The 72,089-nt window shown below is 42.1% G+C and overlaps 2 protein-coding genes across 4 annotated transcripts; one reads left to right on the forward strand and one right to left on the reverse strand.

Annotated features, from left to right (window-relative positions):
• Positions 1 to 42,831: 42,831 nt before the first annotated feature.
• LOC139469539 (H/ACA ribonucleoprotein complex non-core subunit NAF1-like) lies at positions 42,832 to 51,968 on the reverse strand. Of its 3 annotated transcripts, none has more exons than XM_071251731.1 (10): positions 51,856 to 51,968; positions 50,872 to 51,557; positions 49,769 to 49,847; positions 49,526 to 49,619; positions 48,880 to 48,962; positions 47,594 to 47,754; positions 47,283 to 47,334; positions 46,873 to 47,009; positions 46,086 to 46,114; positions 42,832 to 44,755 (listed from the first exon to the last, which is right to left on the reverse strand). In XM_071251731.1, the coding sequence occupies exons 2-10, from the start codon at positions 51,522 to 51,524 to the stop codon at positions 44,106 to 44,108; spliced, it is 1,938 nt and encodes a 645-aa protein (XP_071107832.1). In that variant the 5' UTR covers positions 51,525 to 51,557; positions 51,856 to 51,968; the 3' UTR covers positions 42,832 to 44,105. The 3 variants fall into 3 exon arrangements, with proteins under 3 accessions (XP_071107832.1, XP_071107831.1, XP_071107833.1); XM_071251730.1 differs by having other exon boundaries at positions 50,872 to 51,563; XM_071251732.1 differs by having other exon boundaries at positions 49,769 to 49,843; positions 50,871 to 51,563.
• Positions 51,969 to 52,222: 254 nt separating this feature from the next.
• On the forward strand, positions 52,223 to 59,375 carry LOC139468630 (mitochondrial import inner membrane translocase subunit Tim23-like). Its single transcript, XM_071250752.1, has 7 exons — positions 52,223 to 52,371; positions 53,647 to 53,714; positions 54,802 to 54,898; positions 55,428 to 55,515; positions 57,211 to 57,269; positions 57,817 to 57,927; positions 58,573 to 59,375. The coding sequence occupies exons 1-7, from the start codon at positions 52,299 to 52,301 to the stop codon at positions 58,680 to 58,682; spliced, it is 606 nt and encodes a 201-aa protein (XP_071106853.1). The 5' UTR covers positions 52,223 to 52,298; the 3' UTR covers positions 58,683 to 59,375.
• Positions 59,376 to 72,089: the final 12,714 nt, after the last annotated feature.

Here is a 72,089-nt window from a genome sequence, read left to right on the forward strand (position 1 = left end):
ATGCTTCGTTTGTGTTATCAGTACGTATTTACGAAGTGCCAGTTAGTGGGGGCTATTTCTAGGTACTGTCGTTACATCTACACCAGATGGAACTACTCAGTCCAAGTGGGGTTTTCAAAGGGATTGAGTTGGAAACGTAATTTCGCTATTCTTAGACGCCAAATTCAACTAAAGATGCATCTAAATAATACATAAATGAGGATTAAGTTGGGCTTTCGTTGCCGTTGCTAGGGATTGATCTGTATTGTTGAGTGAAGTTTGAACATCTAAAGCAGTCTAAACTAAACCACAACAGACAGAATGGAAATGGGTCTAAACTAAGATCGCAACTCGATTCCTGACCGGAATAATGAAGAGCAACTTCAAAAGATGAAAAGCAGGAGTTCCTAAACGGCCTGGAACAGAATGGTGCGGTTGCCATACAGGTATCAGTGACGTCGACAATGGAACAACGTCACTGCTCTTTGTGTTCCATACTCTGCTGACATCACAGACAAATTACGTCAAGAATGAGCTGACGACAGAGACAATCAGTCTATCTGCAGTGTAGGCGACCGGCGGACTTGTGGGCCGACGTGTTGCTTTAGGGAGCAACTACACGAGCAGGTAATGACGGGATAGGGATGAGCGTTCGGCACAGGGAAACTAGTACTCTTTTCTTTCTTTCACAAAACATTACAATGATATTTTCAGAATTTTCAACAAGGTCGACATGTTATAAAGTTCCACGTGCACACACGACAGATGCCTGTGTATAATGTTGAATGATATCACCCCGTTGTTTTGTAAATGAAACATGTCTTGGGTAAGTTTCTGACCATGAGAAACCTATGTTCTGTTGAGAGTCGCGTTTTGGAAATGTATTAGCTTGTGAATGTATTAACTGTACTTAGTCTGGTGTTTGTATCGTGTTGATATTTCTAGTCATTCTGAATTGACAGGGGGTGGCCGTTGAACACAGGCTAATGTGTTTTATAAGCACTGATTACCGTCCCACCTGATTGGATGGTGTATCCAAGGATGTGGTTGTGTACTGTATTCAACAGGAATTACTACTTGTATATTGGCAGAGGTTTGGGCCCAGATCCACCCCTTTTACACTGGCGTCACGCTCAGTAAGGTACAGCACTTTCGCCTCTCATCCTCTGTAAATGGCATGTGGTATCACCAACACATTTGAGTCTTACTTGTGCTTGGAAAAGGCTACAAGTAGACACACGTGTAGGTTCAAGATGATGTTTCGTTTGTGTTATCAGTACGTATTTACGAAGTGCCAGTTAGTGGGGGCTATTTCTAGGTACTGTCGTTACATCTACACCAGATGGAACTACTCAGTCCAAGTGGGGTTTTCAAAGGGATTGAGTTGGAAACGTAATTTCGCTATTCTTAGACGCCAAATTCAACTAAAGATGCATCTAAATAATAAATAAATGAGGATTAAGTTGGGCTTTCGTTGCCGTTGCTAGGGATTGATCTGTATTGTTGAGTGAAGTTTGAACATCTAAAGCAGTCTAAACTAAACCACAACAGACAGAATGGAAATGGGTCTAAACTAAGATCGCAACTCGATTCCTGACCGGAATAATAAAGAGCAACTTCAAAAGATGAAAAGCAGGAGTTCCTAAACGGCCTGGAACAGAATGGTGCGGTTGCCATACAGGTATCAGTGACGTCGACAATGGAACAACGTCACTGCTCTTTGTGTTCCATACTCTGCTGACATCACAGACAAATTACGTCAAGAATGAGCTGACGACAGAGACAATCAGTCTATCTGCAGTGTAGGCGACCGGCGACTTGTGGGCCGACGTGTTGCTTTAGGGAGCAACTACACGAGCAGGTAAAGACGGGATAGGGGTGAGCATTTGGCACAGGGAAACTAGTACTCTTTTCTTTCTTTCACAAAACATTACAATGATATTTTCAGAATTTTCAACAAGGTCGACATGTTATAAAGTTCCACGTGCACACACGACAGATGCCTGTGTATAATGTTGAATGATATCACCCCGTTGTTTTGTAAATGAAACATGTCTTGGGTAAGTTTCTGACCATGAGAAACCTATGTTCTGTTGAGAGTCGCGTTTTGGAAATGTATTAGCTTGTGAATGTATTAACTGTACTTCGTCTGGTGTTTGTATCGTGTTGATATTTCTAGTCATTCTGAATTGACAGTGGGCGGCCGTTGAACACAGGCTATTGTGTTTTATAAGCACTGATTACCGTCCCACCTGATTGGATGGTGTATCCAAGGATGTGGTTGTGTACTGTATTCAACAGGAATTACTACTTGTATATTGGCAGAGGTTTGGGCCCAGATCCACCCCTTTTACACTGGCGTCACGCTCAGTAAGGTACAGCACTTTCGCCTCTCATCCTCTGTAACTGGCATGTGGTATCACCAACACATTTGAGTCTTACTTGTGCTTGGAAAAGGCTACAAGTAGACACACGTGTAGGTTCAAGATGATGTTTCGTTTGTGTTATCAGTACGTATTTACGAAGTGACAGTTAGTGGGGGCTATTTCTAGGAACTGTTGTTACATCTACACCAGATGGAATTACTCAGTCCAAGTGGGGTTTTCAAAGGGATTGAGTTGGAAACGTAATTTCGCTATTCTTAGACGCCAAATTCAACTAAAGATGCATCTAAATAATACATAAATGAGGATTAAGTTGGGCTTTTGTTGCCGTTGCTAGGGATTGATCTGTGTTGTTGAGTAAAGTTTGAACATCTAAAGCAGTCTAAACTAAACCACAACAGACAGAATGGAAATGGGTCTAAACTAAGATCGCAACTCGATTCCTGACCGGAATAATGAAGAGCAACTTCAAAAGATGAAAAGCAGGAGTTCCTAAACGGCCTGGAACAGAATGGTGCGGTTGCCATACAGGTATCAGTGACGTCGACAATGGAACAACGTCACTGCTCTTTGTGTTCCATACTCTGCTGACATCACAGACAAATTACGTCAAGAATGAGCTGACGTCAGAGACAATCAGTCTATCTGCAGTGTAGGCGACCGGCGGACTTGTGGGCCGACGTGTTGCTTTAGGGAGCAACTACACGAGCAGGTAATGACGGGATAGGGGTGAGCGTTCGGCACAGGGAAACTAGTACTCTTTTCTTTCTTTCAAAAAACATTACAATGATATTTTCAGAATTTTCAACAAGGTCGACATGTTATAAAGTTCCACGTGCACACACGACAGATGCCTGTGTATAATGTTGAATGATATCACCCCGTTGTTTTGTAAATGAAACATGTCTTGGGTAAGTTTATGTGATGACTTTTGCAGCTACAACAAACACTCGGCTTTCCAGGGAAAGGTTGTATTCTCTCATTACATGTCAATACACTCAGTCAAGTGTAGTCGGCAGCCATGTGGTCTGCTAGCGCTCAATACACACTTCCGGCGCTGTTACACGTGCGCACTCATTTATATAGAGACATCGTATGGATAAAGCGAGTGACTGGTTATATGATACTAAAACGCTACATTCCTCCCCCTTTAGTTTACAACTTGTTGTTTAAGCAATTAGTGAACAATGTTACTAACTCATCAGTCACTGAGAAAGAAATAGTGATCAACTCAAAGAGTTCCATGGAAATTTTCCCATAAAGTTCACTGGAGTATTCTTGAACACTGAAATTCAAAAACTTAATGTTCATTCACTTGGTTTCTGAAATAAATGAATTGAGCATGCACCTTAAAGTTCAATCTAAATAAGAACACTTAACAATGAAATACAGTAGTTTACAGATTCAGTCTATCTGGAGCTCGACGCTCACGAGTCGATCTTCTCAACTCAACAGATGAGGACAGTTCTGGACTAGTGTCACATGTAGGTAACCTGGTACGCGGAAATGGCGTGTCTGCGGGTGATACTGGTACAGAACTAGGCTCTGGGAGCTCTGGTGAGAAAGTGATGACAGACTTTGACACTTCACTTTCTTCCAACAATTCTGGGGATTCTGGTTTCACAGCATCGGGGTCCACATAACGCTTGATGAGGTGATCTACATGTCGCCTCGCAATTTTGTTATTTTCCAAGCTGACTCTGAAGGAGATAGGACCTGTACACTGGATTATCTCCCCTGGTAACCATTTAGGCTTACCAAGAAAGTTCCTGACGTAAACAAGATCACCGACAGCGAACTCTCGTGACTTTGTATGTCTATTGTGGTAGTTTGCCTGCTTCTCTTGTTTATGTTGAACTTTAACACCGATGTCAGGGTGAAGCAAGTCAAGATGGGAACGTGGACGTCTTCCCAGTAGTAACTGCGCTGGAGATGACCCTGTCGTAGTCTGTGGTGTGTTACGATACCTGAACAGGAATCTTGACACCCTGGTGTTGATGGAACCGCCGCTGAGCTTCTTAAATCCCTGTTTGAACGTCCGGACACTCCTCTCTGCCAGTCCATTGGACGCTGGATGGTAAGGGGATGTACAGATGTGATGAATACCATTTCTCTTGATGAATATAGCAAATTCATCACTTGTGAAACATGTCCCATTATCAGACACTATTGTCTCAGGTAGACCATGAATGGAAAATGTTCTCCGAAGACACTCAAGAGTGGCACTCGTAGTTGCACTGTTGACAGGGAAAACATCCATCCACTTAGAGTGAGAGTCTACGATGATGAGGAACATTTGACCTTGTAAGGGACCTGCATAATCAATGTGCAGACGTGACCATGGTTTGGACGGCCAGTCCCACGGATGTAACTTTGCTTCGCAGGGTGAAGAACAACTCTCCTGACATATGGAACAAGTCCTGACCTTGTTCTCCAGCTCTGAATCAATGCACGGCCACCATACAAGACCTCTGGCAATAGCTTTCATCCTCGCTATTCCAGGGTGAGCTTCATGCAACACATCTACACACTGTTCCCTACCCTGAGGTGGAACCACTACTCTGTTACCCCACAGAATCACACCATCCTGAACACTTAGCTCAGTTTTCTTCTGAATATATGGCTTTAGCTCTGTATCTGGCTTCAGGTTTTCTGGAAAACCACATTCCACTAACTTCTTCACTCTAGCTAACAAGGGATCCTTCCTTGTCCAAAACTGAATTTGTCGCACATTCACTGGGAATTCTGCCATGTTCTCGAGGAGCATTATTGTGTCTCCTGGAACAGGCGGCACAGACACAGGGGTTTGCAGAGGCAATCTGCTCAAACAATCTGCGTTTGCTAACTTTGAGCCTGGTTTATACACAATACTGTAATCATACGCTGCCAGCATCAAGGCCCATCTCTGGAGTCTAGCTGACGCCATCACTGGAATGCCTTTCTCTGCATCAAGTAGACCCATGAGGGGTTTGTGATCTGATAACAGCTGAAATTTCCGTCCGAACAAATACTGGTGGAATTTCTTTATGCCAAACACTATTGCCAGTGCTTCTTTATCAAGCTGTGAATAGTTCTTTTCTGCAGGTGACAAGGAACGTGACGCAAACGCCACAGGCTTCTCAGTACCATCTGGCATGATGTGTGACAGGACGGCACCTACTCCATATGGAGAAGCATCAGCTGCTAAGTTGAGAGGAAGGTCTGGATTGTAGTGAGTCAAGACCTTACATGAAGACAAGTGAGATTTCACCTTTAGAAATACTGTATCATGCTTCTTGGTCCATGACCATGGAGCGTCCTTTTGTAGTAACCCATGTAGTGGCACTAACGTCGTGGAGAGATTTGGCAGGAATCTCTGGTAGTACTGTACCATCCCAAGGAATGACTTTAACTCTGTCACATTCTGAGGAGCTGGTGCGGACACAATAGCGTTTACCTTCTCCTCTAATGGATGCAGTCCCTGTTCGTCAATCCGGTGTCCCAGGTAAATGACTGAGTCTTTCTTGATGTGACACTTTGAAGCGTTTAGACGCAAACCTGCTTTCTGCAATCTGTCAAGGACTTCATTCAGATTCTTGTTGTGTTCTGCATCATCAACACCTGTGACGAGAATATCATCGAGGTAGACGCACACATGTGGCAAGTCGCTGAGAAGACATTCAATTGTCCGCTGGAAGATAGCAGGAGCTGCCGACACCCCAAAAGGTAATCGTTGGTACTCGTATAGACCTTTATGGGTGTTAATTGTGGTGAGTTTCTTGGAATCATCATCCAACACTAACTGCTGGTAGGCATTACTCATGTCCAATTTCGTAAACTTGCGACCACCTGAGAGTGATGCAAATAAGTCCTCAATCCTGGGTATTGGGTAACAATCTGGTTTAGCTACCTGGTTGACTGTTAGTTTGTAATCTCCACATAGGCGCACTGAAGACTGATCCGACTTCAACACTGGTACGATGGGTGCTGCCCACTCTGAGTACTGCACTGGTTTTATGACACCCTGCTGCTCTAATCGTTCAAGTTCATTCTCAACCTTGTCCCTCAAGGCATAGGCCATGTTCCTGTGCTTGTAGAAGCGTGGTTGTGAAGGAATAGATATGTTAATCTTCACTTTTGTATCTTTCAACTCACCAAGTTCCTCCTTGAAGACATCAGAATGTGAGTTAAGGATACTTTGCACATCATCACAATCAACTCTGAGGATTGTTCCCCAGTCTAGACGAACATGTCGCAGCCAGTCGCGACCAAAGAGATTAGCTCTTCTCCCTTTCACTACAATCACTGGCAGTTCTGCTGACTGTTTGCCGTAGTTCACTTTCACTGAGCATGAACCAAGCAGAGGTATCTTCTCACCTAGGTAAGTACGTAACAAGGTATGAGGAGGTCCTAGTTTGGGTGGATCTTTCCCTAACGATCTGTAAGTGTCCTCATTAATCACTGAAAATGTTGCACCTGTATCCAGCTCCATGCTTAATGGCTGACCATTAAGTGCTAAATCAATAAACATTGGTGGTTCCTTCTCTCTCCTCCCAACAAAAGGTGTAGAGCTAGTCTCCATCTTGTAAATGTCATATATTTCACTTTCAACATCATCATAGTTATCCGGAGTGACCTGATTTGTCGCTGAACGCTTGTGCTGACCCCGACTTCGACCTTGACCTCTAGATCGATACGAGCCACGTCCACAACGATAACCTTTACTATTCTGTGACTGACGACATACCTTCCCAATGTGGCCAATCTTACCACAATTGTAACACTTTGAGGTACGAAAATGACAGTCCGGAGATTTGTGATTTCGTAAACCACATCTGTCACATGGCGGGTAGACAGGAGCATGTTGAGATGATGACATCTTGTGCATGTTACCCCCTGTAAATGCTGAAACACTTGTAGCACCAACTTTAATATCTTCTACATTCTTTGCTGCCAATTCCATTGACTGTGCTAGTGTATAAGCCTTATTGTAATCCAGAGCTTTCTCTGCTAATAATCTCCTCTGTATTGCATCATTATTAATGCCACAAACTAGTCTGTCTCTAAGTGAATCATCAAGAGTAGTACCAAAGTCACATGTACTTGCCAACTTGCGCAACTCGGAAGCATACGCTGCAACACTCTCTTGAGACTTTCTATCCCTCTTGTGAAATTTAAGTCTTTCAACTATCACTGACGGTGTTGGGTGTTGATGATCGCGCATGACTTTCACTATCTCAGCAAACCTCATTTCCTTAGGTTTCGTAGGAGCGCACAAATTCCGGAGAAGTGTGTAGGCTGTCTTACCCATTTCACTAAGCAGAATAGCCCGTTTCATCTCATCATCCTCGTCATCAACACCTCTAGCCGTAAAGTACAAGTCTAACCTCTCACAATAAATGTCCCAGCTGTCAGTCTCTGTATTAAATTCGTCGATCTTCCCGGAGGTAGACAACGCCATGTTTATGGAGTGAGTGAAACACGACGGACGTTAATCACACAAAATGTCCACAAAAACGCTAAGACATCCAGTTTTACCTCGTCGCCAATTTATGTGATGACTTTGGCAGCTACAACAAACACTCGGCTTTCCAGGGAAAGGTTGTATTCTCTCATTACATGTCAATACACTCAGTCAAGTGTAGTCGGCAGCCATGTGGTCTGCTAGCGCTCAATACACACTTCCGGCGCTGTTACACGTGCGCACTCATTTATATAGAGACATCGTATGGATAAAGCGAGTGACTGGTTATATGATACTAAAACGCTACAGTTTCTGACCATGAGAAACCTATGTTCTGTTGAGAGTCGCGTTTTGGAAATGTATTAGCTTGTGAATGTATTAACTGTACTTCGTCTGGTGTTTGTATCGTGTTGATATTTCTAGTCATTCTGAATTGACAGGGGGCGGCCGTTGAACACAGGCTAATGTGTTTTATAAGCACTGATTACCGTCCCACCTGATTGGATGGTGTATCCAAGGATGTGCTTGTGTACTGTATTCAACAGGAATTACTACTTGTATATTGGCAGAGGTTTGGGCCCAGATCCACCCCTTTTACACTGGCGTCACGCTCAGTAAGGTACAGCACTTTCGCCTCTCATCCTCTGTAAATGGCATGTGGTATCACCAACACATTTGAGTCTTACTTGTGCTTGGAAAAGGCTACAAGTAGACACACGTGTAGGTTCAAGATGATGTTTCGTTTGTGTTATCAGTACGTATTTACGAAGTGACAGTTAGTGGGGGCTATTTCTAGGTACTGTCGTTACATCTACACCAGATGGAACTACTCAGTCCAAGTGGGGTTTTCAAAGGGATTGAGTTGGAAACGTAATTTCGCTATTCTTAGACGCCAAATTCAACTAAAGATGCATCTAAATAATACATAAATGAGGATTAAGTTGGGCTTTCGTTGCCGTTGCTAGGGATTGATCTGTATTGTTGAGTGAAGTTTGAACATCTAAAGCAGTCTAAACTAAACCACAACAGACAGAATGGAAATGGGTCTAAACTAAGATCGCAACTCGATTCCTGACCGGAATAATAAAGAGCAACTTCAAAAGATGAAAAGCAGGAGTTCCTAAACGGCCTGGAACAGAATGGTGCGGTTGCCATACAGGTATCAGTGACGTCGACAATGGAACAACGTCACTGCTCTTTGTGTTCCATACTCTGCTGACATCACAGACAAATTACGTCAAGAATGAGCTGACTTCAGAGACAATCAGTCTATCTGCAGTGTAGGCGACCGGCGACTTGTTGGCCGACGTGTTGCTTTAGGGAGCAACTACACGAGCAGGTAATGACGGGATAGGGATGAGCGTTCGGCACAGGGAAACTAGTACCTTTTTTCTTTCTTTCACAAAACATAACAATGATATTTTCATAACTTTGAACAAAGCCGACATGTTATAAAGTTCCACGTGCACACACGACAGATGCCTGTGTATAATGTTGAATGATATCACCCCGTTGTTTTGTAAATGAAACATGTCTTGGGTAAGTGTCTGACCATGAGAAACCTATGTTCTGTTGAGAGTCGCGTTTTGGAAATGTATTAGCTTGTGAATGTATTAACTGTACTTCGTCTGGTGTTTGTATCGTGTTGATATTTCTAGTCATTCTGAATTGACAGTGGGCGGCCGTTGAACACAGGCTAATGTGTTTTATAAGCACTGATTACCGTCCCACCTGATTGGATGGTGTATCCAAGGATGTGCTTGTGTACTGTATTCAACAGGAATTACTACTTGTATATTGGCAGAGGTTTGGGCCCAGATCCACCCCTTTTACACTGGCGTCACGCTCAGTAAGGTACAGCACTTTCGCCTCTCATCCTCTGTAAATGGCATGTGGTATCACCAACACATTTGAGTCTTACTTGTGCTTGGAAAAGGCTACAAGTAGACACACGTGTAGGTTCAAGATGATGCTTCGTTTGTGTTATCAGTAAGTATTTACGAAGTGCCAGTTAGTGGGGGCTATTTCTAGGTACTGTCGTTACATCTACACCAGATGGAACTACTCAGTCCAAGTGGGGTTTTCAAAGGGATTGAGTTGGAAACGTAATTTCGCTATTCTTAGACACCAAATTCAACTAAAGATGCATCTAAATAATACATAAATGAGGATTAAGTTGGGCTTTCGTTGCCGTTGCTAGGGATTGATCTGTATTGTTGAGTGAAGTTTGAACATCTAAAGCAGTCTAAACTAAACCACAACAGACAGAATGGAAATGGGTCTAAACTAAGATCGCAACTCGATCCCTGACCGGAATAATGAAGAGCAACTTCAAAAGATGAAAAGCAGGAGTTCCTAAACGGCCTGGAACAGAATGGTGCGGTTGCCATACAGGTATCAGTGACGTCGACAATGGAACAACGTCACTGCTCTTTGTGTTCCATACTCTGCTGACATCACAGACAAATTACGTCAAGAATGAGCTGACTTCAGAGACAATCAGTCTATCTGCAGTGTAGGCGACCGGCGGACTTGTGGGCCGACGTGTTGCTTTAGGGAGCAACTACACGAGCAGGTAATGACGGGATAGGGATGAGCGTTCGGCACAGGGAAACTAGTACTCTTTTCTTTCTTTCACAAAACATTACAATGATATTTTCAGAATTTTCAACAAGGTCGACATGTTATAAAGTTCCACGTGCACACACGACAGATGCCTGTGTATAATGTTGAATGATATCACCCCGTTGTTTTGTAAATGAAACATGTCTTGGGTAAGTTTCTGACCATGAGAAACCTATGTTCTGTTGAGAGTCGCGTTTTGGAAATGTATTAGCTTGTGAATGTATTAACTGTACTTAGTCTGGTGTTTGTATCGTGTTGATATTTCTAGTCATTCTGAATTGACAGGGGGCGGCCGTTGAACACAGGCTATTGTGTTTTATAAGCACTTATTACCGTCCCACCTGATTGGATGGTGTATCCAAGGATGTGGTTGTGTACTGTATTCAACAGGAATTACTACTTGTATATTGGCAGAGGTTTGGGCCCAGATCCACCCCTTTTACACTGGCGTCACGCTCAGTAAGGTACAGCACTTTCGCCTCTCATCCTCTGTAAATGGCATGTGGTATCACCAACACATTTGAGTCTTACTTGTGCTTGGAAAAGGCTACAAGTAGACACACGTGTAGGTTCAAGATGATGCTTCGTTTGTGTTATCAGTACGTATTTACAAAGTGACAGTTAGTGGGGGCTATTTCTAGGTACTGTCGTTACATCTACACCAGATGGAACTACTCAGTCCAAGTGGGGTTTTCAAAGGGATTGAGTTGGAAACGTAATTTCGCTATTCTTAGACGCCAAATTCAACTAAAGATGCATCTAAATAATACATAATTGAGGATTAAGTTGGGCTTTCGTTGCCGTTGCTAGGGATTGATCTGTATTGTTGAGTGAAGTTTGAACATCTAAAGCAGTCTAAACTAAACCACAACAGACAGAATGGAAATGGGTCTAAACTAAGATCGCAACTCGATTCCTGACCGGAATAATAAAGAGCAACTTCAAAAGATGAAAAGCAGGAGTTCCTAAACGGCCTGGAACAGAATGGTGCGGTTGCCATACAGGTATCAGTGACGTCGACAATGGAACAACGTCACTGCTCTTTGTGTTCCATACTCTGCTGACATCACAGACAAATTACGTCAAGAATGAGCTGACGACAGAGACAATCAGTCTATCTGCAGTGTAGGCGACCGGCGACTTGTTGGCCGACGTGTTGCTTTAGGGAGCAACTACACGAGCAGGTAATGACGGGATAGGGATGAGCGTTCGGCACAGGGAAACTAGTACCTTTTTTCTTTCTTTCACAAAACATAACAATGATATTTTCATAACTTTGAACAAAGCCGACATGTTATAAAGTTCCACGTGCACACACGACAGATGCCTGTGTATAATGTTGAATGATATCACCCCGTTGTTTTGTAAATGAAACATGTCTTGGGTAAGTTTCTGACCATGAGAAACCTATGTTCTGTTGAGAGTCGCGTTTTGGAAATGTATTAGCTTGTGAATGTATTAACTGTACTTCGTCTGGTGTTTGTATCGTGTTGATATTTCTAGTCATTCTGAATTGACAGTGGGCGGCCGTTGAACACAGGCTAATGTGTTTTATAAGCACTGATTACCGTCCCACCTGATTGGATGGTGTATCCAAGGATGTGCTTGTGTACTGTATTCAACAGGAATTACTACTTGTATATTGGCAGAGGTTTGGGCCCAGATCCACCCCTTTTACACTGGCGTCACGCTCAGTAAGGTACAGCACTTTCGCCTCTCATCCTCTGTAAATGGCATGTGGTATCACCAACACATTTGAGTCTTACTTGTGCTTGGAAAAGGCTACAAGTAGACACACGTGTAGGTTCAAGATGATGCTTCGTTTGTGTTATCAGTAAGTATTTACGAAGTGCCAGTTAGTGGGGGCTATTTCTAGGTACTGTCGTTACATCTACACCAGATGGAACTACTCAGTCCAAGTGGGGTTTTCAAAGGGATTGAGTTGGAAACGTAATTTCGCTATTCTTAGACACCAAATTCAACTAAAGATGCATCTAAATAATACATAAATGAGGATTAAGTTGGGCTTTCGTTGCCGTTGCTAGGGATTGATCTGTATTGTTGAGTGAAGTTTGAACATCTAAAGCAGTCTAAACTAAACCACAACAGACAGAATGGAAATGGGTCTAAACTAAGATCGCAACTCGATCCCTGACCGGAATAATGAAGAGCAACTTCAAAAGATGAAAAGCAGGAGTTCCTAAACGGCCTGGAACAGAATGGTGCGGTTGCCATACAGGTATCAGTGACGTCGACAATGGAACAACGTCACTGCTCTTTGTGTTCCATACTCTGCTGACATCACAGACAAATTACGTCAAGAATGAGCTGACTTCAGAGACAATCAGTCTATCTGCAGTGTAGGCGACCGGCGGACTTGTGGGCCGACGTGTTGCTTTAGGGAGCAACTACACGAGCAGGTAATGACGGGATAGGGATGAGCGTTCGGCACAGGGAAACTAGTACTCTTTTCTTTCTTTCACAAAACATTACAATGATATTTTCAGAATTTTCAACAAGGTCGACATGTTATAAAGTTCCACGTGCACACACGACAGATGCCTGTGTATAATGTTGAATGATATCACCCCGTTGTTTTGTAAATGAAACATGTCTTGGGTAAGTTTCTGACCATGAGAAACCTATGTTCTGTTGAGAGTCGCGTTTTGGAAATGTATTAGCTTGTGAATGTATTAACTGTACTTAGTCTGGTGTTTGTATCGTGTTGATATTTCTAGTCATTCTGAATTGACAGGGGGCGGCCGTTGAACACAGGCTATTGTGTTTTATAAGCACTTATTACCGTCCCACCTGATTGGATGGTGTATCCAAGGATGTGGTTGTGTACTGTATTCAACAGGAATTACTACTTGTATATTGGCAGAGGTTTGGGCCCAGATCCACCCCTTTTACACTGGCGTCACGCTCAGTAAGGTACAGCACTTTCGCCTCTCATCCTCTGTAAATGGCATGTGGTATCACCAACACATTTGAGTCTTACTTGTGCTTGGAAAAGGCTACAAGTAGACACACGTGTAGGTTCAAGATGATGCTTCGTTTGTGTTATCAGTACGTATTTACAAAGTGACAGTTAGTGGGGGCTATTTCTAGGTACTGTCGTTACATCTACACCAGATGGAACTACTCAGTCCAAGTGGGGTTTTCAAAGGGATTGAGTTGGAAACGTAATTTCGCTATTCTTAGACGCCAAATTCAACTAAAGATGCATCTAAATAATACATAATTGAGGATTAAGTTGGGCTTTCGTTGCCGTTGCTAGGGATTGATCTGTATTGTTGAGTGAAGTTTGAACATCTAAAGCAGTCTAAACTAAACCACAACAGACAGAATGGAAATGGGTCTAAACTAAGATCGCAACTCGATTCCTGACCGGAATAATAAAGAGCAACTTCAAAAGATGAAAAGCAGGGGTTCCTAAACGGCCTGGAACAGAATGGTGCGGTTGCCATACAGGTATCAGTGACGTCGACAATGGAACAACGTCACTGCTCTTTGTGTTCCATACTCTGCTGACATCACAGACAAATTACGTCAAGAATGAGCTGACGACAGAGACAATCAGTCTATCTGCAGTGTAGGCGACCGGCGACTTGTTGGCCGACGTGTTGCTTTAGGGAGCAACTACACGAGCAGGTAATGACGGGATAGGGATGAGCGTTCGGCACAGGGAAACTAGTACCTTTTTTCTTTCTTTCACAAAACATAACAATGATATTTTCATAACTTTGAACAAAGCCGACATGTTATAAAGTTCCACGTGCACACACGACAGATGCCTGTGTATAATGTTGAATGATATCACCCCGTTGTTTTGTAAATGAAACATGTCTTGGGTAAGTTTCTGACCATGAGAAACCTATGTTCTGTTGAGAGTCGCGTTTTGGAAATGTATTAGCTTGTGAATGTATTAACTGTACTTCGTCTGGTGTTTGTATCGTGTTGATATTTCTAGTCATTCTGAATTGACAGGGGGCGGCCGTTGAACACAGGCTATTGTGTTTTATAAGCACTGATTACCGTCCCACCTGATTGGATGGTGTATCCAAGGATGTGCTTGTGTACTGTATTCAACAGGAATTACTACTTGTATATTGGCAGAGGTTTGGGCCCAGATCCACCCCTTTTACACTGGCGTCACGCTCAGTAAGGTACAGCACTTTCGCCTCTCATCCTCTGTAAATGGCATGTGGTATCACCAACACATTTGAGTCTTACTTGTGCTTGGAAAAGGCTACAAGTAGACACACGTGTAGGTTCAAGATGATGCTTCGTTTGTGTTATCAGTAAGTATTTACGAAGTGCCAGTTAGTGGGGGCTATTTCTAGGTACTGTCGTTACATCTACACCAGATGGAACTACTCAGTCCAAGTGGGGTTTTCAAAGGGATTGAGTTGGAAACGTAATTTCGCTATTCTTAGACACCAAATTCAACTAAAGATGCATCTAAATAATACATAAATGAGGATTAAGTTGGGCTTTCGTTGCCGTTGCTAGGGATTGATCTGTATTGTTGAGTGAAGTTTGAACATCTAAAGCAGTCTAAACTAAACCACAACAGACAGAATGGAAATGGGTCTAAACTAAGATCGCAACTCGATCCCTGACCGGAATAATGAAGAGCAACTTCAAAAGATGAAAAGCAGGAGTTCCTAAACGGCCTGGAACAGAATGGTGCGGTTGCCATACAGGTATCAGTGACGTCGACAATGGAACAACGTCACTGCTCTTTGTGTTCCATACTCTGCTGACATCACAGACAAATTACGTCAAGAATGAGCTGACTTCAGAGACAATCAGTCTATCTGCAGTGTAGGCGACCGGCGGACTTGTGGGCCGACGTGTTGCTTTAGGGAGCAACTACACGAGCAGGTAATGACGGGATAGGGATGAGCGTTCGGCACAGGGAAACTAGTACTCTTTTCTTTCTTTCACAAAACATTACAATGATATTTTCAGAATTTTCAACAAGGTCGACATGTTATAAAGTTCCACGTGCACACACGACAGATGCCTGTGTATAATGTTGAATGATATCACCCCGTTGTTTTGTAAATGAAACATGTCTTGGGTAAGTTTCTGACCATGAGAAACCTATGTTCTGTTGAGAGTCGCGTTTTGGAAATGTATTAGCTTGTGAATGTATTAACTGTACTTAGTCTGGTGTTTGTATCGTGTTGATATTTCTAGTCATTCTGAATTGACAGGGGGCGGCCGTTGAACACAGGCTATTGTGTTTTATAAGCACTTATTACCGTCCCACCTGATTGGATGGTGTATCCAAGGATGTGGTTGTGTACTGTATTCAACAGGAATTACTACTTGTATATTGGCAGAGGTTTGGGCCCAGATCCACCCCTTTTACACTGGCGTCACGCTCAGTAAGGTACAGCACTTTCGCCTCTCATCCTCTGTAAATGGCATGTGGTATCACCAACACATTTGAGTCTTACTTGTGCTTGGAAAAGGCTACAAGTAGACACACGTGTAGGTTCAAGATGATGCTTCGTTTGTGTTATCAGTACGTATTTACAAAGTGACAGTTAGTGGGGGCTATTTCTAGGTACTGTCGTTACATCTACACCAGATGGAACTACTCAGTCCAAGTGGGGTTTTCAAAGGGATTGAGTTGGAAACGTAATTTCGCTATTCTTAGACGCCAAATTCAACTAAAGATGCATCTAAATAATACATAATTGAGGATTAAGTTGGGCTTTCGTTGCCGTTGCTAGGGATTGATCTGTATTGTTGAGTGAAGTTTGAACATCTAAAGCAGTCTAAACTAAACCACAACAGACAGAATGGAAATGGGTCTAAACTAAGATCGCAACTCGATTCCTGACCGGAATAATAAAGAGCAACTTCAAAAGATGAAAAGCAGGGGTTCCTAAACGGCCTGGAACAGAATGGTGCGGTTGCCATACAGGTATCAGTGACGTCGACAATGGAACAACGTCACTGCTCTTTGTGTTCCATACTCTGCTGACATCACAGACAAATTACGTCAAGAATGAGCTGACGACAGAGACAATCAGTCTATCTGCAGTGTAGGCGACCGGCGACTTGTTGGCCGACGTGTTGCTTTAGGGAGCAACTACACGAGCAGGTAATGACGGGATAGGGATGAGCGTTCGGCACAGGGAAACTAGTACCTTTTTTCTTTCTTTCACAAAACATAACAATGATATTTTCATAACTTTGAACAAAGCCGACATGTTATAAAGTTCCACGTGCACACACGACAGATGCCTGTGTATAATGTTGAATGATATCACCCCGTTGTTTTGTAAATGAAACATGTCTTGGGTAAGTTTCTGACCATGAGAAACCTATGTTCTGTTGAGAGTCGCGTTTTGGAAATGTATTAGCTTGTGAATGTATTAACTGTACTTCGTCTGGTGTTTGTATCGTGTTGATATTTCTAGTCATTCTGAATTGACAGGGGGCGGCCGTTGAACACAGGCTATTGTGTTTTATAAGCACTGATTACCGTCCCACCTGATTGGATGGTGTATCCAAGGATGTGCTTGTGTACTGTATTCAACAGGAATTACTACTTGTATATTGGCAGAGGTTTGGGCCCAGATCCACCCCTTTTACACTGGCGTCACGCTCAGTAAGGTACAGCACTTTCGCCTCTCATCCTCTGTAAATGGCATGTGGTATCACCAACACATTTGAGTCTTACTTGTGCTTGGAAAAGGCTACAAGTAGACACACGTGTAGGTTCAAGATGATGCTTCGTTTGTGTTATCAGTAAGTATTTACGAAGTGCCAGTTAGTGGGGGCTATTTCTAGGTACTGTCGTTACATCTACACCAGATGGAACTACTCAGTCCAAGTGGGGTTTTCAAAGGGATTGAGTTGGAAACGTAATTTCGCTATTCTTAGACGCCAAATTCAACTAAAGATGCATCTAAATAATACATAAATGAGGATTAAGTTGGGCTTTCGTTGCCGTTGCTAGGGATTGATCTGTATTGTTGAGTGAAGTTTGAACATCTAAAGCAGTCTAAACTAAACCACAACAGACAGAATGGAAATGGGTCTAAACTAAGATCGCAACTCGATTCCTGACCGGAATAATGAAGAGCAACTTCAAAAGATGAAAAGCAGGAGTTCCTAAACGGCCTGGAACAGAATGGTGCGGTTGCCATACAGGTATCAGTGACGTCGACAATGGAACAACGTCACTGCTCTTTGTGTTCCATACTCTGCTGACATCACAGACAAATTACGTCAAGAATGAGCTGACTTCAGAGACAATCAGTCTATCTGCAGTGTAGGCGACCGGCGGACTTGTGGGCCGACGTGTTGCTTTAGGGAGCAACTACACGAGCAGGTAATGACGGGATAGGGGTGAGCGTTCGGCACAGGGAAACTAGTACTCTTTTCTTTCTTTCACAAAACATTACAATGATATTTTCATAACTTTGAACAAAGCCGACATGTTATAAAGTTCCACGTGCACACACGACAGATGCCTGTGTATAATGTTGAATGATATCACCCCGTTGTTTTGTAAATGAAACATGTCTTGGGTAAGTTTCTGACCATGAGAAACCTATGTTCTGTTGAGAGTCGCGTTTTGGAAATGTATTAGCTTGTGAATGTATTAACTGTACTTCGTCTGGTGTTTGTATCGTGTTGATATTTCTAGTCATTCTGAATTGACAGGGGGCGGCCGTTGAACACAGGCTAATGTGTTTTATAAGCACTGATTACCGTCCCACCTGATTGGATGGTGTATCCAAGGATGTGCTTGTGTACTGTATTCAACAGGAATTACTACTTGTATATTGGCAGAGGTTTGGGCCCAGATCCACCCCTTTTACACTGGCGTCACGCTCAGTAAGGTACAGCAATTTCGCCTCTCATCCTCTGTAAATGGCATGTGGTATCACCAACACATTTGAGTCTTACTTGTGCTTGGAAAAGGCTACAAGTAGACACACGTGTAGGTTCAAGATGATGCTTCGTTTGTGTTATCAGTACGTATTTACGAAGTGACAGTTAGTGGGGGCTATTTCTAGGTACTGTCGTTACATCTACACCAGATGGAACTACTCAGTCCAAGTGGGGTTTTCAAAGGGATTGAGTTGGAAACGTAATTTCGCTATTCTTAGACGCCAAATTCAACTAAAGATGCATCTAAATAATACATAAATGAGGATTAAGTTGGGCTTTCGTTGCCGTTGCTAGGGATTGATCTGTATTGTTGAGTGAAGTTTGAACATCTAAAGCAGTCTAAACTAAACCACAACAGACAGAATGGAAATGGGTCTAAACTAAGATCGCAACTCGATCCCTGACCGGAATAATGAAGAGCAACTTCAAAAGATGAAAAGCAGGAGTTCCTAAACGGCCTGGAACAGAATGGTGCGGTTGCCATACAGGTATCAGTGACGTCGACAATGGAACAACGTCACTGCTCTTTGTGTTCCATACTCTGCTGACATCACAGACAAATTACGTCAAGAATGAGCTGACGTCAGAGACAATCAGTCTATCTGCAGTGTAGGCGACCGGCGGACTTGTGGGCCGACGTGTTGCTTTAGGGAGCAAATACACGAGCAGGTAATGACGGGATAGGGATGAGCGTTCGGCACAGGGAAACTAGTACCTTTTTTCTTTCTTTCACAAAACATAACAATGATATTTTCATAACTTTGAACAAAGCCGACATGTTATAAAGTTCCACGTGCACACACGACAGATGCCTGTGTATAATGTTGAATGATATCACCCCGTTGTTTTGTAAATGAAACATGTCTTGGGTAAGTTTCTGACCATGAGAAACCTATGTTCTGTTGAGAGTCGCGTTTTGGAAATGTATTAGCTTGTGAATGTATTAACTGTACTTCGTCTGGTGTTTGTATCGTGTTGATATTTCTAGTCATTCTGAATTGACAGTGGGCGGCCGTTGAACACAGGCTAATGTGTTTTATAAGCACTGATTACCGTCCCACCTGATTGGATGGTGTATCCAAGGATGTGCTTGTGTACTGTATTCAACAGGAATTACTACTTGTATATTGGCAGAGGTTTGGGCCCAGATCCACCCCTTTTACACTGGCGTCACGCTCAGTAAGGTACAGCACTTTCGCCTCTCATCCTCTGTAAATGGCATGTGGTATCACCAACACATTTGAGTCTTACTTGTGCTTGGAAAAGGCTACAAGTAGACACACGTGTAGGTTCAAGATGATGCTTCGTTTGTGTTATCAGTAAGTATTTACGAAGTGCCAGTTAGTGGGGGCTATTTCTAGGTACTGTCGTTACATCTACACCAGATGGAACTACTCAGTCCAAGTGGGGTTTTCAAAGGGATTGAGTTGGAAACGTAATTTCGCTATTCTTAGACACCAAATTCAACTAAAGATGCATCTAAATAATACATAAATGAGGATTAAGTTGGGCTTTCGTTGCCGTTGCTAGGGATTGATCTGTATTGTTGAGTGAAGTTTGAACATCTAAAGCAGTCTAAACTAAACCACAACAGACAGAATGGAAATGGGTCTAAACTAAGATCGCAACTCGATCCCTGACCGGAATAATGAAGAGCAACTTCAAAAGATGAAAAGCAGGAGTTCCTAAACGGCCTGGAACAGAATGGTGCGGTTGCCATACAGGTATCAGTGACGTCGACAATGGAACAACGTCACTGCTCTTTGTGTTCCATACTCTGCTGACATCACAGACAAATTACGTCAAGAATGAGCTGACTTCAGAGACAATCAGTCTATCTGCAGTGTAGGCGACCGGCGGACTTGTGGGCCGACGTGTTGCTTTAGGGAGCAACTACACGAGCAGGTAATGACGGGATAGGGATGAGCGTTCGGCACAGGGAAACTAGTACTCTTTTCTTTCTTTCACAAAACATTACAATGATATTTTCAGAATTTTCAACAAGGTCGACATGTTATAAAGTTCCACGTGCACACACGACAGATGCCTGTGTATAATGTTGAATGATATCACCCCGTTGTTTTGTAAATGAAACATGTCTTGGGTAAGTTTCTGACCATGAGAAACCTATGTTCTGTTGAGAGTCGCGTTTTGGAAATGTATTAGCTTTTGAATGTATTAACTGTACTTAGTCTGGTGTTTGTATCGTGTTGATATTTCTAGTCATTCTGAATTGACAGGGGGCGGCCGTTGAACACAGGCTATTGTGTTTTATAAGCACTTATTACCGTCCCACCTGATTGGATGGTGTATCCAAGGATGTGGTTGTGTACTGTATTCAACAGGAATTACTACTTGTATATTGGCAGAGGTTTGGGCCCAGATCCACCCCTTTTACACTGGCGTCACGCTCAGTAAGGTACAGCACTTTCGCCTCTCATCCTCTGTAAATGGCATGTGGTATCACCAACACATTTGAGTCTTACTTGTGCTTGGAAAAGGCTACAAGTAGACACACGTGTAGGTTCAAGATGATGCTTCGTTTGTGTTATCAGTACGTATTTACAAAGTGACAGTTAGTGGGGGCTATTTCTAGGTACTGTCGTTACATCTACACCAGATGGAACTACTCAGTCCAAGTGGGGTTTTCAAAGGGATTGAGTTGGAAACGTAATTTCGCTATTCTTAGACGCCAAATTCAACTAAAGATGCATCTAAATAATACATAATTGAGGATTAAGTTGGGCTTTCGTTGCCGTTGCTAGGGATTGATCTGTATTGTTGAGTGAAGTTTGAACATCTAAAGCAGTCTAAACTAAACCACAACAGACAGAATGGAAATGGGTCTAAACTAAGATCGCAACTCGATTCCTGACCGGAATAATAAAGAGCAACTTCAAAAGATGAAAAGCAGGGGTTCCTAAACGGCCTGGAACAGAATGGTGCGGTTGCCATACAGGTATCAGTGACGTCGACAATGGAACAACGTCACTGCTCTTTGTGTTCCATACTCTGCTGACATCACAGACAAATTACGTCAAGAATGAGCTGACGACAGAGACAATCAGTCTATCTGCAGTGTAGGCGACCGGCGACTTGTTGGCCGACGTGTTGCTTTAGGGAGCAACTACACGAGCAGGTAATGACGGGATAGGGATGAGCGTTCGGCACAGGGAAACTAGTACCTTTTTTCTTTCTTTCACAAAACATAACAATGATATTTTCATAACTTTGAACAAAGCCGACATGTTATAAAGTTCCACGTGCACACACGACAGATGCCTGTGTATAATGTTGAATGATATCACCCCGTTGTTTTGTAAATGAAACATGTCTTGGGTAAGTTTCTGACCATGAGAAACCTATGTTCTGTTGAGAGTCGCGTTTTGGAAATGTATTAGCTTGTGAATGTATTAACTGTACTTCGTCTGGTGTTTGTATCGTGTTGATATTTCTAGTCATTCTGAATTGACAGGGGGCGGCCGTTGAACACAGGCTATTGTGTTTTATAAGCACTGATTACCGTCCCACCTGATTGGATGGTGTATCCAAGGATGTGCTTGTGTACTGTATTCAACAGGAATTACTACTTGTATATTGGCAGAGGTTTGGGCCCAGATCCACCCCTTTTACACTGGCGTCACGCTCAGTAAGGTACAGCACTTTCGCCTCTCATCCTCTGTAAATGGCATGTGGTATCACCAACACATTTGAGTCTTACTTGTGCTTGGAAAAGGCTACAAGTAGACACACGTGTAGGTTCAAGATGATGCTTCGTTTGTGTTATCAGTAAGTATTTACGAAGTGCCAGTTAGTGGGGGCTATTTCTAGGTACTGTCGTTACATCTACACCAGATGGAACTACTCAGTCCAAGTGGGGTTTTCAAAGGGATTGAGTTGGAAACGTAATTTCGCTATTCTTAGACGCCAAATTCAACTAAAGATGCATCTAAATAATACATAAATGAGGATTAAGTTGGGCTTTCGTTGCCGTTGCTAGGGATTGATCTGTATTGTTGAGTGAAGTTTGAACATCTAAAGCAGTCTAAACTAAACCACAACAGACAGAATGGAAATGGGTCTAAACTAAGATCGCAACTCGATTCCTGACCGGAATAATGAAGAGCAACTTCAAAAGATGAAAAGCAGGAGTTCCTAAACGGCCTGGAACAGAATGGTGCGGTTGCCATACAGGTATCAGTGACGTCGACAATGGAACAACGTCACTGCTCTTTGTGTTCCATACTCTGCTGACATCACAGACAAATTACGTCAAGAATGAGCTGACTTCAGAGACAATCAGTCTATCTGCAGTGTAGGCGACCGGCGGACTTGTGGGCCGACGTGTTGCTTTAGGGAGCAACTACACGAGCAGGTAATGACGGGATAGGGGTGAGCGTTCGGCACAGGGAAACTAGTACTCTTTTCTTTCTTTCACAAAACATTACAATGATATTTTCATAACTTTGAACAAAGCCGACATGTTATAAAGTTCCACGTGCACACACGACAGATGCCTGTGTATAATGTTGAATGATATCACCCCGTTGTTTTGTAAATGAAACATGTCTTGGGTAAGTTTCTGACCATGAGAAACCTATGTTCTGTTGAGAGTCGCGTTTTGGAAATGTATTAGCTTGTGAATGTATTAACTGTACTTCGTCTGGTGTTTGTATCGTGTTGATATTTCTAGTCATTCTGAATTGACAGGGGGCGGCCGTTGAACACAGGCTAATGTGTTTTATAAGCACTGATTACCGTCCCACCTGATTGGATGGTGTATCCAAGGATGTGCTTGTGTACTGTATTCAACAGGAATTACTACTTGTATATTGGCAGAGGTTTGGGCCCAGATCCACCCCTTTTACACTGGCGTCACGCTCAGTAAGGTACAGCAATTTCGCCTCTCATCCTCTGTAAATGGCATGTGGTATCACCAACACATTTGAGTCTTACTTGTGCTTGGAAAAGGCTACAAGTAGACACACGTGTAGGTTCAAGATGATGCTTCGTTTGTGTTATCAGTACGTATTTACGAAGTGACAGTTAGTGGGGGCTATTTCTAGGTACTGTCGTTACATCTACACCAGATGGAACTACTCAGTCCAAGTGGGGTTTTCAAAGGGATTGAGTTGGAAACGTAATTTCGCTATTCTTAGACGCCAAATTCAACTAAAGATGCATCTAAATAATACATAAATGAGGATTAAGTTGGGCTTTCGTTGCCGTTGCTAGGGATTGATCTGTATTGTTGAGTGAAGTTTGAACATCTAAAGCAGTCTAAACTAAACCACAACAGACAGAATGGAAATGGGTCTAAACTAAGATCGCAACTCGATCCCTGACCGGAATAATGAAGAGCAACTTCAAAAGATGAAAAGCAGGAGTTCCTAAACGGCCTGGAACAGAATGGTGCGGTTGCCATACAGGTATCAGTGACGTCGACAATGGAACAACGTCACTGCTCTTTGTGTTCCATACTCTGCTGACATCACAGACAAATTACGTCAAGAATGAGCTGACGTCAGAGACAATCAGTCTATCTGCAGTGTAGGCGACCGGCGGACTTGTGGGCCGACGTGTTGCTTTAGGGAGCAAATACACGAGCAGGTAATGACGGGATAGGGATGAGCGTTCGGCACAGGGAAACTAGTACCTTTTTTCTTTCTTTCACAAAACATAACAATGATATTTTCATAACTTTGAACAAAGCCGACATGTTATAAAGTTCCACGTGCACACACGACAGATGCCTGTGTATAATGTTGAATGATATCACCCCGTTGTTTTGTAAATGAAACATGTCTTGGGTAAGTTTCTGACCATGAGAAACCTATGTTCTGTTGAGAGTCGCGTTTTGGAAATGTATTAGCTTGTGAATGTATTAACTGTACTTCGTCTGGTGTTTGTATCGTGTTGATATTTCTAGTCATTCTGAATTGACAGTGGGCGGCCGTTGAACACAGGCTAATGTGTTTTATAAGCACTGATTACCGTCCCACCTGATTGGATGGTGTATCCAAGGATGTGCTTGTGTACTGTATTCAACAGGAATTACTACTTGTATATTGGCAGAGGTTTGGGCCCAGATCCACCCCTTTTACACTGGCGTCACGCTCAGTAAGGTACAGCACTTTCGCCTCTCATCCTCTGTAAATGGCATGTGGTATCACCAACACATTTGAGTCTTACTTGTGCTTGGAAAAGGCTACAAGTAGACACACGTGTAGGTTCAAGATGATGCTTCGTTTGTGTTATCAGTAAGTATTTACGAAGTGCCAGTTAGTGGGGGCTATTTCTAGGTACTGTCGTTACATCTACACCAGATGGAACTACTCAGTCCAAGTGGGGTTTTCAAAGGGATTGAGTTGGAAACGTAATTTCGCTATTCTTAGACACCAAATTCAACTAAAGATGCATCTAAATAATACATAAATGAGGATTAAGTTGGGCTTTCGTTGCCGTTGCTAGGGATTGATCTGTATTGTTGAGTGAAGTTTGAACATCTAAAGCAGTCTAAACTAAACCACAACAGACAGAATGGAAATGGGTCTAAACTAAGATCGCAACTCGATCCCTGACCGGAATAATGAAGAGCAACTTCAAAAGATGAAAAGCAGGAGTTCCTAAACGGCCTGGAACAGAATGGTGCGGTTGCCATACAGGTATCAGTGACGTCGACAATGGAACAACGTCACTGCTCTTTGTGTTCCATACTCTGCTGACATCACAGACAAATTACGTCAAGAATGAGCTGACTTCAGAGACAATCAGTCTATCTGCAGTGTAGGCGACCGGCGGACTTGTGGGCCGACGTGTTGCTTTAGGGAGCAACTACACGAGCAGGTAATGACGGGATAGGGATGAGCGTTCGGCACAGGGAAACTAGTACTCTTTTCTTTCTTTCACAAAACATTACAATGATATTTTCATAACTTTGAACAAAGCCGACATGTTATAAAGTTCCACGTGCACACACGACAGATGCCTGTGTATAATGTTGAATGATATCACCCCGTTGTTTTGTAAATGAAACATGTCTTGGGTAAGTTTCTGACCATGAGAAACCTATGTTCTGTTGAGAGTCGCGTTTTGGAAATGTATTAGCTTGTGAATGTATTAACTGTACTTCGTCTGGTGTTTGTATCGTGTTGATATTTCTAGTCATTCTGAATTGACAGTGGGCGGCCGTTGAACACAGGCTAATGTGTTTTATAAGCACTGATTACCGTCCCACCTGATTGGATGGTGTATCCAAGGATGTGCTTGTGTACTGTATTCAACAGGAATTACTACTTGTATATTGGCAGAGGTTTGGGCCCAGATCCACCCCTTTTACACTGGCGTCACGCTCAGTAAGGTACAGCACTTTCGCCTCTCATCCTCTGTAAATGGCATGTGGTATCACCAACACATTTGAGTCTTACTTGTGCTTGGAAAAGGCTACAAGTAGACACACGTGTAGGTTCAAGATGATGCTTCGTTTGTGTTATCAGTAAGTATTTACGAAGTGCCAGTTAGTGGGGGCTATTTCTAGGTACTGTCGTTACATCTACACCAGATGGAACTACTCAGTCCAAGTGGGGTTTTCAAAGGGATTGAGTTGGAAACGTAATTTCGCTATTCTTAGACACCAAATTCAACTAAAGATGCATCTAAATAATACATAAATGAGGATTAAGTTGGGCTTTCGTTGCCGTTGCTAGGGATTGATCTGTATTGTTGAGTGAAGTTTGAACATCTAAAGCAGTCTAAACTAAACCACAACAGACAGAATGGAAATGGGTCTAAACTAAGATCGCAACTCGATCCCTGACCGGAATAATGAAGAGCAACTTCAAAAGATGAAAAGCAGGAGTTCCTAAACGGCCTGGAACAGAATGGTGCGGTTGCCATACAGGTATCAGTGACGTCGACAATGGAACAACGTCACTGCTCTTTGTGTTCCATACTCTGCTGACATCACAGACAAATTACGTCAAGAATGAGCTGACTTCAGAGACAATCAGTCTATCTGCAGTGTAGGCGACCGGCGGACTTGTGGGCCGACGTGTTGCTTTAGGGAGCAACTACACGAGCAGGTAATGACGGGATAGGGATGAGCGTTCGGCACAGGGAAACTAGTACTCTTTTCTTTCTTTCACAAAACATTACAATGATATTTTCAGAATTTTCAACAAGGTCGACATGTTATAAAGTTCCACGTGCACACACGACAGATGCCTGTGTATAATGTTGAATGATATCACCCCGTTGTTTTGTAAATGAAACATGTCTTGGGTAAGTTTCTGACCATGAGAAACCTATGTTCTGTTGAGAGTCGCGTTTTGGAAATGTATTAGCTTGTGAATGTATTAACTGTACTTAGTCTGGTGTTTGTATCGTGTTGATATTTCTAGTCATTCTGAATTGACAGGGGGCGGCCGTTGAACACAGGCTAATGTGTTTTATAAGCACTGATTACCGTCCCACCTGATTGGATGGTGTATCCAAGGATGTGCTTGTGTACTGTATTCAACAGGAATTACTACTTGTATATTGGCAGAGGTTTGGGCCCAGATCCACCCCTTTTACACTGGCGTCACGCTCAGTAAGGTACAGCACTTTCGCCTCTCATCCTCTGTAAATGGCATGTGGTATCACCAACACATTTGAGTCTTACTTGTGCTTGGAAAAGGCTACAAGTAGACACACGTGTAGGTTCAAGATGATGCTTCGTTTGTGTTATCAGTAAGTATTTACGAAGTGCCAGTTAGTGGGGGCTATTTCTAGGTACTGTCGTTACATCTACACCAGATGGAACTACTCAGTCCAAGTGGGGTTTTCAAAGGGATTGAGTTGGAAACGTAATTTCGCTATTCTTAGACACCAAATTCAACTAAAGATGCATCTAAATAATACATAAATGAGGATTAAGTTGGGCTTTCGTTGCCGTTGCTAGGGATTGATCTGTATTGTTGAGTGAAGTTTGAACATCTAAAGCAGTCTAAACTAAACCACAACAGACAGAATGGAAATGGGTCTAAACTAAGATCGCAACTCGATCCCTGACCGGAATAATGAAGAGCAACTTCAAAAGATGAAAAGCAGGAGTTCCTAAACGGCCTGGAACAGAATGGTGCGGTTGCCATACAGGTATCAGTGACGTCGACAATGGAACAACGTCACTGCTCTTTGTGTTCCATACTCTGCTGACATCACAGACAAATTACGTCAAGAATGAGCTGACTTCAGAGACAATCAGTCTATCTGCAGTGTAGGCGACCGGCGGACTTGTGGGCCGACGTGTTGCTTTAGGGAGCAACTACACGAGCAGGTAATGACGGGATAGGGATGAGCGTTCGGCACAGGGAAACTAGTACTCTTTTCTTTCTTTCACAAAACATTACAATGATATTTTCAGAATTTTCAACAAGGTCGACATGTTATAAAGTTCCACGTGCACACACGACAGATGCCTGTGTATAATGTTGAATGATATCACCCCGTTGTTTTGTAAATGAAACATGTCTTGGGTAAGTTTCTGACCATGAGAAACCTATGTTCTGTTGAGAGTCGCGTTTTGGAAATGTATTAGCTTGTGAATGTATTAACTGTACTTAGTCTGGTGTTTGTATCGTGTTGATATTTCTAGTCATTCTGAATTGACAGGGGGCGGCCGTTGAACACAGGCTATTGTGTTTTATAAGCACTTATTACCGTCCCACCTGATTGGATGGTGTATCCAAGGATGTGGTTGTGTACTGTATTCAACAGGAATTACTACTTGTATATTGGCAGAGGTTTGGGCCCAGATCCACCCCTTTTACACTGGCGTCACGCTCAGTAAGGTACAGCACTTTCGCCTCTCATCCTCTGTAAATGGCATGTGGTATCACCAACACATTTGAGTCTTACTTGTGCTTGGAAAAGGCTACAAGTAGACACACGTGTAGGTTCAAGATGATGCTTCGTTTGTGTTATCAGTACGTATTTACAAAGTGACAGTTAGTGGGGGCTATTTCTAGGTACTGTCGTTACATCTACACCAGATGGAACTACTCAGTCCAAGTGGGGTTTTCAAAGGGATTGAGTTGGAAACGTAATTTCGCTATTCTTAGACGCCAAATTCAACTAAAGATGCATCTAAATAATACATAATTGAGGATTAAGTTGGGCTTTCGTTGCCGTTGCTAGGGATTGATCTGTATTGTTGAGTGAAGTTTGAACATCTAAAGCAGTCTAAACTAAACCACAACAGACAGAATGGAAATGGGTCTAAACTAAGATCGCAACTCGATTCCTGACCGGAATAATAAAGAGCAACTTCAAAAGATGAAAAGCAGGAGTTCCTAAACGGCCTGGAACAGAATGGTGCGGTTGCCATACAGGTATCAGTGACGTCGACAATGGAACAACGTCACTGCTCTTTGTGTTCCATACTCTGCTGACATCACAGACAAATTACGTCAAGAATGAGCTGACGACAGAGACAATCAGTCTATCTGCAGTGTAGGCGACCGGCGACTTGTTGGCCGACGTGTTGCTTTAGGGAGCAACTACACGAGCAGGTAATGACGGGATAGGGATGAGCGTTCGGCACAGGGAAACTAGTACCTTTTTTCTTTCTTTCACAAAACATAACAATGATATTTTCATAACTTTGAACAAAGCCGACATGTTATAAAGTTCCACGTGCACACACGACAGATGCCTGTGTATAATGTTGAATGATATCACCCCGTTGTTTTGTAAATGAAACATGTCTTGGGTAAGTTTCTGACCATGAGAAACCTATGTTCTGTTGAGAGTCGCGTTTTGGAAATGTATTAGCTTGTGAATGTATTAACTGTACTTCGTCTGGTGTTTGTATCGTGTTGATATTTCTAGTCATTCTGAATTGACAGTGGGCGGCCGTTGAACACAGGCTAATGTGTTTTATAAGCACTGATTACCGTCCCACCTGATTGGATGGTGTATCCAAGGATGTGCTTGTGTACTGTATTCAACAGGAATTACTACTTGTATATTGGCAGAGGTTTGGGCCCAGATCCACCCCTTTTACACTGGCGTCACGCTCAGTAAGGTACAGCACTTTCGCCTCTCATCCTCTGTAAATGGCATGTGGTATCACCAACACATTTGAGTCTTACTTGTGCTTGGAAAAGGCTACAAGTAGACACACGTGTAGGTTCAAGATGATGCTTCGTTTGTGTTATCAGTAAGTATTTACGAAGTGCCAGTTAGTGGGGGCTATTTCTAGGTACTGTCGTTACATCTACACCAGATGGAACTACTCAGTCCAAGTGGGGTTTTCAAAGGGATTGAGTTGGAAACGTAATTTCGCTATTCTTAGACACCAAATTCAACTAAAGATGCATCTAAATAATACATAAATGAGGATTAAGTTGGGCTTTCGTTGCCGTTGCTAGGGATTGATCTGTATTGTTGAGTGAAGTTTGAACATCTAAAGCAGTCTAAACTAAACCACAACAGACAGAATGGAAATGGGTCTAAACTAAGATCGCAACTCGATCCCTGACCGGAATAATGAAGAGCAACTTCAAAAGATGAAAAGCAGGAGTTCCTAAACGGCCTGGAACAGAATGGTGCGGTTGCCATACAGGTATCAGTGACGTCGACAATGGAACAACGTCACTGCTCTTTGTGTTCCATACTCTGCTGACATCACAGACAAATTACGTCAAGAATGAGCTGACTTCAGAGACAATCAGTCTATCTGCAGTGTAGGCGACCGGCGGACTTGTGGGCCGACGTGTTGCTTTAGGGAGCAACTACACGAGCAGGTAATGACGGGATAGGGATGAGCGTTCGGCACAGGGAAACTAGTACTCTTTTCTTTCTTTCACAAAACATTACAATGATATTTTCAGAATTTTCAACAAGGTCGACATGTTATAAAGTTCCACGTGCACACACGACAGATGCCTGTGTATAATGTTGAATGATATCACCCCGTTGTTTTGTAAATGAAACATGTCTTGGGTAAGTTTCTGACCATGAGAAACCTATGTTCTGTTGAGAGTCGCGTTTTGGAAATGTATTAGCTTGTGAATGTATTAACTGTACTTAGTCTGGTGTTTGTATCGTGTTGATATTTCTAGTCATTCTGAATTGACAGGGGGCGGCCGTTGAACACAGGCTATTGTGTTTTATAAGCACTTATTACCGTCCCACCTGATTGGATGGTGTATCCAAGGATGTGGTTGTGTACTGTATTCAACAGGAATTACTACTTGTATATTGGCAGAGGTTTGGGCCCAGATCCACCCCTTTTACACTGGCGTCACGCTCAGTAAGGTACAGCACTTTCGCCTCTCATCCTCTGTAAATGGCATGTGGTATCACCAACACATTTGAGTCTTACTTGTGCTTGGAAAAGGCTACAAGTAGACACACGTGTAGGTTCAAGATGATGCTTCGTTTGTGTTATCAGTACGTATTTACAAAGTGACAGTTAGTGGGGGCTATTTCTAGGTACTGTCGTTACATCTACACCAGATGGAACTACTCAGTCCAAGTGGGGTTTTCAAAGGGATTGAGTTGGAAACGTAATTTCGCTATTCTTAGACGCCAAATTCAACTAAAGATGCATCTAAATAATACATAATTGAGGATTAAGTTGGGCTTTCGTTGCCGTTGCTAGGGATTGATCTGTATTGTTGAGTGAAGTTTGAACATCTAAAGCAGTCTAAACTAAACCACAACAGACAGAATGGAAATGGGTCTAAACTAAGATCGCAACTCGATTCCTGACCGGAATAATAAAGAGCAACTTCAAAAGATGAAAAGCAGGGGTTCCTAAACGGCCTGGAACAGAATGGTGCGGTTGCCATACAGGTATCAGTGACGTCGACAATGGAACAACGTCACTGCTCTTTGTGTTCCATACTCTGCTGACATCACAGACAAATTACGTCAAGAATGAGCTGACGACAGAGACAATCAGTCTATCTGCAGTGTAGGCGACCGGCGACTTGTTGGCCGACGTGTTGCTTTAGGGAGCAACTACACGAGCAGGTAATGACGGGATAGGGATGAGCGTTCGGCACAGGGAAACTAGTACCTTTTTTCTTTCTTTCACAAAACATAACAATGATATTTTCATAACTTTGAACAAAGCCGACATGTTATAAAGTTCCACGTGCACACACGACAGATGCCTGTGTATAATGTTGAATGATATCACCCCGTTGTTTTGTAAATGAAACATGTCTTGGGTAAGTTTCTGACCATGAGAAACCTATGTTCTGTTGAGAGTCGCGTTTTGGAAATGTATTAGCTTGTGAATGTATTAACTGTACTTCGTCTGGTGTTTGTATCGTGTTGATATTTCTAGTCATTCTGAATTGACAGGGGGCGGCCGTTGAACACAGGCTATTGTGTTTTATAAGCACTGATTACCGTCCCAACTGATTGGATGGTGTATCCAAGGATGTGCTTGTGTACTGTATTCAACAGGAATTACTACTTGTATATTGGCAGAGGTTTGGGCCCAGATCCACCCCTTTTACACTGGCGTCACGCTCAGTAAGGTACAGCACTTTCGCCTCTCATCCTCTGTAAATGGCATGTGGTATCACCAACACATTTGAGTCTTACTTGTGCTTGGAAAAGGCTACAAGTAGACACACGTGTAGGTTCAAGATGATGCTTCGTTTGTGTTATCAGTAAGTATTTACGAAGTGCCAGTTAGTGGGGGCTATTTCTAGGTACTGTCGTTACATCTACACCAGATGGAACTACTCAGTCCAAGTGGGGTTTTCAAAGGGATTGAGTTGGAAACGTAATTTCGCTATTCTTAGACGCCAAATTCAACTAAAGATGCATCTAAATAATACATAAATGAGGATTAAGTTGGGCTTTCGTTGCCGTTGCTAGGGATTGATCTGTATTGTTGAGTGAAGTTTGAACATCTAAAGCAGTCTAAACTAAACCACAACAGACAGAATGGAAATGGGTCTAAACTAAGATCGCAACTCGATTCCTGACCGGAATAATGAAGAGCAACTTCAAAAGATGAAAAGCAGGAGTTCCTAAACGGCCTGGAACAGAATGGTGCGGTTGCCATACAGGTATCAGTGACGTCGACAATGGAACAACGTCACTGCTCTTTGTGTTCCATACTCTGCTGACATCACAGACAAATTACGTCAAGAATGAGCTGACTTCAGAGACAATCAGTCTATCTGCAGTGTAGGCGACCGGCGGACTTGTGGGCCGACGTGTTGCTTTAGGGAGCAACTACACGAGCAGGTAATGACGGGATAGGGGTGAGCGTTCGGCACAGGGAAACTAGTACTCTTTTCTTTCTTTCACAAAACATTACAATGATATTTTCATAACTTTGAACAAAGCCGACATGTTATAAAGTTCCACGTGCACACACGACAGATGCCTGTGTATAATGTTGAATGATATCACCCCGTTGTTTTGTAAATGAAACATGTCTTGGGTAAGTTTCTGACCATGAGAAACCTATGTTCTGTTGAGAGTCGCGTTTTGGAAATGTATTAGCTTGTGAATGTATTAACTGTACTTCGTCTGGTGTTTGTATCGTGTTGATATTTCTAGTCATTCTGAATTGACAGGGGGCGGCCGTTGAACACAGGCTAATGTGTTTTATAAGCACTGATTACCGTCCCACCTGATTGGATGGTGTATCCAAGGATGTGCTTGTGTACTGTATTCAACAGGAATTACTACTTGTATATTGGCAGAGGTTTGGGCCCAGATCCACCCCTTTTACACTGGCGTCACGCTCAGTAAGGTACAGCAATTTCGCCTCTCATCCTCTGTAAATGGCATGTGGTATCACCAACACATTTGAGTCTTACTTGTGCTTGGAAAAGGCTACAAGTAGACACACGTGTAGGTTCAAGATGATGCTTCGTTTGTGTTATCAGTACGTATTTACGAAGTGACAGTTAGTGGGGGCTATTTCTAGGTACTGTCGTTACATCTACACCAGATGGAACTACTCAGTCCAAGTGGGGTTTTCAAAGGGATTGAGTTGGAAACGTAATTTCGCTATTCTTAGACGCCAAATTCAACTAAAGATGCATCTAAATAATACATAAATGAGGATTAAGTTGGGCTTTCGTTGCCGTTGCTAGGGATTGATCTGTATTGTTGAGTGAAGTTTGAACATCTAAAGCAGTCTAAACTAAACCACAACAGACAGAATGGAAATGGGTCTAAACTAAGATCGCAACTCGATCCCTGACCGGAATAATGAAGAGCAACTTCAAAAGATGAAAAGCAGGAGTTCCTAAACGGCCTGGAACAGAATGGTGCGGTTGCCATACAGGTATCAGTGACGTCGACAATGGAACAACGTCACTGCTCTTTGTGTTCCATACTCTGCTGACATCACAGACAAATTACGTCAAGAATGAGCTGACGTCAGAGACAATCAGTCTATCTGCAGTGTAGGCGACCGGCGGACTTGTGGGCCGACGTGTTGCTTTAGGGAGCAAATACACGAGCAGGTAATGACGGGATAGGGATGAGCGTTCGGCACAGGGAAACTAGTACCTTTTTTCTTTCTTTCACAAAACATAACAATGATATTTTCATAACTTTGAACAAAGCCGACATGTTATAAAGTTCCACGTGCACACACGACAGATGCCTGTGTATAATGTTGAATGATATCACCCCGTTGTTTTGTAAATGAAACATGTCTTGGGTAAGTTTCTGACCATGAGAAACCTATGTTCTGTTGAGAGTCGCGTTTTGGAAATGTATTAGCTTGTGAATGTATTAACTGTACTTCGTCTGGTGTTTGTATCGTGTTGATATTTCTAGTCATTCTGAATTGACAGTGGGCGGCCGTTGAACACAGGCTAATGTGTTTTATAAGCACTGATTACCGTCCCACCTGATTGGATGGTGTATCCAAGGATGTGCTTGTGTACTGTATTCAACAGGAATTACTACTTGTATATTGGCAGAGGTTTGGGCCCAGATCCACCCCTTTTACACTGGCGTCACGCTCAGTAAGGTACAGCACTTTCGCCTCTCATCCTCTGTAAATGGCATGTGGTATCACCAACACATTTGAGTCTTACTTGTGCTTGGAAAAGGCTACAAGTAGACACACGTGTAGGTTCAAGATGATGCTTCGTTTGTGTTATCAGTAAGTATTTACGAAGTGCCAGTTAGTGGGGGCTATTTCTAGGTACTGTCGTTACATCTACACCAGATGGAACTACTCAGTCCAAGTGGGGTTTTCAAAGGGATTGAGTTGGAAACGTAATTTCGCTATTCTTAGACACCAAATTCAACTAAAGATGCATCTAAATAATACATAAATGAGGATTAAGTTGGGCTTTCGTTGCCGTTGCTAGGGATTGATCTGTATTGTTGAGTGAAGTTTGAACATCTAAAGCAGTCTAAACTAAACCACAACAGACAGAATGGAAATGGGTCTAAACTAAGATCGCAACTCGATCCCTGACCGGAATAATGAAGAGCAACTTCAAAAGATGAAAAGCAGGAGTTCCTAAACGGCCTGGAACAGAATGGTGCGGTTGCCATACAGGTATCAGTGACGTCGACAATGGAACAACGTCACTGCTCTTTGTGTTCCATACTCTGCTGACATCACAGACAAATTACGTCAAGAATGAGCTGACTTCAGAGACAATCAGTCTATCTGCAGTGTAGGCGACCGGCGGACTTGTGGGCCGACGTGTTGCTTTAGGGAGCAACTACACGAGCAGGTAATGACGGGATAGGGATGAGCGTTCGGCACAGGGAAACTAGTACTCTTTTCTTTCTTTCACAAAACATTACAATGATATTTTCAGAATTTTCAACAAGGTCGACATGTTATAAAGTTCCACGTGCACACACGACAGATGCCTGTGTATAATGTTGAATGATATCACCCCGTTGTTTTGTAAATGAAACATGTCTTGGGTAAGTTTCTGACCATGAGAAACCTATGTTCTGTTGAGAGTCGCGTTTTGGAAATGTATTAGCTTGTGAATGTATTAACTGTACTTAGTCTGGTGTTTGTATCGTGTTGATATTTCTAGTCATTCTGAATTGACAGGGGGCGGCCGTTGAACACAGGCTATTGTGTTTTATAAGCACTTATTACCGTCCCACCTGATTGGATGGTGTATCCAAGGATGTGGTTGTGTACTGTATTCAACAGGAATTACTACTTGTATATTGGCAGAGGTTTGGGCCCAGATCCACCCCTTTTACACTGGCGTCACGCTCAGTAAGGTACAGCACTTTCGCCTCTCATCCTCTGTAAATGGCATGTGGTATCACCAACACATTTGAGTCTTACTTGTGCTTGGAAAAGGCTACAAGTAGACACACGTGTAGGTTCAAGATGATGCTTCGTTTGTGTTATCAGTACGTATTTACAAAGTGACAGTTAGTGGGGGCTATTTCTAGGTACTGTCGTTACATCTACACCAGATGGAACTACTCAGTCCAAGTGGGGTTTTCAAAGGGATTGAGTTGGAAACGTAATTTCGCTATTCTTAGACGCCAAATTCAACTAAAGATGCATCTAAATAATACATAATTGAGGATTAAGTTGGGCTTTCGTTGCCGTTGCTAGGGATTGATCTGTATTGTTGAGTGAAGTTTGAACATCTAAAGCAGTCTAAACTAAACCACAACAGACAGAATGGAAATGGGTCTAAACTAAGATCGCAACTCGATTCCTGACCGGAATAATAAAGAGCAACTTCAAAAGATGAAAAGCAGGGGTTCCTAAACGGCCTGGAACAGAATGGTGCGGTTGCCATACAGGTATCAGTGACGTCGACAATGGAACAACGTCACTGCTCTTTGTGTTCCATACTCTGCTGACATCACAGACAAATTACGTCAAGAATGAGCTGACGACAGAGACAATCAGTCTATCTGCAGTGTAGGCGACCGGCGACTTGTTGGCCGACGTGTTGCTTTAGGGAGCAACTACACGAGCAGGTAATGACGGGATAGGGATGAGCGTTCGGCACAGGGAAACTAGTACCTTTTTTCTTTCTTTCACAAAACATAACAATGATATTTTCATAACTTTGAACAAAGCCGACATGTTATAAAGTTCCACGTGCACACACGACAGATGCCTGTGTATAATGTTGAATGATATCACCCCGTTGTTTTGTAAATGAAACATGTCTTGGGTAAGTTTCTGACCATGAGAAACCTATGTTCTGTTGAGAGTCGCGTTTTGGAAATGTATTAGCTTGTGAATGTATTAACTGTACTTCGTCTGGTGTTTGTATCGTGTTGATATTTCTAGTCATTCTGAATTGACAGGGGGCGGCCGTTGAACACAGGCTATTGTGTTTTATAAGCACTGATTACCGTCCCACCTGATTGGATGGTGTATCCAAGGATGTGCTTGTGTACTGTATTCAACAGGAATTACTACTTGTATATTGGCAGAGGTTTGGGCCCAGATCCACCCCTTTTACACTGGCGTCACGCTCAGTAAGGTACAGCACTTTCGCCTCTCATCCTCTGTAAATGGCATGTGGTATCACCAACACATTTGAGTCTTACTTGTGCTTGGAAAAGGCTACAAGTAGACACACGTGTAGGTTCAAGATGATGCTTCGTTTGTGTTATCAGTAAGTATTTACGAAGTGCCAGTTAGTGGGGGCTATTTCTAGGTACTGTCGTTACATCTACACCAGATGGAACTACTCAGTCCAAGTGGGGTTTTCAAAGGGATTGAGTTGGAAACGTAATTTCGCTATTCTTAGACGCCAAATTCAACTAAAGATGCATCTAAATAATACATAAATGAGGATTAAGTTGGGCTTTCGTTGCCGTTGCTAGGGATTGATCTGTATTGTTGAGTGAAGTTTGAACATCTAAAGCAGTCTAAACTAAACCACAACAGACAGAATGGAAATGGGTCTAAACTAAGATCGCAACTCGATTCCTGACCGGAATAATGAAGAGCAACTTCAAAAGATGAAAAGCAGGAGTTCCTAAACGGCCTGGAACAGAATGGTGCGGTTGCCATACAGGTATCAGTGACGTCGACAATGGAACAACGTCACTGCTCTTTGTGTTCCATACTCTGCTGACATCACAGACAAATTACGTCAAGAATGAGCTGACTTCAGAGACAATCAGTCTATCTGCAGTGTAGGCGACCGGCGGACTTGTGGGCCGACGTGTTGCTTTAGGGAGCAACTACACGAGCAGGTAATGACGGGATAGGGGTGAGCGTTCGGCACAGGGAAACTAGTACTCTTTTCTTTCTTTCACAAAACATTACAATGATATTTTCATAACTTTGAACAAAGCCGACATGTTATAAAGTTCCACGTGCACACACGACAGATGCCTGTGTATAATGTTGAATGATATCACCCCGTTGTTTTGTAAATGAAACATGTCTTGGGTAAGTTTCTGACCATGAGAAACCTATGTTCTGTTGAGAGTCGCGTTTTGGAAATGTATTAGCTTGTGAATGTATTAACTGTACTTCGTCTGGTGTTTGTATCGTGTTGATATTTCTAGTCATTCTGAATTGACAGGGGGCGGCCGTTGAACACAGGCTAATGTGTTTTATAAGCACTGATTACCGTCCCACCTGATTGGATGGTGTATCCAAGGATGTGCTTGTGTACTGTATTCAACAGGAATTACTACTTGTATATTGGCAGAGGTTTGGGCCCAGATCCACCCCTTTTACACTGGCGTCACGCTCAGTAAGGTACAGCAATTTCGCCTCTCATCCTCTGTAAATGGCATGTGGTATCACCAACACATTTGAGTCTTACTTGTGCTTGGAAAAGGCTACAAGTAGACACACGTGTAGGTTCAAGATGATGCTTCGTTTGTGTTATCAGTACGTATTTACGAAGTGACAGTTAGTGGGGGCTATTTCTAGGTACTGTCGTTACATCTACACCAGATGGAACTACTCAGTCCAAGTGGGGTTTTCAAAGGGATTGAGTTGGAAACGTAATTTCGCTATTCTTAGACGCCAAATTCAACTAAAGATGCATCTAAATAATACATAAATGAGGATTAAGTTGGGCTTTCGTTGCCGTTGCTAGGGATTGATCTGTATTGTTGAGTGAAGTTTGAACATCTAAAGCAGTCTAAACTAAACCACAACAGACAGAATGGAAATGGGTCTAAACTAAGATCGCAACTCGATCCCTGACCGGAATAATGAAGAGCAACTTCAAAAGATGAAAAGCAGGAGTTCCTAAACGGCCTGGAACAGAATGGTGCGGTTGCCATACAGGTATCAGTGACGTCGACAATGGAACAACGTCACTGCTCTTTGTGTTCCATACTCTGCTGACATCACAGACAAATTACGTCAAGAATGAGCTGACGTCAGAGACAATCAGTCTATCTGCAGTGTAGGCGACCGGCGGACTTGTGGGCCGACGTGTTGCTTTAGGGAGCAAATACACGAGCAGGTAATGACGGGATAGGGGTGAGCGTTCGGCACAGGGAAACTAGTACTCTTTTCTTTCTTTCACAAAACATTACAATGATATTTTCAGAATTTTCAACAAGGCCGACATGTTATAAAGTTCCACGTGCACACACGACAGATGCCTGTGTATAATGTTGAATGATATCACCCCGTTGTTTTGTAAATGAAACATATCTTGGGTAAGTTTCTGACCATGAGAAACCTATGTTCTGTTGAGAGTCGCGTTTTGGAAATGTATTAGCTTGTGAATGTATTAACTGTACTTAGTCTGGTGTTTGTATCGTGTTGATATTTCTAGTCATTCTGAATTGACAGGGGGCGGCCGTTGAACACAGGCTAATGTGTTTTATAAGCACTGATTACCGTCCCACCTGATTGGATGGTGTATCCAAGGATGTGGTTGTGTACTGTATTCAACAGGAATTACTACTTGTATATTGGCAGAGGTTTGGGCCCAGATCCACCCCTTTTACACTGGCGTCACGCTCAGTAAGGTACAGCACTTTCGCCTCTCATCCTCTGTAAATGGCATGTGGTATCACCAACACATTTGAGTCTTACTTGTGCTTGGAAAAGGTTACAAGTAGACACACGTGTAGGTTCAAGATGATGTTTCGTTTGTGTTATCAGTAAGTATTTACGAAGTGCCAGTTAGTGGGGGCTATTTCTAGGTACTGTCGTTACATCTACACCAGATGGAACTACTCAGTCCAAGTGGGGTTTTCAAAGGGATTGAGTTGGAAACGTAATTTCGCTACTCTTAGACGCCAAATTCAACTAAAGATGCATCTAAATAATACATAAATGAGGATTAAGTTGGGCTTTCGTTGCCGTTGCTAGGGATTGATCTGTATTGTTGAGTGAAGTTTGAACATCTAAAGCAGTCTAAACTAAACCACAACAGACAGAATGGAAATGGGTCTAAACTAAGATCGCAACTCAATCCCTGACCGGAATAATGAAGAGCAACTTCAAAAGATGAAAAGCAGGAGTTCCTAAACGGCCTGGAACAGAATGGTGCGGTTGCCATACAGGTATCAGTGACGTCGACAATGGAACAACGTCACTGCTCTTTGTGTTCCATACTCTGCTGACATCACAGACAAATTACGTCAAGAATGAGCTGACGTCAGAGACAATCAGTCTATCTGCAGTGTAGGCGACCGGCGGACTTGTGGGCCGACGTGTTGCTTTAGGGAGCAACTACACGAGCAGGTAATGACGGGATAGGGGTGAGCGTTCGGCACAGGGAAACTAGTACTCTTTTCTTTCTTTCAAAAAACATAACAATGATATTTTCAGAATTTTCAACAAGGTCGACATGTTATAAAGTTCCACGTGCACACACGACAGATGCCTGTGTATAATGTTGAATGATATCACCCCGTTGTTTTGTAAATGAAACATGTCTTGGGTATGTTTCTGACCATGAGAAACCTATGTTCTGTTGAGAGTCGCGTTTTGGAAATGTATTAGCTTGTGAATGCATTAACTGTACTTCGTCTGGTGTTTGTATCGTGTTGATATTTCTAGTCATTCTGAATTGACAGTGGGCGGCCGTTGAACACAGGCTAATGTGTTTTATAAGCACTGATTACCGTCCCACCTGATTGGATGGTGTATCCAAGGATGTGGTTGTGTACTGTATTCAACAGGAATTACTACTTGTATATTGGCAGAGGTTTGGGCCCAGATCCACCCCTTTTACACTGGCGTCACGCTCAGTAAGGTACAGCACTTTCGCCTCTCATCCTCTGTAACTGGCATATGGTATCACCAACACATTTGAGTCTTACTTGTGCTTGGAAAAGGTTACAAGTAGACACACGTGTAGGTTCAAGATGATGTTTCGTTTGTGTTATCAGTAAGTATTTACGAAGTGACAGTTAGTGGGGGCTATTTCTAGGAACTGTCGTTACATCTACACCAGATGGAATTACTCAGTCCAAGTGGGGTTTTCAAAGGGATTGAGTTGGAAACGTAATTTCGCTATTCTTAGACACCAAATTCAACTAAAGATGCATCTAAATAATACATAAATGAGGATTAAGTTGGGCTTTCGTTGCCGTTGCTAGGGATTGATCTGTGTTGTTGAGTGAAGTTTGAACATCTAAAGCAGTCTAAACTAAACCACAACAGACAGAATGGAAATGGGTCTAAACTAAGATCGCAACTCGATTCCTGACCGGAATAATGAAGAGCAACTTCAAAAGATGAAAAGCAGGAGTTCCTAAACGGCCTGGAACAGAATGGTGCGGTTGCCATACAGGTATCAGTGACGTCGACAATGGAACAACGTCACTGCTCTTTGTGTTCCATACTCTGCTGACATCACAGACAAATTACGTCAAGAATGAGCTGACGACAGAGACAATCAGTCTATCTGCAGTGTAGGCGACCGGCGACTTGTGGGCCGACGTGTTGCTTTAGGGAGCAACTACACGAGCAGGTAATGACGGGATAGGGATGAGCGTTCGGCACAGGGAAACTAGTACCTTTTTTCTTTCTTTCACAAAACATAACAATGATATTTTCATAACTTTGAACAAAGCCGACATGTTATAAAGTTCCACGTGCACACACGACAGATGCCTGTGTATAATGTTGAATGATATCACCCCGTTGTTTTGTAAATGAAACATGTCTTGGGTAAGTTTCTGACCATGAGAAACCTATGTTCTGTTGAGAGTCGCGTTTTGGAAATGTATTAGCTTGTGAATGTATTAACTGTACTTAGTCTGGTGTTTGTATCGTGTTGATATTTCTAGTCATTCTGAATTGACAGGGGGTGGCCGTTGAACACAGGCTAATGTGTTTTATAAGCACTGATTACCGTCCCACCTGATTGGATGGTGTATCCAAGGATGTGGTTGTGTACTGTATTCAACAGGAATTACTACTTGTATATTGGCAGAGGTTTGGGCCCAGATCCACCCCTTTTACACTGGCGTCACGCTTAGTAAGGTACAGCACTTTCGCCTCTCATCCTCTGTAACTGGCATGTGGTATCACCAACACATTTGAGTCTTACTTGTGCTTGGAAAAGGTTACAAGTAGACACACGTGTAGGTTCAAGATGATGTTTCGTTTGTGTTATCAGTAAGTATTTACGAAGTGACAGTTAGTGGGGGCTATTTCTAGGTACTGTCGTTACATCTACACCAGATGGAACTACTCAGTCCAAGTGGGTTTTTCAAAGGGATTGAGTTGGAAAAGTAATTTCGCTATTCTTAGACACCAAATTCAACTAAAGATGCATCTAAATAATACATAATTGAGGATTAAGTTGGGCTTTCGTTGCCGTTGCTAGGGATTGATCTGTGTTGTTGAGTGAAGTTTGAACATCTAAAGCAGTCTAAACTAAACCACAACAGACAGAATGGAAATGGGTCTAAACTAAGATCGCAACTCGATCCCTGACCGGAATAATGAAGAGCAACTTCAAAAGATGAAAAGCAGGAGTTCCTAAACGGCCTGGAACAGAATGGTGCGGTTGCCATACAGGTATCAGTGACGTCGACAATGGAACAACGTCACTGCTCTTTGTGTTCCATACTCTGCTGACATCACAGACAAATTACGTCAAGAATGAGCTGACGTCAGAGACAATCAGTCTATCTGCAGTGTAGGCGACCGGCGGACTTGTCGGTTTCATATTACAGAAACAGAAAAGCAACAATTCATATATGACATATATCTGTATTTCATATTCTTTACATGACACATACAACAATAAAATTCATTTTGAAAAGCACATACTCATATGATACACAATACAAAACAAAACAATTGGTTTATGAGGTATTTTCTTTGGGAGTTGACCTCATTACAAGTCACTGAACCACCACATGTCCCAGAAGCCCTGTATTCCTGCTTTTGGACTATTTTCAAATGGAAAAGAAGAATTAGTTTTGGCCATATTCCTCGAACCTGACATTATGTTGATGTTCATGAACAAGATGGTAACACAGTTGTAAATCCTACTCATCTAACATAACTGAAATCCAGTATGTAACCTTCAATACAATAAAATAATGGAGAATAACGAAATAATGCATTTCACTGTTACTCTGTTCAAGGTAACACAGCCTATGAAATCCTTGGCATCTCTCTTTAGGAGAAGAGCAAATAGTTCCTAAAGGAAATAGAATATTTGTTTTACATTTGAAGTATCAACTTCTTCCTTCTGCCTGGTGACCATGACTGCTGATGTTGAGAACAAACAGGGCCCGGAAGTCAGTCACACCAGCTAGAAGAAGCTTTATAACAAGTTTCGTGTTAAGCGTTTATTCACTAGTGCCACATTTTATGTTAATTTCATATCTTAATCAAGATATTAAAGTGTTATCTCCAGTTGTAGGCAGCGCAACCAGCTGAAGTCAAAGTCTCGTGAGACTCAACGAAATCTAACCATTCTCCATTACCAGCTTGATACAGATACAGTGTGTTACTTTGCACAGAGATTTTTCGTGGTATTTATAGTGTTTCATTCAACAACGAGTTATCTGGCTCCTGTTTATTTGTATGTGTGTTTATCAAACTGAGACCATGTGCTGATGTAACAAAAATTTACTTCGGGATAAGAAAGTTATCTTTATCTTAGGTTTTGTCGGCACACAGTACTGAGTAAGCGAGTTTGGTTTGAACACATACTTCAGTTACATTGTTGCTTGATGGCCTGGTGATGGAGATGTTGGACCATCATTGCACCAAAGGAAGAAAGAAGTGGTGCCTTAAACCACAAGGCCACCCTTCCAAAATATGTTCCACAACGTTTTCAGTGAACCATGACAGTCCTAAATAATACAATATCATCAGTCAACAATGCCATTAATATCTTGTTGGAATCAAGAAATGCTCAACTTTTCAATGTCCAATAATAATCAAACTTAGACAAATCACAAGAGCAGGTAACTAAAACTAAACAAACTACACTTTTAAATTGGTCTCTTTTCTTCACCACTGAAAATATTTGTGAATTGACCCAAAGGATACAAAAGACACATTTTCAATATTCAAAAGTCATGTGATAACTGTGATATACACCAATATACAAAGACATCTGTGTCCAATGACACTTAACACTGAAACAATGTCCTGTGTCCTGAGGGGCCACCAATGCTGGCCGCGATAGTTTCAGGATAGAAAATCCAGCAATACCCCATGCTGAACACGATGGCCTCTGAGAGTACTGCCTTATTGGACCAGCACTACCAACCCCCTGGGTTACCTGAAACACAGTGTCCCCGACCCTGATGGCCTCTGCGGTCACCTGCTGCAGCTCATCAGATCAGCACTACCACCTCCCGGGGGGCCCCCCGCTGAACCTTGCGGCCCCAGGCCCTGATGGCCTCTGGGGGTACCCACCACCCATTGGACCAGCAGAAAACTGTGGCTGTCCTCCAAATGTTGACCTTGAGTTTGGTGGTCTGATCAATGTGAATGGACCACCATTGTGATCTGAGTTCTGCATCAGTCTTGTATCAACAATAGGACTATTAAATCCAGTATGTCCTTGTGAGAAACCATCTGAATGACCTTGAAATGGACCACCTCTAAAGTTGTGGCTTTGGAAGCCACGATTTGACAGATGACCTTGGTGGTCCATGTGTTGATTTTGACCTTGAAGACCCCCAAAATGAGGTCCCCGCGGCTGACTCTGGAACTGAGGCGGGAAGTGAGGTCCACCAGACTGTCTGTTACCTCCCCTGCCTCCCCGGAAATTGGGTGGCGAGATGAAAGGTCGGGAAGAATGACCCCTTGGCCCAAACGGTCTCATCTGAGGTTGCCATTCATCATTTTGAGAAGACATCCATGTTTCCTGGGGCTTTTGAGGCCAGTTACTGCCGTCACTGGGAGGCCAGCTGTCCATCTGCTTCGGAGGCCAGCTATGTCCCCCTCGCCCTCCTCTCTGATTGGTCATCTTCGAATGTCCTCGAGTTGAATCTGGCCAAACAACAAACACATGGTATGTAATTCATATTAAGTTTAAACTTTCATAAAGGTGTCTTCCACTGCCATATTACCATACATCTAGACCAACAGCAATAGGAGAACTGATTTCTTTTACTTCTTTTTAGAACCGTGAAGATCTGGGGTAGAAAAGGTTTTCAGCAACCCATCCTTGCCATAAAAAGCGACCATGCTTGTCGCAAGAGGCGACTAATGGGATCGGGGAGTCAGACTCGCTGACTTGGTTGATGCATATCATCTTATCCCAATTGCATGGATTGATGCTCATGATGTCAATCACTGGATTGTTTGGTCCAGACTTGATTATTTACGGACCGCCGTCATATAGCTGACTGAGGCATTAAACAACATTCTACCATGAAATTGGAATTTACTCGATTCTGATTGGTCAATCGGAGGCTATTAAATCACAACAAACCCCCTCTAATTGAAACAGCTGATTTGACGGCCGCATCACCGCGGAAGCTAATATTCACAGAATAGTACTATTTTCAGTCTTTGTCGGTAGGCATATTTAAATAATTATATCTACAATTACAGGTTACAAAATGCACAGGTGCGGTTGCTACAATATTCAAAGGATGTGTGGCAATACATATCGTGCAGAAAAACACGACATAAATCAACAAAGGGAATGTATTTACGTTTTGGAGACAATAGAGAGCTTGGAATTTTAGCGCTTTTCTATATACGACTTTGACGTCATATCTTTTGCGTCACAATGAGCGATATGACGTCATAATAGTGACGTGCGATGTAGAGCGAAAGCCTTGCAACCCTTGCTTTGTTTTCTTTAGGGATGCCCACCTCATGTTAGCTAACCAAGTTGCCGTGCTTATATGCTTTCAATGCCTGTTCGAGTGAAGTATTACGGTGTAAACAAAATGCTTGAGTATATACAGCACCATATTTAGTTCGGTGATTCCGTAATTCAGATCGATAACCCACTCAAAACACTGAACTCAACCCATGCCGCTTCACTCCGTATATTTGCTAACACCAAAGAGTTCGCATTTTATTTAGTCATGGTAGAATGGAGATAAACATACTGTGTTTTCAATGTTGAGCTAGGTTACCTGTAGATTAAAACCCGCTAAATTTGACATTTGAAACCTCACGCTGCGCGTTCGGTTCCAAATTCAATTTAGCGGGGTTAAATCTACAGGTAACCTAGCTCTACATTGAAAGCACAGTATGTTTATCTCCTAAATCAAAACAAAACAAGACATATCTTTTTATCCTAATTCCTGTGAACTTTTGTAACATAAGAGTATGACAGAGATATATTTGTTAATAGCCTTACCTTGATTGATTCCATTTCCACCTTCACCCCTGAAACAAAAAACAAACATGAATGGTTTTACAACACAGGAAAGGGTAAAAAAACAAATTTCCAGTCATCATTATTTGATAGCGACCTGTATATAGTATTATCATTACTTAATGAATCTGGCTTGTCTGATTGGCCATTCACTGTCCTGTAAAAACCCATACAAACTGGCAGGTAGAGACATCACTATGTCATCTATGTCATGTGACATCTCCGACATCACAGTTGTTCAATGTCACACTTCAAGCTACCACGCTGAAACTCGTGATGGGGGGGGGACTCGAGATTGATATTATGTCACATGAAATTAATTCACTTAAAACATGTCTTGCAACTTATGAACTCATCATGATTAATTCATTACTTGAATCACTTTAGTCTTGTGGTGTACACACCCATTGAGCTTGTACCCCCAATAGTGACACATGCAACTGATAATCCAGCTGTAACTGAGGAAGTGAGTTGGGTTCAACACTGCTTTGAACAGTATTCCAGTTATATCACGACGTGTCAGTTCAGTGTATGAGGAAAGACCGAAGGATGCAGGTCTCAGACGTTTACCACTTCAGTGAAACCCACGAGCACGGGTATGGTGCTGACATAGGAACATAATCAGGGCGAACTGGGAATTCGAACCCATGATCACAGGCTTCTAGATTGCCCAAGGGACACAACTCTGCTGACTTGGCCACCTGTGCCCCCTCCAGCTTGAAACAGACATTTGTATACTTCATCATCTAGCTACATCCTTCACCATTACCTCATCTTCTTCTTCCTGTTGTTGCGAGGCTTCTTACTGGCAGACTGGTCATCAGCATTGCTCTCTTCAGGAACTGTTTTGTTGCGATTCTTGGACTTCACCCTCTTCTCATCTTCATCATCAGAGAATTCCATACACTACGGAGTAGAACAGACGAACACATACCATCAGTAGACTGACACACAGATCACAACATGCACATTTCTAGAAACAATCACAGAACATACAACTTGTATGTTGTCATAGCGACACAAGGTTTGTAACCTTTGTAAGTGTTAGTAACTAACTGATCAAATCCCCAGTTAGAATTTTCCAAGGTAACCTTGTGCCATGCTACACATAATTTGTGTTGCTATCATATCAACAAACATATCAGCAAATATCACCATGGCAACTAAATAAGTACTTACCCAAGATGGTGGCTCATTGTTGTTTTCCCATGATGCATCAGATCCTTTGATTCTGAGAAACAAAAGAACAGACGTCAATGATTTGAATTGAACTTTAAACACTATTATATCACATCTTCTCAGTTTAAAGTGGTAGAAACATTGACAGACCAAGGTTCACAATAAACAAACAGATTCTGGTATGTCTAATGTATCCAGACGATCCTAACTGGTCCAATCTACCAACAACCTGGTAAACACACAATCTGGAGTTCAATTTCCGCAGGGATACTGATGGCGGACAATCTGCGGGTCCTTGTCCTAAAACTCACTTCTTCAGCTGCTCCACAAACACAAACTGGGTGTACTCCTGTTCTTTGGGGGCGCAGTAGATGCCCATCCCTGCGACAATGTTCTTGTCGGTGATGTCCTCTGTTGTGTTGAATCTTACAGAGTAAAATGGAGAGGCCACTGCACCAAATACTTCAAATATCTGAAACACAAACAGAAAATCGCATCAAATAACTGAAAAACAAAGTGAGCCAAACACTCAAAAGTTAAAAGTCAACACAGTTGTATCAGGGCAATACCCATGTTAAAGTCTGGGAATTGCTTGGAGAAGCATGATTATTTCTGTTACATCACGGCATGTGGAGGGAGTTGGGTTTAACACTGGTTTCAACAGTATTTCTGTTATATCACAGAGTCAGCTTGATGGGGCCTCTTTACCACTTTGGTGGGTATGGTGCTGACAAATCAATTATCATTAGCAGGGCAAATCTTGGATCCTAACTAGTCACAGAATCATGAACATCTAAGGGTCATAGGGTAATAAACACCTAAGGGTCATGGGTCATGCACACCTAAGGGTCATGAACACCTAAGGGTCACAGAATCATGCACACATAAGGATCACAGGATCATGAATACCTAAGTGTCATACACACCCAAGGATCACAGAATCATGCACACCCAAGGATCACAGGATCATGAACACTTAAGGATCACAGGATCATGAATACCTAAGGGTCATAGGGTCATGAACACTTAAGGATCACAGAATCATGCACACCCAAGGATCACAGGATCATGAATACCTAAGGGTCATAGGGTCATGAACACATAAGGGTCACAGATTCATGCACACCTAAGGATCACAGGATCATGAATACCTAAGGATCACAGGATCATGAATACCTAAGGATCACAGGGTCATGAATACCTAAGGGTCATAGGGTCAAGAACACCTAAGGGTCACAGAATCATGCACCCCCAAGGATCACAGGATCATGAACACCTAAGGATCACAGGATCATGAACACCTAAGAATCACAGGATCATGAATACCTAAGGATCACAGGATCATGAACACCTAAGAATCACAGGATCATGAACACCTAAGAATCACAGGATCATGAATACCTAAGAGTCATAGGGTAAAACACATCTCAGGGTCATAGGGTCATGGACACCTAACAGTTGCAGGTCTGCACAGTGAATTGCGCTAGGGTATGTGTTCTCAACTGCTCAATTAGAAGAACACAGTTTATGTTATTACAAAATTCAGATTAAAAAATGCAGCTCATAAATAGCATCTGTAGATTTATCCTATTCTCACCTTCCCAAATGCCTCCCTCTTTTCATTGAACAGCACTGTGTCCTCATTCAGAGCAGGGACGTCCTTGCTGGCTTGAATGATGGCTGATACCAACGTGACATAAGAATCAGAGTTATGGCACAATAGTTGATTATCATGATTGCTAGTAGTGGTACGATACACCAATTGTGATTTTTCACTTCCCGATACAAGTATCGATCACAACTGCCCACTAAGTTAAAAGTATCGATTCTTACCTTAAATGTATTCTTTAATAAATGTTACACCAAAAACTAATTACAAGGGAAAAAGAGTAGTGAAAACGTCAATATTTTCATCCATTTACCATACTTGACAATGCCAATAGTAAATTGTTAGTGTGCCAGGTATTTGGCCAGCCTGTCTATGAAAAAGATGGCTTACGCATCAACGATATGAGTATGTACAAGTAATGATACGTGTTGGATTGTGAGCAAGATATCGTGATATGTATCGGACCACACAGTTGGTGTATCGTCCCAGCCCTAATGATTGCAGTGATCAGGTACAATACAATAATTAACGATACATAAACTGTTTCATTACACAGGTGTTATCATTGTTACCTGAACTCTTTACAAATGTACATAGAAAAAATTACAAAATCTGTATTGTCAAAATCACTGACCTAGAACGCCAACTATTCCAGAGACCTTTCCAATTTCCTGCATCTCCACAGTCTCATCCACAGAAATCTTCAGTTCCTCCAAGGGGGGTAACTCCTGAAACAAAACAGCACCTGGCAAATTAATTTGACGGCAGCATAGTCATGGTGATAGCAATCCACACACATACAATACCAATTACATTGTCATAATTTTAGAAGTGATTCAAACAAACATGAGCAAGAAGTGGACTTATGAAAGCTCACCTCTGGGTAGAGTTCCCCTCGTGTTCGGATGCCATCAAAAGCTTTCTTCTTCTTTCCTGGTTTTTCTTCTTCTTCTTCCCTGTTGATAAAAGCCAAAATTGAAACACAGTAAAACACATAGCTTGCGTAGTGAACACATCTCGCATGTCTGGAGTGACAATATAAGTTGTAGCAGTATCACGAGGGGTACACATGGTACATGTGGTTTTATGCATCCCACCTTCGGGTTTTATATCACAAGCTGTTTTCAAGACATTTCCGCTCTCAAATTGTCAGATCTGACAATAAATGATTCTTTCCTTAATCAGGCAGTGTTTTCAATATTTTTGGGGACAGATTTCAACCAAAACATTACAACAAAATTACTAATTGCTAATTTTGCACATTTGGCAATTTATTTGATCCGGCTTGTAGCTCATCTGAATTATGAAGCTACAAGCAAACAAGAGTTATTACTATTCCCCGCCATGGGGCGCTTCAGAATACGAGGTATTTTCCTCAAAGCTGATTTTGTAAAATCATGCACTGCAAACAGGATGCACAAAATCTAAAGCATGGAGAAAGGGAGGGTAACAGGGAAAAACAGGAAAACACAAAAGTTGGTTTTATTTTTACAGAAAAACCAAAACATCAAACGCCACCAGTTCAGCAGTGTTATATAAACATGTAAGTTTCATATTAAAATTAAATATGAAGTATTACATGGTTTCGGAGTTCTGTTTCGGAAACAAAATGTGGCGGAAGAACTGCATCCATTTTTATATCCCCCTCTCACTTTGCGGCTTGTCATAATAATTGTGGCCATGCAATAATTCGGATTTGAGACCCCAAAGGTGGGACCATTGATACAAAGTTTCAGCTCCATAGGCCTTTCAGTTTCGAGGGAGATGTTGAAAATGAGAAAGTTAACAGCAAACGGTCAAGGTGCCATGACATAAAGTTCACTTGACTTTCATACAGGTGAGCTAGAAATTTATCACAAAACACCCGTGTAGACATGGTACAAGTAAAAGAATTAGTCATTTATCAGCACATATCAAAAACATACATCAGCCTTTGTTCCTACTGATGCCAGCACCTTCAACTTTTAAAATAGTTCATACCTGTCGGACACAGATTCATGTTTTGGCTCCTCCAGATCTGAGCCTGACGTTGTGGAAGTGCTGCTGTCGCTGTCATTGCTGGAGTCCGCCTCATCACCACTGGAGTCCTCATCAACACGGTAGGCCATTGGCACCTTTACCTGCTTTGTCTTATGTGACCTGTCCTCTCTTATGGTTATCTCAGTTTGTGTTATTGCTTCTATCTCCATTTTCCCATTTTCTTTCTTTTCCTCTTTATTTGACTCATCTTCCTCTTTCAGGCTGGTTTTCCCAGTGTCACATATCACATCAGGTTTACTATCTAAGCTGTCATTCTGCTGTGTAACTACTTTATCAAGATTGACATCAGTAGGATGTGTATCATCAGCCTTATCATTTTCTGAAACTGCACTGATCTTATCATCCTGAGGAATATCTCTACTCTCACCATTCCCATCAACACCATTGTAACTGTTTTTTATCAGTACGTTCTTTTCAATACTATCTGTTGATTCAGAAACTGTCATGTCCTCTGCTGGAGTGTCATCTTCAATCTTGTTATGGGTGGCTTCCTGTTCTGTGTTCTCACCAGCAGACACTGTAATCTCGGTCTTCACTACAGGATTAGCTGAAGCAACCTCCATGGCAACTGGACTTTCCTTTTCCTCAGACATTTCTGAGGTGAATATTCATTAACCCTCTTCTATCTGAAACTGTCGAATTAGTAAATATGGTAAACGAATTGAAAAACTGCCCGAAAACTAACCCCATTTAATATAGGCAGTGTTATGGTCGTAATATATTGACTAAATGATCAAAATATATTGTTTTGCTGATTGAGAGAACCAACGGTGTCGTATATCACAATCTAAAAGTGGCGTCCACATTTACTCAACCTGGACTAGCTCATCACCGATCAATTCCTTGTATCATCATCTAACGAAACCAAAGTTTTTCAATTGACAGTTATGCAACGACGCTCGATGGAAGGAACAGAGCACAAACCTTTGTATGTTAACAACCAGGAATTAGATTATTAGATCGTATGGGTTTCTTTTCTGGTTCTTCTCTGGTTCTGCTCTTACGTTATTTTGATCAACCATGTGCTCCGAAGTGACCCGGGGTCAACCGGAAGTTATCGTATTGTTCGCTCATTAACTCTGAATGTGTATATTTATTCTTGTGACAGATCAACTCAATTTGCTTACTATATGATATATGAAAATATGTATAAAATAACCATTTTGCTTTTATTTCGTGTAATAAACAAATACTAGGTGTGTGTCTATAGATGATTCCTAAAAGCGCTAAGCTTGGTGCGCGAACCAACTGCGGGACCAGTTTACTCAAGGTCGTCACGCAGACGCATTTCTCAAACTTCCGGCGTGTTACATGTGCCTGTGAATGTCATCAGGAGAACAAGATCTTAATACCTTCACCCTTTCAGAATGGATCCGCAAAAAGGACGATCGAGTATATTTTCTCCCTACTCTTCTAATGACCCAAGCATGAATGTACCAGGTATATAAGTCTTTTGTTAATCTATCAGATTATTACCTCTCAACCTTCATGATGTTGCATGATGAAAGTCAATTCATGAGTAAAGTTGATTGCCATGGCATTTGTTGAGGAGTGTAGGACAGGGCTGGGACGAGTTACTCGGGGACCTCGGGTCGGGTGGGTCACAAGTAGGACCCGGATACCCACTGGACTACTGGGACCCGTGGTTAGAAACAATAACAATAAAAGTCGCTTATGTTTGGGTAGGGTTTGGATAATAGGGGATTGAGTACCCGTGTCGTAAACATGGACTCATCCCAGCTCTAGGAGGACAACACAAAACTATCGGGGATTTGATTATATCGAGTTGGAGATAACCTTAGATCGTTGTAATCTAGATGTTCCTATGACATAACCAGCTGAATAATTGTTATGATCGCATAGAGTAATTGTAAATTGTGACAGCAGTGCGCAAAAAGAGGAACACTGAGGAGTATAAGGAGTCTGACTGGGGTGTTCATGTTAAACTGCAGCATAGTGTCTTGGTGGGCTAGCACTACAAAATCGGCATTAGTCCAGACTACCAGTAGTACAATCAGTCACACACACACGTGCATGCACGTCGCTATATAAGGGCAATAATTTTGAATGTGATGTGTAATCCCATTTCAGCTCACCTCACTTAATGTTCATATTAGGAACTGTCTAAATCAATGGGAACCCCAAATCAAATTGGACCCCCATTTTTGTAAGTCAAGGCAAAACCCTATTGAATGTTTGAAATGTATAATGAATGACTTTATGGGGTTTATATTCAATGAAAAGTGTTCAGTAGGGTTTTGCGCGATGCACCGATCTTGAGATTTGACGCAGAAAAGAATATACTGATACCCGAGAGGTGCACAATAATATTCATTGTACCAACATCAATAGCAGTTATGGGTGTCAAAATGTACAATAAACTAAACCATTTCATTACTTTACACGACCCTCATATTGCCTGCAAGGACCCTTAAAATTAGTATTAATTTATTATTAGCTGTTGGCAAAATACATTTTCAATAAAAATATTGTACTGTCAGTATCTCACTGTCAATCACATAATATTTATTAGAAGCAGAGACAATGAAATTAGGTCATGGTTCATTTGGACAAATGCTTGAAGAACTGTTTATGTAACTTTTGTAATATAACTAGTCTCAAGATTGGTGGACTGATGACCATGTCTATGTATAACCCTGTATTTGCCTTGTTCTATCTTGTGTAATCACTTGTTCACCGTGTTCACATCCACAGTGACTGCTGGTGCTGCAGGATCCATCATGTCACCGTATCTCAACATTGACCCTTCGTATATTGGCTCGGTGAGTGGCTGACCTCCATGTATTGACAGACCTCATCTTGTACATGTTGTATGAAGCCCATTATTTATTATGTTCATGTATGTGTAATATATGTGTAATATATGTGTGAGTTTTTCCTAATGTTCAGTCATATTAGATGACTCTCCGGTTATTTCAAGGCACATGTTTCAAATATGAAACATAACTGGTAACCTTGGTGACTGATAAAGTTGACCAACTTTTAACAGTAAAAATTGTTATTGAACTATACTAGTTTATCTTTACTTTGTCAAGAGTCCAGCCTTAGAAATTCTTTATTTTCAAGACTAGTTCAAATGACTTGATAGATTGTCTTTATTTCCAGTATTGAAGATACGTTATATAAGATAGATACATGAATATAGATTAAAACTAAACAAAGTAGTTACATGTCGACCCGTGAAGATTCTGGGGTAGAATAGGTCTTCAGCAACCCATGCTTACCATAAAAGGTGATTATGCTTGTCGTAAAAGGCGATTAATGGGATAGGGTGGCCAGGCTCGCTGACTTGGTTGATGCATGTCATCGATCCCAAAAGCGTGGATTGATGCTCATGATATCTATCACTGGATTGTCTGGTCCAAACTCCAATATTTACAGACCGCCGTCATATAGCTGGAATATTGCTGAGTGCGGTGTTAAACAACAAACCAACCAACCAAGTTACATGTCATAGTGAAGGGGGTATGAACAAATGCTGCCACCTTTAATTGAACAAGACAAAGATGATTACTATGTTTAATTTTTTTGTATGTTTCCTCAGTTTGATTATAAAATTGAAACATTGAGAACTGATTCAGAATTATGGGGCCCTTAAGTGCTTCTAATCATTGCGGACTTCCTTCATTTGGTTTTTACTTGTCCTCAGCACAATTTAGTAGTTTCAGGCTAGTGGACCAGCATGAATTTCAATGGCTGGTGTCCATGACACAGGTGTAACCCACTTAGTTGTTAACACCATATGGATTAATGTGCCTTGATGTCAGCAAGGGAACTTTTGTTCATGTCGTCAGTGTGTCAGTAACAGCATATATTGGCATGTAATAGTTGAATCTGTTCAAACTTTAGGGAGGCGATGGAGACTTCATATTCCCAGAAGGGGCCAACAGACAGCGAGGTCGACTAGAGCTGTCATTTTCTCAGATTGGGGGTTCTGTCTTCGCAGGTACTGCATAAACATGTTTCAGAAAATATTTGTCCCTTTTAGAAATGTTTCCTATCAAAGTTTTTTCAAAATGATATTTCAGTTTTTTTTGCTTGAATTCACTATGTACTTTCTGGTTTCCTTTTTTCGTCATTTCATGATATGTGGTGCCTTGGCACAGGATCGACAGTTGAATAAAGAATTCAGTAATTAAATATCATTTGAGAAAAATATGAGTAGTACTATCATGTATCATTGATATCCACTCTCTGTTTTCACCTTGTGTATCATAACTGTATGGTCTTCATTTTCAATTTGTGAAATATTTGCAAAATAATATTTTTCAAAACTCTGGTGTAGCAAATTTAGGGGAGACCACTCATTTCCATATCAGTGTTCAGTTCTATATCATTACATATACTCCCCATATTCCTGCAAGTCTGTTTTCATTAATGTTTTGCATTACATAATTTTGCCCTTGATCAACATGATTCAGCAGGAAAATTCCATAATTGCCAAATAGTTTGACATGCTGTTTCTTTCTTGTCAGGTGCAGCCGTCGGTGGTATAAATGGGGTTCTGACAGGGTATCGGGAAACTAGTGCCGCTCAGTTGACAGGAGCAGTGAGGAGAACACAGTCAGTACATCTTTCCTCATACAATTGCTTGAACCAGTGAAGGGGCACGTGTGACAAGTAGTGTTATATGCAGTTTCTTTCCAGGCCAGAATCTACTAATGTTTGTGTGAGTCCTAGATGACCCATCTCCTGGTCTAGTGGTAGAGCGTCCGCGCAGAGAGCGTAGGGTCCGGGGTTTGATTCCCGGCCGCGTCATGCCAAAAGATGTTAAGAGATGGTACTTGTTGTTAGTAATGTTACTCTGTCTGGCGCTCGGCATTAAGGGGCTACAACAAGGATTGGTCGGCTCGGAGTCAGTATACTGTGTCTGAGTAGGGTAGTCGTGTTAAACTGTGGCATGGTATCTCAGTGGGCTAGCACTATAAATCGGCATCAGTCCGGACTAGTACAAGCAGCCACATACACACGTGCATGCACATTGCTATATTATAGTATATAAGTACAATAATCTTGGACAAGACGTTAAACCCCATTTTAACTTGAGTCCTAGATGCAACTCTCATACTGATCTTTTATTTGACTGAAATAGTACTTTTCGTCATGTTCAAGGTTGAGGGCATTGGTTGCCCAGTCCTCAAAGGGGCAGGGTGATGGGGTAGCCTAGTGGTTTAAACATTCACTTGTTATGCTGAAGACCCGGGTTCGATTCCCCTCATGGGTACAATGTGTGAAGGCCATTTCTGGTGGCCCCTGCATCGACATTGCTGGGATACTGCTAAAAGTAGCGTAAAACCATATTCACTCGCTTACCCCCTCAAAGGTGCAGCTGTTCAGGGTTGCATCCCTTAGGTATGCCAGGATCATATAATCATGGTTTCAAATCCCAGAGTTGCCCTGATCATGATCCTTGGTTTGTCACCACCATGACACCTGTGCTTGAAACCCATGATGATCCGGGGTAGAATAGGTAGAATAGAATAGCAACTATGCTTGTCATAAGATGCGACTAACAGGTTGGTGTGGTCAGGTTCGCTGACTTGGTTAATGCATGTCATCGTATCCCAATAGTGTAGATCGATGCTAATGATATCAATCACTGGATTGTCTGGTCCACAACTCAATTATTTACATATGGCCATCATGCCGCAGAAACATTGCTGAGTGTGTTATTGGATTGTGGCATTAAACAACAGACAATCAAACCAAACATCAAATCTGTGCTTGTAAATTTCTCCAAAGTGAAATCACTTTGTGGTTTCCTCATACATGTAGTTGAAATGCCAAAATGTAACTGAAATGCTGTTCAAAGATAATTAAACCCAAATCACAGTGAACAAAAGATTAGATTCAAATTGTGGTGCTGGCTGATGGAAGAGCTCCTAAAATCATCAGTTTGGTAGTTGTAAATCTTGGAAGACTATTATATGTTGAGTGACACTGTACATGTCTCTGCTGTAATAGGGGCTGTTGGGTAGCCTAGTGGTTAAAGCGTTCGCTCGTCACGCCGAAGACCCGGGTTCGATTCCCGACATGGGAACAATGTGTGAAGCCCATTTCTGGTGTCCTCTGCCATGATATTGCTGGAATATTGCTAAAAGCGGCGTAAAACCGGCATAAAACCATACTCACTCTGCTGGTATATCAAGTTGTAATGTTATTTTGTAATCTGCAAGTGTAGAGATCTCAATTTTTTTTCTATATTATCAAATCAATTATGGCCAGTGCTGTAAAGGTGATGTACACTGTCTTTTTCAGAATGCTGAACTTCATCACCAAACAAGGAGCTTCATCTGCCCAAACCCTTGGGGTTGTAGGTAAATAACTAAAATAATATGTTATGTCGTAGTTGTTTTTTAAACAGTATGAATTGGTCAGTAATGATAATGCTATGCTACGCGAAAATAAATTATTGGGTACCCTGATGTTAATGAGTAAATAATTAAATTTTCGTTGTGTTCATGGAAATTCCTGCATTCTGATTAGCTGAATTGGTCACGTGTAATTGCATTCATTTCCCAATGCCCACCAAGGTGCACTACTTTTATTAGTGCGGAATGTCGGGGAACAATATATTTAAGGATTGACTGTGTATTTTTCTCGGTTCATTGAGGTATGAATCGAAAAACCGGTGTGCAAACTGTATGAATCCGCAGAGCGGATTCTTACAAAAGTTTGCACATCGGTTTTTCGATTCATACCTCAATGAATCGAAAAAAATACACAGTCAATCCTTAAATATATTGTTCCATTTTCCCATATAATATTCAGGCATTCTATAATTAGCTGTAAGCATTTCCCTCCTATGTCTGACCTTGACATCTATCTACACTGACCTTGACCTCTATCTCTCTGCGTCACCAGCTCTGATGTACAGTATATTTGGCGTGGTGTTGTCCACAAGTCGGGGTGTAGATGATGAACTCAACACAGTAGTAGCAGGCACTGCCACTGGCTTCCTGTACAAAAGCTCAGGTAGGGAGTGTTGGGTAAATTGAGTCATGTTCCGATGCATCTTGATGCATCCCGTGAAGATCCGGGGTAGAATAGGTCTTCAGCAACCCATTCTTGACGTAAAAGGCCACTATGCTTGTCGTGAAAGGCGACTAACGGGATCGGGTGGTCAGGCTCACTGACTTGGTTGAAGCATGTCATCATATCCCAATTGCATGGATTGAATCTCATGTTGTCAATCACTGGATTCTGGGCCAGACTTGATTATTTACAGACCGCCTTCATATAGCTGGAATATTGCTGAGTGCGGCGTTAAGCAACAAACAAACAATGCATCTTTCAGATCCATATCATATAGTGTCTTACAGACTTAGTGGTTATAATGTGAGGTATATAACTAACCATTGATTTATGATTAACCGGGCATATATCACAAATGACTTGCGATAATAAGTCTTCAAAGGATGGCTTAGGAGATGAATATTATGAATGTTTAGAGTTGTGATTGTTATGGTGTATTTGATGCCTGAAAATTTCATTAGGTAAACTTTTGGAGCCTCAATGCTCAGTAACAGCTGTGATATTGCTACCAGTGGCATACAAACGTACACTTGCAGAATGGATTGCTTTGATCCTGAGTTGACTTAGTGACTGATTGTGTTTCAGCGGGCTGGAAGAAGTGTGTACGTGGAGGAGCAATAGGCCTGACCCTGTCTGTGGCTTACGTCTTGTTCACCAGCAGAGATCGACTCAAGTCTGTCATGGGCAGAGATTAATTTATGACTTGTGAGTGTGACTGATTAAGAGAGTGAGTGTGGGGTCATGCATTGCTCATACTAGGGCTGTAATAATAACGACATGATGCGTCCCAGGATAGTATGTTGGTGACATTGATACACACTGTTAAAGTAAAGAACTTGCCAGTTGGTGCTCAGCCTTGTAAATGTGTAGTACAAGCTGAAAGCCAGGAACTAGACCTAAAAGAGAGTGCCAACAAGGGAGGCCCTCCGAGGATCAAACAGCCAGAAATAAAATAGTCATTGCATCTAGGCAGCTGGACCCCGTTCAACATTGTTGCGCTAAGGTGATCGTAACTCCCATACTTAAACATAGACTTACGACTGTTGTAGCGCTACAATCGTTTTGTGGAACGGGCTCCTGGTTTGTAGCTGCTAAACTGGATGTCAACACCAAGAGACTTCTGGAAGCATTTCAGAGAAGTCAAATAATTGGAAATGTTTTGACAATACTCTACCCATAGAGAAGGTATTTATGATTCCTCTTCACACCATGGAGCATTTACTTGCAGTGTTCAGAATTAAGCATGAAAGTGAAGGGGTCCTTGTTTTAGTGTTAAAAATGTAGTGGGTTCGTAAGTTCCAGTACTAAAGCAGCAGACGTCAAGGATCCCAGGACCTCTCTTCGTTGTGGAACACTGACTTGCTTAGGAGGAAATGTTAAGTTTTGTCAGTTCACCGGGGCCCAGAGTATGCAGATTGCAGCCCTATGATGAGTCTGTGTGTGTCACTGTGTGAGAGACAGAGCTTGTGTGTGTCACTGTGTGAGAGACAGAGTTTGTGTGTGCATGTTTATATAGAAATTGTGTAAGGATCGTGAATCCTAAATGGTTGATGCCAGTGATGTTTGTGGAGGAATGCAGATGTGTGTATGACAGGATATGATGGTGCAAAAGTGTTTTAGTATACCAGGATCATTACCAGTCATGCATTCATTCATCAAGATCATACGTGTGGGAGACATGGCTGATGGTGTGTAGCATGGGGAACACACGCTGAGGACGCTACTGAGCAGCACCAAGCTCTACTGAAGGAGAGTCTGATTACATTTCTAGTGTAAATAAAATATATAAGAAAAACATCAATTTTTTACTTATCCTGCATTACTCCTTAATGCATTCACTGCTTACTTACGACAACTAGAAGGACAGCCTGCGAAGGTCCTGGGTGAAGAAATAAAGTTGTTGTTCTCAAGTCCCAATAAGTGGCCTTCCGTCGCTGTCCTGTGACCTTGATGACACCTAAGGTAATCTTCACATCACTGCTTGTCGCAGCACAGCTAGGACGTGTCCCAGCGGAGCTCTCCTTTTGGATTAATTATAGACCTTCAGTTTGTCTACAATCTTAAAAATTGATCTGCGATGGGTGATGTATTCTTTTCATATTACTTTCACCATGTTGTGTAGTTTTATGTGAATTAATTAGGCGTGTAAAGACTCTTGTCTTTTTTCCCGCCAAAATATTGTTGTTCGCCGCCATTTTGAATTGTGTTACAATCGTTTGCCTGCCAAGGTAGTCATATTGTTTACAATTCTCAGCTACGTATGTATAACATATTCTTATGTTCTTAAATACTACTAGCTTTGGCGTAACAGTGAGTTGCGTATACTCAAATTATTGTATACTTTTTCAACTCGTTAAAAATATGGTTGCCGAATCTACGGCATTCTTCCAGTCCCGCTTTATCAACAATTCTTTTATTGCGTACCTATGTTTATGCAATTAAATAGGTTTTTGTTGGTCTTTTTGGTTTACATTGAGTTGCGTATATGAACTATTGTATACTCTTGCAACTTGTAGTTTTGCCGATAGATTATTGTTCAATTCTATGGCATTATTCCAGTACCGCTTCATCAACAATGGCGTAATTGTGTAACTTATGATTGAGCGTGGTACTAATTGTCGTGGGAAAAATCTTACAAGATTATCATCCACGTTGTTTGGTCTGTACGCAGATGTGCTCTCCAAACCCTAAATGAAAATATAAATACCCTTGGTTTACATTTAGTTGCGCATACAAAAAGATTGTATACCTTTGCAACTCATAATTTTGCCGATAGATTAGAGTTCAAATTCTTCGGCACTCTTCCAGTATTGTCTCATCAACAAGGGTTTAATTGTGTAACATACCTTTGAGCATTGTACTAATTGTCGTGGAAAAAACCTTACAAAGATTATCATCCACGTTGGTTGGTTTGCGAGCAGATGTGCTCTCCAATCTCTAAATGTAAATAGCCTTGGTTTACATTGAATTGCGTATATAAAAATATTATATACCCTTGGAATTCGTATTTTTGCCGATAGATTACTGTTCAATTCTACGGCATTCTTCCAGTACCATTTCTTCAATGGTTTAATTGCGTAACTTATGTTTGCGTGGTGTACATATTGTCGTGGAATATTCGCCCAAAGCTCTTTATCCACGGTCCTAGGCATGCATGTAGATGTGCTCGCCCAAATTCAAAATGTAATTTTTGTGTAAATCTCTAATCCAACGAGTTTACTATATAAAAGCAGATTACTCACAATCATATTTTGCAGTTATTCCGTCGTGAGACGAGAGGAATGTCACTATCGCAGAATAGCGAATGACATGGTTCGGTCATTACCACCCAACCGTTATTATCAGCAGGTATTATGACGCCTGTGACTGCAGAAGTACACCATCCACCGAAATCAACAATACCGAGGATTTTGTGAGTATCGTAACTGCTCTTATTTTTTCAGCCGCCGGACACTTCCAGATACATGTATGTTAATCTGTGAGGTCGGCGACAGCACCAGCGTATCAAGATGCTATGATGGGGGTAGATTAGACGCAAGCCTTGATCCAGTCAATACTTTTGAGCTTTGTGTCTGATTTATCTGCGCCGAGCGCAGCACTTGACTACAACCCAAGCACTTCTATTACGCAAGCGACGCACGATCAGCTTAGCGCTGTTCCAACATATCCAGCATAGACATGCGCCGAGCGCAGCGTCTGACTGCTACCCAAGCGCTCCTATCACGCAAGCGACGCACGATCAGCTTAGCACTGTTCCAACATATCCAGCATAGACCTGCGCCGAGCGCAGCGTCTGACTGCTACCCAATGCGCTCCTATTACGCAAACGTCGCACGATCAGCTTAGCGCTGTTCCAACATTCCAGACCTGCGCTGAGCGCAGCGTCTGCGTACCAATCAAGGTCTCTACAATGACGTTAGCCCAAGGCTTACAGTGTACTCGGTTACGTAACCGGCACATGATCAGCTTAGCACATGTACCCGATTGGGAAGCAAACCATCTCGTGTCAGTAACGCCCTCCCCTGATAACAGGGTAAATAAGAGGGACACCACGAGGTCATTGGAGGAAGACTTCTCCAAAACTCACTTTTGCTCCGTCATTTAAGCGACCAATATCGTCAATGTTTGCAGTGGATCAGAATCTATTAGAGGATAACCCTATCTGAATAGATCACTTTCAAACTATCGTGTTTTTCCTACAGCGTCAGTTTGACCACAGGAAAATTCATCTTGAGACCGTTCTGACGGAGATTACCGTCACACCCAAGACTTTACAGCGTTTCCAACTGAGATGCTGGTTTCAAGGGCAGTCTATTACGTCAACCTTGGTCATCTACTCCCCTGTTCAACGAACAGATCGCAGACACGCACGTCAAGTTCCCAAAAAGCTTGGAAAGTCCAAGCGGGCTGGCAAGTCAGGGAATTATAAGCCTTGACGCGCGTTTCTCAGGGAAGACCAGCATTCCCTTACTGAGAAGGGAGTGGCAGAGACAAGTCTCAAGGACGATTTCGTACTTATCGCACTATATCATGGTGTCCGTATACGGGTAGAGATAACCCCACCGTTGACCACAGTTTGATTGGGAAAATCCAACATTGATATACTGTTGGTAAGAAGAGCTGTAGAGTGGGTTCACAACCCAGTTTTTACACCGGGGTTTTATCCTCACACCTACCTGGTACTCATGAAGGACCCAGACAAGATGAGAATGATCCACAATCTCTGTGTTCAACGAACATTTGACTCTTGATCAGTCTCGACTATCCATCCCAACCGTAGACTTTTCAGGTCCAGTTCATTGAGGTTCACTACCAATGGTAGTATTTCCCATTTGACATGTCAGTGACACTTATGGCTATTTACAGGAGTAATGAAGCCAATAACTATCTACACGTGATGAACACTTGGTTCGAGTCGTAGATGGAGGGCGATCTACTGTATCATCAACACATGTCAATAACTGGGATAGACAATCAACGAGACGAAGTCGGGAGTATTCTCCTTCCTATTGACTTCAGTTCATAGGAGACCTGTTCAAGACAGACCAGGATATCCTATCTGTACCGAGGGACAGATGGCACAAGTTTCTACTTCTTTTGTCATCTACTCTACACCAACCACACACACTTCGCCAGTGGCAAGTGTTGCTAGGGTTAATCACCTCGGCACAGGAGTTAACTAGCATGGGCCGCTTACAACTGCGACCAATTCAATTTTTTCCTGAACCCTTACATCAGGAGTCAGGATCCACTCAAGGCCATCACTCTACCGACTAATCTAGAGCCTTGCCTCAATTTGTGGCGTTGAATGTCTGCGGAGTCTCTTTATTCGGGTTTTCCCCGAATACACACCTGTTTGTGGACGGCCCCTTTCAGGGGTGGGGTCTTCACTTACAAGACCAGATAAACTCAGGGCTATGGCCCGGCGCTCAATGGAAGTGGCACACAAACAACTTGGAGTTGGAAGCTTTAATTCTGGCTATATCACATTGGCAGAATCAACTACAGTTAGCCCGACTCGCAATATCCACAGACAACAGCACTGTGGTGTGGTGCCTGTGCAATCGGGGAACAACACACTCCCACTCTTTACTTCTAAGGACATTCAGATTTGTTCCATCTAGTGGATCGGCTGTGACTAAAGTTCATAGTTCAGCACATCCCCGGATGTAGAAACAGACTGGCCGATACTTTATCACGTCCAGACAGGGTGGCTCCCACCGAGTGGAAATTTCTCACAGAAGCATTCCAGTTACTGCTTCAGGAATTCAGGCAACCAAACATTGTCTTGTTTATTACTTGCCTAGGCCACCAACTCATGACGTATATCTCCCCGTTGCCGGATCCGCAGACTTGGGCGGTGGACGAGTTCAGTATCACTTGGGAAGGGCAAAAAAACTAACACTTTTCTGCCACCACTTTTACTTCCCAAGGTGATACAGGGGATCAAGGAGACAAGGTATCTCGATCTCTCCTTTGGTCGCACCCTGGTAACCGGCGAGAGGGTAGTTCGTCAAGCTCGGAAAAATCTAAAACGATTCACTACCCCTCTCACAGTGGTCCAACCTACTCATCCACCCTCAACAGAAAATTGCCTCACCCAACGTCTGCACGCATGGTTCGTCTTTAAAAGGCGTTTAAGTGCGAAGGGTTATTTCGACACGGGCAGCAAAGCTATAGCTTTAATTCATCGTTACTCTCCCAGAGACGACGATGACAAGTGGGGATCACTTGAGACTTTTTACAGGGAAGGAAAGAATCAAGACCCTACGATTGCGTCACAATTCCTAGAGGAATACCTCCTACATTGCGTACCCAAAAACACTTGGAAGGTAGCACCATTACTACGTAATTGGCTGCAATTATCTTAGTGTTGGCCGTTTCCGGAAAATCACAATGTGATTAAGGTCACGGAACTACAGGCCATATTATGCTCATTCAGGCTTGAGGATCAGAAGGCCAAGTTCCAGCCACCTGATTGGGACTTGAACGTGGTACTTCGAGGTTTGCGAGGGCCCCCTTCGGGCCCCTCATTGCATCCTCATTTCATCCTCATTTTCAAGCTCCTTCCCATCGCGTGACACCTTCGTTACACTCTCGGTATAGTATAGAGAGCTCCGCGAACGGGCTATCGCTGTGAGGAGCTTGGACATCACCAAGGAAACAATGGTTTCTCTTGGCATTAGCAATGGCGGTACGGGTGAGCGAACTACATGTGATTGACTCAACCCGGATCCGTTTTGAGCATGGGACGCACGGAACGGGACATCTAGGGTTATGCTGGGATTTTATTGCTAAAATCTACTACCGGGCCAACCCGACCGTTCCTTCACCATCCCACCGATATCGACTAGTGTGGGAATCGTACATGGTGAAGTTCTCCTGGGCTCGGTGCGAGCAGTTCGAGTTTTCTTTCGACGCTCCAAGACTAGGAGTTCGACGAGGAGTTCGAGGAAGCGGTCATTGATACCCGTATTTACTTTGTCAACGACCGAAGTTAGTCGCATAATTGCAAACACCATATCTCTATGGTTACGTGCAGTAATCCTTCAGACATACGAGATCGCCAAACGGAACTCGCCGAGAGCGAATTACCCTCAAGATCTCAAGGTGTCAGCCTTACCAGGACTCAACACGGCACTTGTGGTTTTGGAACAATCACGGAAGGATATTTCTGGAGATTCGACACATATTTTCGTTAGTCATAACCTTCGCGTTGGGGCTCTCGGGGATGTCGAAAACGTTTGAAGTTTGGCCCTCTGGTTGTTATCCTGTAGGTTGCCAACCCCTGACGCAAGTAATGAACTCGCCCTATACAGAGCCAGTCAACTTCCATGTGCAGTCACTCAGTCGCCGCCAGTGGAAGAATATTAGACAATCTTGTTTGTCAGCGACGGCTCGATGACGTAGTAAGTAAAGAATTAGCTGAATAGCTATTATTTTCTTTATTACTATGCGTGTATATATAGGGAATTTCTCTTTAATTCCTATGTTCAATCTTTTTGATTTTTGAACAACCCTACCGTAATGGCGTTTTGTTTCCTTTCTGAACTTTTCCGCTTCACGGTTTATCGACCAACTGGTGTCGTATTGTAGGGTGTGAATTATTGAGGTTTCTGTATTCTGAAGGTTTACCCACCTCCAAACCGTCCGATACAGATGCATTAAGGAGTAATGCAGGATAAGTAAAAAATTTAGTAAAATCTAAATATTTTTTACATTTGTATACTTATCCTGCATTACTACGCTTAAGGCCCACCCGTCGTAAGACTTGCCTCCCCACTTTGGCTTCAGAAACCTCAAAAGTATGTTTTTCTAAGAGCTTGGGCGACAGGCAGTGATGTGAAGATTACCTTAGGTGTCATCAAGGTCACAGGACAGCGACGGAAGGCCACTTATTGGGACTTGAGAACAACAACTTTATTTCTTCACCCAGGACCTTCGCAGGCTGTCCTTCTAGTTGTCGTAAGTAAGCAGTGAATGCATTAAGGAGTAATGCAGGATAAGTATACAAATGTAAAAAATATTTAGATTTTACTAAGTCTGCAACTTCAGCCTCTCGTCTGGTACTATTTGTTTGGTCTAGTACGCATGTCAAGTATAATGATAGTCCATAATATGGACTCCATATGTGTAACAGTTAAATCTACTGAAGAATGAAGCCAGGAGACAAATCAAGGCCAGTTAGACTCAAAGTGTTTGGCACAGACTTAAACATTCAGATCATGCTTACCATCTTGTGTCACATTTGTGTTGTTCCAATTGTAAATCTCTGTAGCCATGGTAACATGACAACATCCTTTTCTGGAAGTTGGGGTAATTTCCAAAGTTTGAATTTTGAGGAAACCAAAAACTTTTCATTTCCATGGTAACTGTGAATATTCCGGTTGGAATATTTTGAATATACATCCTTGGAATTCACACTGTTTCTTATTTTGCCATGTGTATTGTAGTATATTTGGACATATACTTGCAGTTACTGTGAGTGATGTTGGCTAGAGGAGACAGTTTGTTAATGTCATTGAGTGTTTGTTTGTTGTGTGTTATAGTTGATATGAACATACCTAGATCAATAAACCTATATAAGAATCAACTGCTAGCTTTCTGCAAGTTTTTCCATGCTTGGTGACTTTTATTATCAGTGTAATTTGATTAATCGTGTTGATGAGAACGTTCTCCAAGTAATTCTCAGTGAAGCTGTTTCCAAAACCAGAGCCCACATGCACAACACGATCTCGACACAAGGACTTTCGTAACTCCCAAGGTCTATTTGTAGAACAAGGCACTGCAGTCTCATGACTAATTACGAAAGTTAAAGTGTTATTCTAATAATTCTATGAGAGCTGTCAATTACATTTCAAACATCCAAGTCTATTCTTTTCGAAAATTTATGAAAGCACTGATTACATTGAAATTTGTTTTGCAAAATGAAAGACCGCCTACTTGTTTGGTAGTATGTGCAAGTAAACATAGTTTTCATAAGCTGATGTCCGTTATGTGATCTAAGGGTACTAAGTCAGTTTCTTAGACCAGGGTTTGAGCAGGAACCCATGGCTAATACGGATGTTTTACGAAGATGACCCATGTGTGTGATGAAACTGTACATAGTTATATCAAATAAACGATGTCAAATATGAAGAAAGAGTTGTCTTATTCTTCTGTAGTCGTGTATCCCTACTTTATGTCACATGACAAACTAGAACATGCAGCGTCCGTTTCCAGCCCCCCTTGACATCTCTTAATGAGAAGTTATATGTTGTGTGGGGGTGGTTGGGTAGCCAAGTGGTTAAAGTGTTTGCTACTCAAGCCAAAGACCTGGGTTCGATTCCCAAAATGGGTTCAATGTGTGAAGCCCATTTCTGGTGTCCACCGCCGTGTTAGTGCTGAAATATTGCTAAAGGCAGTGTAAAACAATACTCACTCACTCTATGTTGTAACCGCCTCTGTGGTCTAGTGGTAGAGCGTCTGCCCGGAGAGCAGAAGGTCCAGGGTTTGATCCCCGGACGCGTCATACCAAAAGACGTTAAAATATGGTACTTGTTACCCTGTCTGGCGCTTGGCTTTAAGGGGCTAAAACAAGGACTGGTCGGGGCGAAGTCAGTATACTGTGTCTGAGTGGGGTATTCATGTTTACCTGCGGCATGGTATCTCAGTGAGCTAGCACTATAAATTGGCATCAGTCCGGACTAGTACAAGCAGCCACACATACACGTACATGCACGTCGCTATATAAGTTCAATAATCTTGGATGCAATGTTAAACCCAATTTCACCTCACCTCACTCTATGTTGTGACTTCATCTTACATGACACCCCAAAGCTGTCAATCTATGGCATTAATTCTTATGACATCTTACCCAAGTCTTCTGAACATGTCAATATCATTTTCACATGACATGTTCTACATGACGCTAGCTCCAATTAAGGAGACTTTCATTTTGAAAATTTACACAGATTCTGTTGTCAGACAGCTCTTTACCTGCATGGGAGGCACCGGTCACCTAATCGTTAAAGGTGCTGCAATCAGCTGTGCAGAGTTGGGCATGCCAGAAACCTATGATTGTGGGTTTGAATCTCGGTTCACCTCAATGTATGTTTCTAGGTTTGCCAGCACCATGTCCATGCTCGTGGATTTAACCAAAGTGGTAAACATGACCTGCCTCACTTGGGACTTTCCCCTGAGGACATGGAGGGTGGCAGGTAAAGGATGAGTGAGATGAGGTAAAAGGTGAGTGAGTTGGGTTTAAAACTGCTTTTAACATTATTCCAGTTACATCACAGTGTGTCAGCTTAAAGTGGGAGACAAGCCAGAAGGGATGCAGGTCTCAGACATTTACAACTTCGGTGAAACCCACGAGCATAGGTATGGTGCTGACAAACCTAGAAAAATCATAAGGGAGAACCGGGATTCAAACCCACAATCATAGGTTTCTGGCATGTCCATGGGACATAACTCTGCACAGCAAATTGCAGCTTCTTAGATGACTGGGCCACTCGTGCCCCCTATATACAGTAATAGGCTAAAGACAACATGTTGAACAACATGTCTAAGGCGATAGAGAGGACTTTTGTCCATCCCTCATGAGAAAGATTCATACCCAGAAAGCATTTTATTATTAGACTTCTTCTATATATATTCTATATTCTATATTTCTTTTTTCTCCCCAGACAGCACTTTATTTTTTCAAAATGAAACACAAAACATAATGCCTCTGAAGCAATTAGTCGGTACCGAAGAACCAATTTGATTTTGTTTCTTAGGCTATTGTCAGTGAAGCCATGCCATCATGTCCGACGACCTATGCCCCAAGCTGAGCATGGCGTCTTCTATGTTGGCAGTCAATTGTAACATTATCTTCGGCTGACTTCAAACGCAAATCCCTGTGGCCTATACATCCATCACTCGTCTCTGTTCTCCTGCACAGACCATGCAGGGAGCATCCATTGTTTCAGACTACCCTCCCAAATCGGGTGACATTAACTCGGCTGACTGAAACCGGCTGACAGCTGACTGATGGGGGGCTGTTTATAGACGGACTCGTCTCACGGTCTGATGCTGATGGCCACTCCAGATTAAAAGGGAGACTAGGATGCCGTCTCGTCTCATTTACACTAAGGGTCAATCATTTGATATTCTGTTTGAAACTGTTCCTGAAAATGCTAGGAAAAAATCATTTGTCCTCCGGTTTTACATAAAGAAAGAGACCTGTGAAGATCTGGGGTAGAATAGGTCATTAGCAACCCATGCTTGCCGTAAAAAGCGACTGCTTGTCGTAAGAGGCGACGAATGGGATCGGGTGGTCAGACTCGCTGACTGGGTTGATGGATGTCATCGTATCCCAATTGCATGAATCGATGCTCATCATGTCAATCACTGGATTGTCTGGTCCAGACTTGATTATTTACAGACCACTGTCATAAATCTAAAATATTGCTGAGTGTGGCGTTAAACAAATAAACCAACAAACAGGACAGTGAATGGCCCAAGTGGTCAAATGTAACTGTCATATTGGGGATTACACTTTCCAAGTAAAGTAATTCCTAGATTATGTAAATAATAAGAAAAAGTTGTCCCTTTCAAAGGCTGGCCTGCTTGTAGTGTCCGCTTATCTAGACTTGACTCGTATGAGGATAGGATTACTACACATCCATGGACACTCCAGTCAGACAGTACCCATCCATCTTAAACAACAAGCATTAGTTTTTGTATACTTTATTTACCATTTGCATGGGTAAAAACAAATGAATCAAGAATACAATGGTGTATAAATGGTGTATAGAAACTACACGACTAAACACTGATGACACATATGTGTATAATATATCTGGATGTCAAGAGCAACTAAACAAACGGTCCAGCTGGGACAAATGTACATATCAGGAATAATGTGTGACTCAAATATATACTACACAAAAAAAGTTAAGAATCAAACATTTCTTTCATATTACAGATTAACTATCATTATATGAAAGAATCAGGTTGTCCTTAACTTCTTTAGAACAGTAATGAAGCCAGTTTTCACTAATGTTAGAAATAGAACCACTAGACACTGTAGCTCACTAGGACATGGGTGTAACTTCAGTATAATAAATATTGAAAGACTGAATTCTACATAACAATAAATTAAGGCTAATTTAACTAAGTGAGTAAGAACCAATATACAACACAATGAAGGGTATGACTTCAGAAATACAAATTATATACACAGTTGTACATTGACAGAAATATGACCAAGATGTCAAAAAATATAGGACAACACCCCATTGCATAAGCTTAGTGTTGTCTTGGTCCAGGTGTGCTGACATCTACATAGCTACACAGTTACACACATCTGCGTTGATTCAATAAACTTAAAGTAATACAAGGCTCACTGTATGAATAAAGAAAGGAATAGAGAACAGACTAAGGGTTTCTGTATACAATGTACCAGGAATGTACAAGGAAGCTAAAACAATTTGATTCCCTTGATGAAATGTGTCCAGTCAAATAACCATGGTCACCCCAACATTCTCACAACAAACAGTTGAAGGGCCAAGGGGTTGGCTTTTTTGGATAAGGGAAAGCAACAGTCTAACATGGCTACAAATCAAACAAAGGCCCTTTCAATAGTTTTATTTGTTGGATCACAGATCATGCTGCCCGTAGAAAATCATCCACAATGCTGATATCCTGCCCAACCTGATAGTATGACCACCTTCATGGGCCAGTGGATAGAGCGTCTGCCTGGAGAGCAGACTGGTGGTTCGATCCCCGCCAAACAGGGGTCTTCAGCAACCCATGCTTGCCTTAAAAGGCGACTATGCTTGTTTTAAGAGGCAACTAACAGGATCGGGTGGTCAGGCTTGCTGACTTGGTTGATGCATGTCATCGTTTCCCAATTGTGTGGATCGATGCTCATGATATCAATCACTGTATTGTCTTGATTATTTAAAGACTACCTGCTGTAATAGGTGACTGCGACGTTAAAAAAAACAAAACATACCAAAACCCCTTAAAATATGGTACTTGTTGTTACCCTGGCAGATGGGGATGAAACAGGACTAGACTGGTGAGCATGGTGAGTGGGGTATCCATGTTAAACTGTGACACAGTATCTCAGTGTGATAGCTGTGCTAAACCGGCTTCAGCTCAGTCTAGTACGAGCTGCCACACACACACATACAAGCACATCACAATATAAGTGTAATAATCTTGAACGCAACAGTAAATCTCATTTCACATCACCCAATTTTATATTAATATTTAGCCAAAGTGATCACCAGAAGTTGCAGAATAATAAATTTAGTCGTTTCCATTTCCCTGACAAACATACTTGGGACAAATTTACTCACACATTCCTATAGTTTTTTCGACATCTCTGACTTTGGCAGCAATAAATATGTGATCCAACAAACATAATAATGAAAAATAATGGGACAACACAAACAAATGTTATGGCAAATAATATTTCAACAGCCAATCAGGTCTTACATCTGCTTCTTCACATGAGAAAAAGGCCCCTGTTTAGGTCAGAGAAACTTGGTATACTGTACATGTATTCAGTTTCTCAAACATCATGTTGTGCATCCTTCAATCACAGGCACTTAAAAAGTGTTAAAATCCACAAAAGCCTCTCAAAATCTCAACCGCATCAAATACCACTGAACAGGCAAGCATCCTTGTGGAGATATCTTCAACCATGTCTTTATAAATCTCACATTTTCTGCCTAAAATTCCAAATACTGAACCAATTACTTTCAACTTAATGTTGATCAACATAAATGTTAATCCTATCAAAACCCATGAAGATGCGGGTTAAAAAAGGTCTTCAGCAACCCATGCTTGCTGTAATAGGTGACTGTGCTTGTCGTAAGAGGTGACTTACGGGATCGGGTGGTCAGTCTCGTATGAGGTGACTAACGGGATATGTCATCATATCCCAATTGCGAAGATCAATTCTTATGATATCATCAATCACTGGACTGTCTGCTCCACTCATTATTTACAGCCGTCATATAGCTGGAATATTGCTGAGTGCGGCATTATACAACAAACAAACAAACATACTCCTATCAATATCCCAAGACCTGTGGGCTTTCCTTCAAGAAATGTAGTGATAGTGT

The sequence above is a fragment of the Haliotis cracherodii genome, unplaced genomic scaffold (assembly GCF_022045235.1).
Source record: "Haliotis cracherodii isolate W230 unplaced genomic scaffold, xgHalCrac1.p SCAF_2, whole genome shotgun sequence".
Classification (NCBI taxonomy): Eukaryota; Metazoa; Mollusca; class Gastropoda; order Lepetellida; family Haliotidae; genus Haliotis; species Haliotis cracherodii.

What these genes read in the sequence shown, in the direction of transcription:
- LOC139469539 (XM_071251731.1), bottom strand. Translation starts at nt 51,524, where the DNA reads ATGTCTGAGGAAAAGGAAAGTCCAGTTGCCATGGAGGTTGCTTCAGCT. An exon ending in CATGAATCTGTGTCCGACAG is followed by an intron (nt 49,848 to 50,871) that starts GTATGAACTATT and finishes TTTTATCAACAG; the next exon opens with GGAAGAAGAAGAAGAAAAAC. An exon ending in TGGAAATGGAATCAATCAAG is followed by an intron (nt 44,756 to 46,085) that starts GTAAGGCTATTA and finishes TTGTTTGGCCAG; the next exon opens with ATTCAACTCGAGGACATTCG.
- LOC139468630 (XM_071250752.1), top strand. Translation starts at nt 52,299, where the DNA reads ATGGATCCGCAAAAAGGACGATCGAGTATATTTTCTCCCTACTCTTCT. An exon ending in ACCCTTCGTATATTGGCTCG is followed by an intron (nt 53,715 to 54,801) that starts GTGAGTGGCTGA and finishes TTCAAACTTTAG; the next exon opens with GGAGGCGATGGAGACTTCAT. An exon ending in CCAAACCCTTGGGGTTGTAG is followed by an intron (nt 57,270 to 57,816) that starts GTAAATAACTAA and finishes CTGCGTCACCAG; the next exon opens with CTCTGATGTACAGTATATTT.